Below are 72089 nucleotides of genomic sequence, written 5' to 3'. Positions count from 1 at the left end.
AGATTTTATTTTTATCCTGTGCTAACACCCACTTTTCTTATTAACACTTGTTTGCCCTTCTTGTGTGGTTTTAGGGCTACCGCTTGATGGGAATTGAGAGGAATTTGCCAGAGTCACTAAAACTCCAAAACCCATGCCTGTCCTGACACCCTCCTTCAAGGGCAAGGATGATGTCACAAAGCTGGACCTGAGGCTGAAAATCTCCAAGGAACGGGGAAACCTTGGCCTTCTCTTGGTGAAGCTCAAGCAGGAGTTAACCAAAGCCTCAGGGCCGGAACTGCTTAGACCATACCGGGACTTCCTGATGGATGTAAGTGGAGATCACATTGCTTCATCTGGGGCTTCACAGTGCACCAAATTCATTTGAAGACATTTCTAAACAACAAACCTACTGTATTTTAGCAGTTCTGAGCAGCCTGTGCTCTGTAGCAAGTTTTGGACTGATTGAAAAGTCAGTCAGGCTGAAAAATGATGGCACAGACAGTTTCTTGTCACCTTACCTGGGACTGGCAGTTTGCTGTGCTGTCCTACTGCAATACGGAACAGGAGCTGGACCTCAAGGAGAACTGGACTTTTTTTCTGCGAAATTCAGCTCGAAATTGTGCCTGGAAAATCAGTGCAATTCCTGGTGGTCTTCCCAAGGCCCACTGTTCCTTAGGCAAGCTGGGATGTTCTTCCACAGCACAATGAGGTGGCTTCCAGGTGAATTCTGCTCTTCCAGAGCAGCAGCTGATGCTGAGGGCAAGAACCAGTCCACAGGGCCAGGCCTGTCTCCCACAGGAAAGGTGATGGATAAGGATGACAGCTATTACCTGGGATTCAGGGAGTCTCCAAGGATCTCCCAGAGCCTGCAAGGTACCCTTTTAACACCTGGGAGGCAGGAGAGCTCCTTGCTTCCCTAGTCCCAGCTTGTCCAAGATCTTGCCTAACAAGGAGGAATGGCAATAGCATAAACTGGCACACTTGCAGCTGTTTCTGCTCATTCATACTGAACCCACTCCTTTTTTTTCCCTTGTTCCTCCTAGTCTAGAGCAGCTAGCAACAATGCCAAGATCTTGGAGCTCCTGAAGTAGCAAGGAGAGGAACAGCTTTTGAAAGCAACGCAGGAGTGGACTGTGCCCTCCTTCCCCATCAGTGGCCGCCATCTCCGGAAGGTGGGGCTGTCCTCTGGGAAGGGAGTTGGGACAGCACTGCAGCAGCCGGGGGAGGAGTGGAAAAGGAGCGGACACCACATGGATAGAGAGGAACTGCTGAGCTGCCTGAAGAAGTTGGAAAGTGAAGAATACCACAAGTGTTTGTGCCCTGATCCGAGCGGAACTGTGCTCCCGGGAAACTGAGCCTCTCACAGCCAATTGAGCATTTATCACCTCTAACATTTTCATCCCTGATCCCTAACTTCTGCAAGGAGAGGTTTCATTTTGTAATTGTGTCAAACATTGGTTGACAAATTCCACCTTCTCAACCTCTCTTTGCTGGTTTTAGTGGTAAACATTTACTGTTTGATCATGACTTAGGAGGAGAAAAATCTTGCTGTTGCCTCTCATGCCCTGACTTTTTATATCCAAATAAACCTGCAAAAAGGTGGTTTGCATCCTCTAGATAAAATCCTGGAGGGGTTTTTTATGTGCCTAGGAGAGTGTGTGGGAAAAATGGGCTCTACCTTAACTCTTTTTGTACTTTAAGCTGGATAACAGAGAAATACTCCGGCAGTTCCCAACAGCCTTGCCATGGAAAACCAGGCTATTCTCTAGGACTATGTTTATTTTCCAGAATTCCAGAATCAGTTTTAGGTCAAAAGAATGAGTTGGCTTAGTGAGTATCATGAATTTGCAGTGGTTTTTCACTCACTTATCACTGAGTAAGTAAATCCACAGCAAGCTGGTGAAGGTTCTACATTTTATTTTCAACTTCAGTTGTGAGACAAACTGGGAACATTAATTAAGAGGAACAAGGGGACATCCAACTCCTTGTCTTGGCAATTTGGCCATTTGGAGCAGAGCTAGTCCTACACTTGATGGATGACTTTCTAGCCCTGGGCTTTTTGGTGTGCTGTTAAAAATTCTCTGGGAGCGGCCCTTGTGTGTCTGAATCTTGTTGCAGGTGGAAGTTTTCCTGCAGAACCATGGCAACGAATAAACTCCTTTGGATTTCATTCTCCTTGCATGATAACCTTTTGCAGCACTAGATGGCAACACTGGAGCAATGCTGGGAAACAACCAGCAGTTTGGGCTTTCACACAACTTGCCAGCTGCCTTGGATTTTCCTGGCATGGCTGGTCCTTTTGATAAATTATCCTGAAGGTGCCTGGCAATTTGTGGGAGCCAGCAAGGGAAGAGGGAAAAAGTGCTCTTTGTTACTAAGGCAGATCTCCCAAGAACAGGATGATGCTTCATTGAATGAGGTGATTCCATTGAAGCCTCCTTTTTCTGTCATTTCTGGAACTACTGAAATCTCGGCAGGGAGAGTGACAAAGTTCAGGGCTCTAGAGAGTCCTTTCAAGATTTTACCCAAGTGCAGCTTTAGGGCAATGGCTTTGCAGGTGGGAAAATATGAACACTTCGACCCCAAACTGCTGTCAGGCTCCAGCTCCCCTTGGAGAGAGGATTTTGAATGACAAAACTTGAAATGGATGATCTTGGCATGGACCAGATGCATACTTTGGACAAAGTTTAGCAGGGAGTTCTTCCCCATGAGTGCTGAGCTTCAATTTCCAGCTGTTTGCCATCTCTGAGAGGGGCTGGCTCTGCCTGGGTCCAATCCTGCTCCCAGACTGAATCACTGCTTCGTGTCTAAAGGATTCTTCAGGTGTCAGGGAACCTTTGCACAGCTCTGTCCCCCAGGATGAAGGATGACAACCCAAATGGTGCATAGAAACAGCAAGGAATGATTTCTTGAAATTGATGCTGGCAAGGATTATCCTGAAAAGACTTACATCACAATGATTGACTACACAGTCGAGAGTTACAGCTGCTGGAGAGTGCACTATGAAATCAATCATTTCCAAGCCAGCTTCATTCTTAGCAAGTAGAAATTAATGGGTTCATTTGGAGCTGAGTTGGTAAAACTGGTCACTAAAAGCAGGGGGAATGCCAGTTCTTCCATCCCTCACTGATAGCGCAGAGGATCCTGCCCCCAATCTCCAGGGCTCAAGAAAAACAGCAAAACCAGATGATTCCACAAGCACCTTCACAAACAGTCCTCCTTGGAATTCAGCGCAGGGAGCACCTGTGTTCCAACACCTCTTTCAAGGTCAGCCCATGCTTCAGGTTCCCCATTGGTGTGTTGAGGAGCTCTGTTTATCTGCCACTAAAATTAGCCCCTAGGAAAATGAAAGACAGGAAAGAAAAAAGATTCCCATCTTTTAGGCAAGAAGTGCCAGCTTGGCATCTGGAAAAATGCTGTCTCTAAGTAAACCCTCCTTGAGAGAGTAGGGGCTATTTCAAGAGCAAACAAAGGGATTTTGCTCCATCTAATCCCATTTGCCCAGGCTGTTCCTTGTGGATGTTGCCAGGCTGGGGCAGCACAGGCAGACACAGCTCTCTGCACTCTCTGCTCCAAATACAACTCTGCTGGGCTCCTTTGCAAACTGCCTTTGCCATGAGGTTTTCTCCAGAAGAAATCAAGGAATTGCTCATGGCAGGGTGGAGATTAAGTTATCCCAAAGGGAGGTAAAGGATAAATATTCCTGTAAGAGTCCTTGGGATCTGCTGGGCAGAATTGGGATGGGAACATTAATTTCCTGCAGTGCAAATACACAACAACCTCACACACAAAGCGCACACTGTCAGGTGGGGTCTGAGAGCACCACTCTGACAAACCTCCTGTTTCAGATGGACTGTTGGAACAACCAGGTACATTTAGTTGTGCTGGATCTGCAACGCAAGAATCTATAACATCAGGTTATTCTCGCACAGAACATTTGGTTGCAGGGACATATTCCCATTTTTCTTGCCCGGGTTCCATGATTAAGACAGTATTGTCTTTCCCTGGAGCTATAACTTCAGCTGGTTAGGGAAGGCCATTTGGCTTTGGGCTCCATTATTAGGACTGGTAGATCCAAACTCTTTATCTCCACAAGAGGAATGACTTGAGGTGGACCTCCTCTGTTCACAATTGTTTTTAGAACTGGCAATATCAATAACTGTGCTACCCTGCCACGGGGTTGAATAATCACGTCTTGTTCACTATTGTTCTGCGTGGAGAAGTGTTAAAGGAGTGTAAACTAGTGTCTGATACAGCATAAATAACACACTCAGAGAAGGGTAGTTGTTGCTGAGGAGTGTCCTCTATCCATGAATGTCATAGAAAGTGAATTTTCTGTAAGTACTGTACCAGGATTAAGGATGCTGTGACATCTCCCTATGGCACTGGGTTCTCCTCTTCCTTCCTGTGGTGATTAGTGACCAGAGTTAAGAAGTTCCTCTTCTGTTCCTGAGTATTTCTTTTTTTTTTTTTTCTTTTTATCAGTTTTTTTTTTCTTTCTTGTCCCTGGGGAGTTTCATGGAGGAGGTATGTGTCAAAGCAGACCGGGACACTGTGATTCAGTTCTTAAATCTGAGGCGTGCCCTTCTAAAAAGAGCTTTCTCCTTTTCCCCTGAGCCTGTGTCAAACCAGCTGTAGTGTAGCACATCCTGCAGGGAAAATGGGTGGGGAGATACATGGGGGAGATGCAAATTCAAGGATTTGCAGCACGTAATTCAAGATGTTTTAAAAGTTGGAAGTGACAAGTGAAGAAGGGAATTGCTTGTGCCAGCGCTCAGCTCCAGTGCTTTCCTTAGGAAAGGATGTACTGGAATAAAAAAATAAAAATTATCCTGGCCCACGTGGTACCTACCCAGAGGGAAGTTACCATTCTGTTCCTGACAGAAGGAGACCTGCTAACAGCTAAGTGGTTCAATACTTGCTAGTGTTGCAGCAACATGGAAGAGCTGGACTTGGAGCCTTCTCTCCTTTCCTGTTCTGAGGGCAGGAGCTTTGGTGTCTTCGGGTGGGTTTACCCAGAAGCTGTGAGAGGAGAGAATAAGAAATTAATCAAGGTCCAACCATAATAAACATCATTCTAATGTTGCCCCTCTTTATCAACAGCAAAATCAAAGCATTGACCTTTTCTGAATGATTTTTGCCTGACTCAATGCCCATTTGATCATTTTCAAGACACTGATAGTTATATTACCTGCAGTTTTCTGGGGCCATCAAACAGCCAAACAGCCAATACCTGCAGGATGTTATTCCCTGACAGCACATTCTGAGAGAAACAAACTGCAGGATACTCTTGTCCAAGCAAGCAGTTGCTTTCCTTCACCTGAGAGAGCTTTGAGGTGCTTCTTGGAGCCGTTTTGCTAGTCCTGGCTGCAAGTAAGGCCACAAAAATGTAATTGACTCTCAAGATGCATTTTGGCCCCTTTTAAACAGATCTGTTTAAAATTAAACTTTGGGATGGTTCTGGGAGGTTGTTTTCCAAACAAAAGCTTTTCTTCAAAATGAACAAACCCAAAATTACTTGTTTTCAAAATGCTGAAATGCAGTACTTATGGGCTGACTTTTCAGAATTCTCTTCTCCTTTCTTAATCCATTATTTCTTCCCAATTATGGTCTGAGCTTACCATTCCACAAGTGTTATGTTTCTCAGCTAATTATGTTTCTCAGTTAATCCATCCCCAAAGCCCTCTCTGAGGGTCCCTTGTCAAAACTTGTAGCAAAGAGCCATTCAGTCAGAGCCAGTAGGTGGCAGTAAAAGATGGGGAATATGGAAAAAAAAATTCAAACCTGTAATTGGGAAACACCAAGTGGGTTCTTTCACTGCAGAGACTTCCCCAAACTGGTGCCATGCCCTATTTCTATGCACGAAGGAATGGTTTCTTGGAGAGCCATATTTTTTTCTTGTCTCATGCCTTTTTCCCTGGCTGCTTTGGGCACACGGGAAACACCAGCTTATCTGCCTAAGAAATTCATATTTTTACAATTTAACCCCACAAAGAAGATTCCCTAAAGAGGAGTTGCAAGCACAGTACCCAGTCCACAGGCAGGATCACACATGAGCAGCTGGAGGTCAACTCCTCCTCAGCAGTAACTGTTGGGGGTGATCCAGAAACTGCACAACAGCTAATGGAGAAAGGGAAGAGTGGAGTGTCCACAGCCAGCTAAGGAACTAAGAATTTACTCATCCCCAGTAATGTCTGGGCAGCATTTGGATTAATAAATTGGATTTTACAGAGAAAATCATCCTGGGACCTTGAGCCAGCGTGGTGGTCAAAGCCCAAATTGTGCACTTCGATACAGAGCCAAACCTTAGGGAGCAGAACTCTCTGGTTTGATCTCCTCACCTTTCACCTCATTAATGTCCTCTGATTATCACATGTAGTATCATGCTCCAGCTATGGCATGGATCATAAAGTGTAAGGCAAATGAACACAATTATTATTATATCATAAATAGAGACTTGATATAGTTACTGCAATTAAAATACACTGAAAGTCTAAATCTATCTTGTTGGTCCTTTCCCTCTCCTTTTCACAACCCTCACCACTTGAGAGCCTCAGAAAAATTTGCATGGGAAGGACAACAAGTCCCTAGCCCTGCTTAGAGCAGGGCTAACTTCAAACTTGGATAAAATCACTCATTTTCTTTCAGGGCTGAGAAATCTGGTAAAACCCTGTAACTGGGGCAACCAAAAAGCTCTTGAATGACAAGGAAAGTCTCAGCTCTTTAGGCCATTCACTGACAACCATCCCTCACACAGTTCTGTGCCCAGCACAGGCTCAGTAAAAATCTAATACCTGCTTCTCACATGATGTCTGAGCTGCACTTTGCATTGTGCTTGTTTAAAACATAAATTGCTGTGTGTAAAGCAGGAATGCACTGGGATTCCCAGACAGGTATTTCATACCATCGGTGTCTTGTCTCCTGTGACCAGGTCGTGTTTGCTCTGTGCTGGGGAGGTGGCTTTGTTTGCCAGGTGCTTTTTGAAGTTTGGGGATCAGCAGGGCTCTGAAGGAGTATTAAAAGTGAATACCAGGCTAAGGTGTGGATTACCGGAGATCCTTGTGGGGCTGGGCTACGAGGTTTGCATTTGAATTGGATCTGCCTGAGGTTAACTGACAGTGCTGGAGCAAGGGCTGTGGCTGAATGGCAAATCCTGTCCTTAAGGTTGTTTAAGTGCCTGGACAGCTGCAGGGAAATGTCAGAGCCATCGGGTTTTGTCTCCATTTATGTACATTTGTGTTTGTGTCATGTACAAACAGAGCCATTCAAGCCCTCTCTGCAGGCAAAGTCGGTTCTGTGCTCCCACCATAAGGTGCAAGGGCCTTACTGACTCATTCCTGACTTGGAAAATGGAATGTGGAGGGCAAGGAGCAGAGATGGAATGGAAAGATGGAAGAGAGAGCCCAGCAGGGCTGTGCTTCATCATCTTGCTGTCCCTGAGGAGGATGGCATCTGCTTCCCACTGGCACAATCCTCCAGGAAGCAGCTCCCAAGCCCTCCCTAAAGTCCAGAGCATCGAACCTGGACTTCCCATGCTGTAGCAGGGGCAGGGGCCTTGGCTGTTGCTGCTCATGTGCACACAGGAAATGTCTTGTTAGCATCTGAATATTGTGAATGTTTCATTTTCTTATGTGCTTTAGCGAATAATAACAATTTTTTTAAAAAGCACATTTCCTTGTGAGCACTTGAGTGTTTGTCTACTCTAAAGGATGTGGCTGGTGAGGTGAAAAGAAAAAGAAAAAACTAAACCAAACCAAAACCAAACCCAGCTGAAAATAAAGCACTCTCAGTCAGTGGAAAGCATTTTCAGAACTGTACCAGTGTATTCTGGTCCTGTGAGACCTCATCTCAGAGTCCAAAAAGCTCAGCTACAGTTAAAGCACAGCTGTGCCACTTGCCAACAGCTTGAAGCAGTGCCTGCTCTCAGGGAGGGGGGGGTGGCAGGGCCACAGATCACACTTAGCACTGTGCAGGACAGGACTATAAGCTGCTCTCCAAGATTACTCGGAGGCAAATGACCTCTCAAGGCTTTTCCTACTACATGCAAAAGATAAACAACCAAAAATTCTGAGCTCTATCAAAAAGGTTACAAGCTCACCTTATAATTCAGGAACCAACACTATCACTAAGTTAGGCAGGGAATTTTTTAACACGTCACAGGAGAGGGGACAGTTGGTACCAAATCCAAGCGGCAGAATAATTTCATTCAGCAGTTTAGATACAACATATCCACTTAAGCTTGCAGTGTGTTACTAAAAATGTATCTTGACTAAAATTTTAAAATAATTAATAGACAATCCATATCAATAACTGGATGGAATCTGTAACTGAGGCAAGACAATCACAGTTCTTCAAAGTGTCCTTTGGGGAACTTACCATCAAGTTAAATGCACATGGTATATTTACTTAGATGTGTCTTACCTTTAAAGATATTTAACAAGTCAAAAGAAATATTCTCTAAAGTTGGTGATGCGAGCCATATTGTCTATAACATGAATAATACAGAATTAATTAATTCATGGGAGAGTTGTGAGATCAAAGCTGCTGATGTTACTGACTCTCCTTCCTCTCTGTCTTTGCAGGTCAGCAAGGCTTCCCTGCAGTGTTATGCTCTGTGCCTGAGCTGGTTCTGTCCCACTGACCCCCTGAGAGTGGCAGCACACAATGTGCTAATGTGGCTTTGTTGATATCAGCACCGAATTCCTATGTGGCATCTGCTGTGACTACAAGGAGGGACAGATCTCCTTGAGTGACCACAGGTACCAATCCACCTTAGAGAGTCTTGCATGGGGGTGAGCTCAGCATAGGGGAACTGTCTGAGGCACTGCATCCTCAGGCTTTCCACCCTCACCAGGTGTGGGCGGTACTTTCTAATTCTCTTCTGATACCAAGACAGTTGATAAAAAAGCATCATAGAGGCCTTACAGAACGGCCTGGTCACTTAAACACAGTGCCAGTGGATTTCAAGAGCTTGCAAAGTATCTTCTCTGTGATAGGTCCTTTCTTTGATACACCTTTACCCCACTGCAAGCAAAAGTTTTGGTTTCCCCTCCCCTCCATAGACTGGGTCATCCAGCTGTCCAAATAATCAATTCCAAAGCTTTGCCCCCCAGCCTCCACTCTGCACCACTTTCCATGCCTTAAATCCAGCAGACTCCTGGTCTCCCCCAGCAGCTCAGGAGCCCCAGTTCTTACCAATCTCGGGGGAAGTTTGGGGCAGTGACACTGTCACTGCCAGTCCTGGCCACCCTGCCTGGGGCAGCCACAGAGCAGCACAGTCCCCAGCACTGGGATCTCTGCTGGAGCATGTGCCGAGTGCTGTCCTCACACTGGGCACTCAGTGTGGCAACACAGAGCTGTGCCCTGACCCTGGAGCTCCTGGCTTTTCCACAGGAGTCAGGCACTAGTTATCCTGGGAAGGAGTTAAAAAAATTAACAAAACCCAAATCCAACCAACAAAAACAAACAAACAAACAAACAAAACAAACAAAACCCCAAACAAACAAACAAAAAAAAACACAAAAGAAAAAAAGAGAATGGTACAATCTTGCCATTTAACCGGGACTTTTAACATCAGAACAGGGGTGCTGTCACTGCAGCATCCTGAGACCCCAAAAATGTATCTCTGAGAGTCACAGGAAAGTAACACCACAGGGGGGCTGGTTCCTCTGTCTTTGCTGACCTTCTGTCTCAGGAAGTGGTACCTCTCTGTCCCAAGCTGGGATGTTAAAAAGCTGCTGCGGTTCAAAGCCATGTTGAGCAGGCAGCCCACAGGTCTCCATCCAGGCAGCCAGAGGGGAATGAGCTTATGGCAGTGCTCAGACATACACAGCACCTCTCTCCTAAGGGCACACTTTGCAATTCACTCCGTGACTGTGCATGCTGGACAGATTCCTGCTGCAGACTGCAACCTCAGCTGATTGCCAGGAGATGCGTTCTGGACAAGATGGAATAAAAGCATTTCTGTCTGTGAACTGGAAGGAGGTCAACAGGTCCTGCAATCACAGAGCAGCCTCTAGCTTATGGAAGACAGGTAATATAGAGAATGGAGAACATGAAGGAAGGGATGAGCTGGTCCATATCCAGCAAGGAAAAAGCAGTTCTTCTAATTCACTGGCTGCTCTGCACATTGAGTAAATAGAAAAAAAGCCCAAAGTAAACCCAAACACGAAAAAAAAAAAACCCAAACCCAAACAAAAAAAAAAACCAAACAACCAAACCAGACAACTTACCTTCAAGAGTGGCTGTGGATTAGAAACTCAATGTTCTGTACTTTGGTGAGCTATGCAGGTCCTCACTCAGACCCAGCAGCAGACCAGCACTGTAAGCAACACCGATTCCACATGCCTGATAACTGTGTATGTCCTAAGCTCTTAGCAGAGTTTCATCTTGACAAAATCTATCCAAATCTAGCCCACAGACTCCTTCCCTGGTACCACTATCCATGGTATGTTGTGCTTTGCCATGAGAACAAACACCAACTTGTTCAAGAAATTCTGGAAATATCCCCCATATCCTATTCTCCTCCTAATGATAATTGCCCAGGCCCAGGGCAGAAGCAAAGTGGTCTAAATAAAGGAAGCCATCAGAATAAACTGTGAAAGGTGATCAAGTTTTCCAGGGAATACAGGTGGGTCTTCTCATTCTTCAGCAAGTTTGTGATTTGAGTGGAGTGCAGAAAGAGGGAAGGCACAGTGAGAGAACAGCAGCAGTGGTGGGGAAAGAGCCCACAAGTGCCACTTTGCCAATTGTACCTCTGTGGCAATATCACATCTCGCTGGTGGTTTCCAAGAATGGCCGGAACACATATTTGTATTCCCAGAGCACAGGGAACCCCTTAAGAATTGCTTCCATACCAGCTGCTCTGACAAATAGATATGTAGAAGAACACTGTTATGTGTGTATGCTGAGAAACAAACACCTGGGAAGTGCAGCCTGTCCTGCATTAGGAGCCCTCTAATCACGTGCAAATGAGAGCAATCCACTGCCAGAGTGTGATGTTGGGGGTTACTGGTTTGCAAATCAAAATCCAAGGGCTCTTAATTCACACTAACCCAGAACACAGTTCCAATTTGATATGAAGACAAGATGATTTCATTATGAGGACTATTAGATACTGGAGTAGTTTGCCCACAGGGAAACTCTCCTGGGAGGTTGTCAGCAACACTCAGCAACCTGTTCCAAGTGTTGAGCCAGAGATGGGACTGAAGACATTTAGAAGCCCTTCCTCCCTGACTGATCCTGTGCTAATCCCCACCTTTTCTACACAACCATTCTGAAATGGAGGGGTTCTCCCTTATTATTTGATGAATACACGTATTTTGGGCACAAGGACTGCTCCACGAGCTGATGAAGCACAGGCAAAGTAACTTTCTCCTACTCTCACCTATCTAACTGCCACAGCAAGTCTTGGGCTCCTGCAGCTGGCCAGCCAGCCTTGCCAGGGCTTATAAATACAAGGGAGAACCATTAGGGATTATCTCCTGAGAACAGCCTGTTCTTGGGCTGATTTGATAACCAGGAATTGGCACTTGATTCTGCCTGGAGTCGTGTGGTATTACAGCTTCAGCAGACACCTACTTTTTCAAAGCTTCAAAACATTTTCTGCCATTTCCAATACGCAAAGCTTTTAGTTCTGTAAAATTCTATCAGTTCTGTTCTCCAGTTATTATCAAGCCTCCCTCCTTGCTTGGTTTCTCCTCATGGTGCTGCTGAGAAATGCTGGAATATAGGTGCAGTCCCAGGTGATGCCAGCTACATTCTCACTGCTTTTCAGTGTCAAAGGGTGCCTTAGGTAAGTACAAACTCTGCTTGATGCCCTTTGGAAAGCTTGGTCACAGGAAGCAGTTTGTCTCTCCTCACAGCTACACTGTAGTTCTGCTGCCTCATGACAACTGCAGTTCAGCAGGTTTCAGGCCAGCCCTCTGCAAATGGTAACCTCAAAGGCACAGCATGGTCACATATGTATCAATAATTCATATAGAAAAAGCCTTCACTGGAAGAGAAAGATCAAGCATTCAAACGGTTCTTCCAGAACATGGAAAAGAAGTTTAGGATCTACATTAAAAGCCAGTTGATGAAATCAGTTCAACTTTTTTATTTAGTACTAATGCACTGATTGTCCTGATAATATCATGAAGCACAACCACTTCAAACAGGTAAGGTTTCATGGAGTTCTCCACTCCTGGGGAAGTGTCTACATCCTAACACCATTGCCCAATGCAAAACCAAACTCTTGCTATATACTGGGATTTACAATCACCCAGTTGTGTGAGGATGCTGTTTGCACAAGCAATGCAGGGGCTTGCAAAGCTCCAGCTGCATGTAGCATCCCCATTTACCACATAATGTTTTATCTCTGCCAGGGCAGTCAGATTTCAGTGTTTTCTGCATATGAATCTGGAAGTGTCTACACAGATTCTAGAAGTGTCTATCACCACAGTGCTTCATAATTGATCTTTTTTTTTTTTTACCTTGCAGGCTTGGAGATTTCATGTGTCAAGATGATCTAGCCAAGGTAACAAGTGACTTGGATGTTCAAAGAGTTCTTGCTAATGTCCCTCATTAAAGCAGAAGTAAACTGCTATGAAATAAATGAACATTTGATCAGTTACTGATGACAGTAATAAAAAGTGGGAGGATACCTGTGTGTCCCCCAGAGGGATTCCTGTTTGGGCTTGGAGATTTATTAAAAGGTTAAGTGGAAGGGTGGCAGTTGATTATTTACTGATTATTTAATAAGTTACTTATGATCACAGAAGTGTAAGACAGCTGCAAAGGTACCTTACAGAGTTCTGACTGGTCTCCTTGCCCTCAGGGACAGCTCACTGCCCACCACGACCCCAGGCCCTTCTCAGAGCTGCTCTCCAGCAGGTGACCCTGAGACTGTCCTGGGGTCTGGGGTTATTCTTCCCCAGGTGCAGGACCCTGCATTTGCCTTTTCTGGATTTCAGAGAGCTCCTCTGCCCATCTCTCCACCCTGCTGAGGTCCTTGGGAAGGGCTGTGCAGCCCCCAGGGGGACTGGCTGCTCCTCCCAGCTCTGTGTCACCACCGACCCCTTCACCCAAGGCACTGATGAATATTAAACAATTAATACTGGGGGACACCACTGGTAACAGGCCCCCAACCAGACCCTGTGCCACTGATTATGAACCTCTGGGATCTGCCATTCAGCAGGTGTTGATGGGGGAGAGGAGACAAAACCCTCAGCCAGCTGTCACAGACAGCACCACATTAATCACTGCCAGTCAAAAAGAAAACTCAAAGGCAGAAAATATTTAAAAAGAAATAAAAAGCTTAGCTGCTCACCCATGCTATCTGAGGCTTGACAACACCACAGAAACCAGCATCACAGTAGACTCTGCATACCCATATAAGACAGTTTCCTCTTCTTCCATGAAGATTTTGCTGGAATGTTTTGCCAAGAATTCCTGTGCATGGCACTTCCCTTTTTGTTAATGGCACAATGCCACCCATGTCACACTCCTGTTTGTGGCTCTTTTACACAGTGCAGGTTTTATCACCGTGAATTGCAATGAAATGCACAGATTTGTTTCATAAGACTATTGTGACATACATTGAAATAGTCAAAAGTGCATTCTGTGTATTTAAGAGATTAACAGATTTTATTGTTTTCTAAAATATTTTACAATACAGAGACCCAAACCAGTAATTCCTGACAATTTTAGCAACTGTCCTGTGGATGAACAAATATGTTGGTATGTTTTTGCTGACAGACATATACATACATCCACTTTCTAAGCTTGCACATTTGGATTCACTGAAAATGATGACTAAATATATCTATAAGCTCAAAAAGCAAACGATGAAGTCCAAGATTACCAACAGTGTTTAATAGTTACCTCGAAAAAGATTTGTTAACTTCATTACAGTGTAGCTTCCTAACATGGCATATCTACTTACCTGATACTTAGTTTTAACACAGATCTGCTGTAGTTTTACAACCCAGTTTTCAATGTCACAAATGCATATTTGACACGATTACAGCTGGCCAAGTTGTAACTGCAAACAAATGTAGATTTTACAGTGTTCTGCTACAATAATCCATGTTTGGACTAAAGCTAATTTATATTTTGACTCATAAATTTATCCACAAATACTGATTTTGAGTATATTAGTGTGTTTACTGTACTTCTGAAAAATCTAATCACAGAATACTTTCTCTATGGTACAGTAATGAATATGGCAGGAAAGCAGATTTAAATATACCTATAATTTAAACTCTTAAAACAGTCTAAATCTTATTGACACCAAAAGGCTTGATAACTAATAGCCATGCTCTTCATATTTTGGAATATCAAATTATATGTACATATACACAACATAGATAGGCTCTTAATAAAAGCATTTAGTCTATTTTACAGTCTTCTCTGTTCAAGATAATCAGCCTTCACAGATTTAACATTTCAAATCACCCAAAAATCATTAGCAGTTAAAAGGAGATTTTTTTTTTTCCCTGCAAACATGTGCTAGAAATAGCCACTCTCCTGGGGCTTATGCATAATTTGTATTTCTTTTGAATGCCACTTAAGATCTAGATGGAAAACTCTTAGTTCAAGTGTCAACCCATTTGTAATAGAATCCCAACCCATGACACCTGCAGATATTTCTGCTACGAATAACCTTCTGTAACAGATATTTATTAAATACAGTATTTTGTTTTACAACTCCATTTACAACTTCAAGCCATGCTGACAACACAAGGATTACTACAACATGGAAAGAGCTTTCATTCAGTCAAGTGGTGACTAAATCTATGTCATAATTTAAGTATTAATTGATAAAGCATACAAAAAGGTGCTTAACTACATAGCATTTAAATAAAAAAATACTGCATCTTTCAGACATTGATAAGAACAAATAAAAAATTAACTATAATAATCTTTATAATTCAAGTTGCAAGTTACTGAAGGTCACTTAAAATAACTGATTAAACAAAAGTGAGCATAAGCCACATACCTGCGGTAGGATGAGGCATAAGCATAGAAAATGCAAAAATGTTTAGGATCCACAATAACAGACCATGTGGGAAGAAAAAGTTTTAAAAGTATTTTTCCTATCATACTATTTTTAAAACCTAACTCCTTTCCTTTGCATTGTGTACAAGTTGTGAAAACCATGTCAAGCTTTTGTATTTCATTCAGCCTTATTTCGGTATGAAGCTCTCACCTTTTCATTAAAATATATACACTCTATACATCCATTCAGTTTCCTCTCACTTTACCTAAATACACTGTACAGGCCTACAGAACTCTTGTGTGACACTTATGTGTTTATTTTGTCCTTTGTCACTGGATTGGTTCCACATAGTTTGCTGGGTATAAACCAACTTGTCCATTGTCCAGGCGTCCTTTGCACCAGCCCTGCTCATCCTCATTCTCCATTTTGGTTAGCTCATCCCCTGAAGAAAAGAAGAAACATTTTCCCCAGCTTAGTGCAAGTCCAATAAATGTTTCATCAGGCATTATTGTCTTAAGATTTTATGGGAAACATGGAAGAAAATGCTACAAAGATTAAATAATTCAGAATTTGCTTGCTGACATCCAGACTATCCATTCCGACATTTATGGGCTATAAGGTAACTTCATTTTGACTACAACGCATTCCACATCTTCAGGGAATACTTTGAATTTTGAGAGCCTGCAGACTCCAAGATGCTCCACAGGAAAGAAGGAAGCTCCACCTCAGCCAGGCAAAAAAAGGCCACATTGAGTAACAATTATTTCCTTCTGTGCAACTTATTTGTGTCAAATGGTTTCCCTAGATAAAATTGGTTTGTGTTTTATCTTAGCAATAGGAAATAGATGATGAATATATTAATCACTTATTAACAGTCCCAAATAGTAGAGTCTTGGTGTCATTTAGGAGAACATAAACTAGCCTAAGGACTATAAATTCTTTGGTGGAAATGGACAAGCCTCATATTAAATCTTCTCAAGACGCCTATCTTTATAGCATTTCTCTTAGATAAAAAGGTTAAAGCTTCATCTCTTCTAGTTTTTACGTTTATCAGAAAACTAATAAATACCCATTATGAACAAATGTTTGGGACTTCAGACTTCACTTGGTTTATGGAGACAGGTTACAATTTTTCCACTTTCTGTAGTGCTGCAGAATGAGAGTGTATAATTTCAAACCTTCCATAAGTGTGTGTTAATAAAGAGTGGAAACAAAGACTACCAAAAATTCATATTTCAATGACAGTATGCCCTAACAAATCCATTTGTATCAAAGCTTGGGCTTGGAAACTCGGTGATCCTGGAGGTCTAAGAAAATATAAACACTTCTAAGTGTCATCTGCACAGCAGTTACAATGAAACCACTGTGATGATAAAACCAGAACACACAATAACATATTCTGACAACATTGCGGGGACAGCATTTACTGTCACTATTCTCAACCACAGAGGGCCACAGGAGGGCAGGACAGACATTGTAAATAATTATGTCCCATCCTCTTACATGCTTATAAAACCTCTCATAAGATACCTATAAAGTTATTCTTGCTCTTTGGAAGCCTCCCACAGCTGTTTGCCAAGAGAAAAAGAAAACAACAACCCAAAAGCACCAGCTGTAAAGATACTCCACTAAAAAAATGAGCTTCATGTATTAAAGTACATTTAATGGACACTGTGCAGAGCATATATTCTGTAACATGTATTTAGAAGCAGTCTGTAGGTAAATTCTTTGAATACCCAAAGAAATCCCATCTGAGAATATCCATGTACATTTGAACAAATCCTTAAAATGCATTAATCCTCTGTTGACAGCCGCTTAGGAGCTTAGGAATGTCTACAGAGGAACATAGGATTGAGTACATTTTAAATTGGCTCCCACTTGACCTAGTGAGTTCTTTTCCTTAGTTTTCTGTATGTTCGGTGTAAAGCTAGTCACACTAACACTTCTGCCTAAAAACTAAGTAGCCATCCTATTAATTCAGCATCTCTAATTGGATTCATGGTCTAGCACATCATCCCTTTCCTATAATTGTATCAATTCCATAATTTGGTGGTGAAATACTCTTGTGTTCTTCCTTCAAAGTACTGAACTCTTTGTAAGTGAAGTCTGCATATAGCTCACAGTTTCATACCTCCTCTACTTTATTTCTACAGCCCTGACACACTGAGAGCCACTTGGCTCAAGGGTTTAATGCAAGTGACGCAGCCGGTAGTCCAGCACAGAACACCCAACTTTGTATTTAACCATTACATCTGTGTATATAAACATTGCATAGTTTGGCCAAGGAAAGACTCATTACTGTAAACCCTTGCTGCTTCAGAGGCAGAACAGATATATTTCAAGAGGATTAGCATGCTTCCATCCCCTGCTGAGAAAAAAGGAACAGGTGAAGTCTATAGAATGGAAAGCAACTTCTGGCTTGTGTGCATTCCACAGAAAGTACCAGATGTTTCATTACTCCTGTACTTCTGTTAAAGCACAATTCAGCAAAGTTCATGGACAAATAACCCATTCCTCCACTCTGGAAGCCTACAGTACTTCTCTACAAAGAAGAAAAGCCAGATTTTTATTAGTGGTTTCACTAATAAAAAAGGAAGGAGGTGAGTTAAAAGCAGAGCACCACCATCTGAGCTGGGGGGTGTTTTGGTTCAGAAAGCACAAACTGCATCTAGAATATGACCTGGGGACACATTGTTCTGAGCACCACCCTTCTCCATCAACAGAACAGACACCCTGCAGCTCCCTGATTAGCTACAACATGGACCGGTGTACTAACTTTTAGCTCTAACAGCCACCTAAGAACCACAGCAGGTGGTATAAAAATAGCACCCTTCTTACTAACCCCAGCTGAAAGGGAGGCAGAACCAAAAGCTTCCTGGAGTTTCTTTTCAACACTTGAATCCTGTTTTTCTATTACAATAATCTAGTTATTACAGGAGAGGGGAATACATGACAAGCAAATGGGAAAAGAGACAAACTCAAAGAATGTCTGTGTCTCTCATTTGCAAAAAGTGAATTCTGTTTGCTTTCGCTAAACTACTCCTGCCATCTTGTTCTGGAACTCCTGGTTGGAAAATGTCTCCTGCAATTCTGGGTGAGACAGTTGAACAATTGGCTTCAAAGTCATGAACAGGGGGTAGATTTCAGCTGGAGGCAGCAGCACCTGTGGTGTGCAGCCATCACACCCTGATGTCACCTTCCTGTGTGTGGAAAGTGTGTGATGGGTCTCCCCCATCAGTTGCATCTATTTTGTGCTCGCTCTCCTGTAGCACTGAGGGAAAAAAAAGAGTTTAGGGCTCAAGGGAGATACAACACCATTAGAAGGAAGAGGCGTCCTAAGTGTACACTAATATAACACAGGACTGAAAAACAACAGGTAAAGACAATTCCTGTGCTTAACATACACTGAAGAGGGGTGAGAAGAGAGTTAAAAGAAGTATCTGTCCATGGCTAAATTTTCAACCCTAAAAATTTAGCACTGCAGAAAGTTGGATGCCAAACATGGGATGCTTTCCATTTAAAAAGAGAAGCTATCAGGTGATTTAATACAGTTTCAAGATTAGCTGCTGTAGTATTTTCCTTTAAAAAACCAACTCTGTGCAGTTGGGATTTCCAGACAGCTAAAAGCAGCAGCTGTTACTGTCACCAAGGGAGAAAAGGGAGAGAGAGGATTTTCAGTTCTGCAGGTCATTTTGTTTCACTTAAGATGGTAAGAAAGGAATCTCTCAGAGGCAACTCAACACATTCCAAAGAACTTAGGAGTCAGTGCTGCCAAACAGGGAATAGCAAAAAGCACTCTTAGGCGGGATGGTGGTTGGACAGGATCCAGTATGTGGAGCTGTACATACAGAGAAACAGGTGACTTCAGAAAATAAAAGCTGAAGAGAAAAAAAAAATCTGCCTTTCTCCTTTCTGACAAAATATTTTAAAGTAGATGTTGCAAACTTACCAGCTTTAAAGCTGAGCTCATCTTGCTCCTGGCCTTCATAGTCATAGAGTGCACGTACTCTCACCTCCATGGCAGGAGGGGTATCTTCATCAAAGGGATTGGTGTCTCCATTTGCATCAGTGGAAGAGAAAGGGTTGTTGGACTCTTCATCAGACCAATCTGTGGGGTAGCTTTGGTTTTTCTCATAGCTGCTAACACTGAAAATCAATTTTGAAATTATTCTTTTCTGCTTTTAAAACAGGAGACTAGAAATACCGCTAAGACACCCTCTAAATGTGCTTAAACTCCACTCTAAGACCCAGTTTTGAAACTTTCTTTCTGTATCTTCTCATCTATCTTTAACTGATAATGCTTCATTTTAAAAAGAAGCATTTTTGCAATGCATTTACTAAGTTAGAAAAATGCAAAACCAACACACATCCATCTCCCCACAAACTCAAAAAACTTGTCTATCAAAAAATACACATAATCCATGGGATTATTTACTCTGGAAAGGTAAAACGGATGCTGTAGTCGAAGAGAGGGATTCTCTGGTTCAGGTAGGACATTTCAATTGCTTTGCAGACCCTTCCTCCCAAACCTCTATGCACCTCTACAATAGCTTCCAACACTTTTTCTATATTGCAATCCGCCAATAAAAAACTTCATTATACTGCAACAACTTGATCATTTAAAGGGAAGTTCACTGTTCAGCATGCACATGCCAGTTAAGAGAGTGGAATATCCCTAGAACGTACACTGAAGCAACAGGCAGCTGCTTGAGAAGGTCCTAAACAAAAAAAAGAAAGCATCTTAAAAGCAGATTTATTCAGTGAGAAGACACAGAGCAGTAAAGCTCCAGAAGCAGTTTCACTGTAACAACACGTCAGTTTTAACATTTTATAGGACTGGGAAAGGAAGGAAAAAAAGCAACAGCAGTTCTGTTAGCAACTGCCAATAACCACAGTAGTTTGAAACCAAAGATCAAGCAACAGATATGGCATCCGTTAGGAAAGACAAGTTAGGTTACAGTGTTGCTTACACAACTGCTTAAAAACACTTCATGCACTGACCAGCATAGTGTTATAGAAACTGAAAATAGAAAACCCTGGATAGAGAAAGTGCAAATGTGAAAACAATTAAAAAAACAACATTTCACCAACTTTTTGATCTTATTGTCCTCCTTTTCACTGACAGTACTCCCAGTATCTTCTTCATCTTCAAAGGGATTGTAACTTGATTGTACTGACTGCACTGTGTTACTCTGGACACTAAGACTGCTAATTTGGAAAAGAAAAAGCATTATGGTGACCCTATCTGTATAAGAGAACACTGTCACTGGTGTCTCACTAAGTAGTTTCTTAGCAGACCCCTTCTTCAGCCAAAAAATTTTAAACAAACAACTAAACAAAACCAAAACATCTATCAAATGCAGCGTAAGGCTCAAGAAAGCTTGGAAAGTCTCACATACGGAGCATTCCTCCACAATTAGAATATCCTTTGTGGACCACAACTTCTTTTTATCTACTGCCTGCAATAAAAGGCAATGTAATTTTTCTGGCCAGCTTCACTGCTTTTTAAGGTAGTTGATGTTGGAGTTTAGTAAAAAATCACATCCAGAATTCTGATGTGACTAAATGTTTTGCAAACTAAGATCTCAAAGTATTACTGTAATTTCTAGAGATGGGAAGGTAGGAAGAGACTACCAGATCAGGTACAGAAAGCTCAGTTTCTCATGAAGCTTGGTTTCTTTCAGCTCCCAGTGGAAAGAGAGCTATAAAATGAAGAATTATTCCCAAAATGATTTGTGGAGTGCAGAGACATCACTAAAAATGCTCACAGATAATTATCATTTGATTGAACAGTGACTTTTTTAACCTGTAGAGCTTAGTGTATTTGAAGCCAACAGTCTTTTCCAGTTAGTATTTTTAGGCATAAAAAAGCTACCTGCTATGTTTGTTAGGTTGTGAAACTTGGTCTCCTGTCTGATTAATACCAGTCAGAGTCACTCCATCAGAAGCCTTCTTTTTCTCTCTTCTGCTGAGAGTGCGATTCAGGTCTGCAGACCACTCCTACCAACGAATGCAAAACATGACTGAGAAATTCAACCGAACAAGTAATTGTCACATTTAACTTTCAAACTGAGTTATGGAACACACATCTATATATACAACATTGCCAATAGTTATTAAAGATGAGTCACTCTAAATGTTTCATTTACAATTCTCATCTAGTTCCTACTCCAGCAATGCAAACAGGTACCTGTGGTACTCACAAAATCCCAAGGTTACCAGTACTTCCCTGTAAGGTATTCTGAACCTCCTGAAAAGGCTTAAAATACCAAACATCTGGCACACAACTGGAGAAATCAAAAGAGCTGGCCAGTATAGATATTTAAAAGATGTACTGTGAGGGCTCAAATAATGCCAAGACATCTGGCTTTAAAAGGTAACCAAAATTCAGTTTAAAAAGGTATTTTAAGACAGGGCTTACTCCTCAAGAAGCACTCTCAGATGACTTACAGAGAAACAGCTAATTTAAATCTGTGCCTAAGATTTAACCCTTTAAGGTACTTCACTCAGGATTTAGTGAAGTTCATTGTCCTAAAAAGCCATCTATAGGAGTTAAGGCTCAAATCCACACAAGTATTAACAAGACTAATGATGCCACTTGCAGATCCTCCTTGATGTTTTGAACCATTCAGAGGCAGATGGGACAGCCATGGTGAGACCTAAACACAATTCCTGCATCAAGTCAAAATTAAGCTTTGATATCCTATTATACTCTATACACTACACTGATACAAAGCAGGAACCAACAGAAAACAAACCGGATGCAAGCAAGTATCCTACGCTAAGACATGTTTCCTCTCAGAAATCTTAAAGGTAAATAAAAAGTCAGGAGAGAATTTGCTATAAAAAAGATGGCATTTGAGATAAGGATTTTTATCAGGAAATGGAAGTTTTCAGGGTTGCTGTTACTCCTATGTAGCACAGTCAGTCCAGTGCTTTCTGCAGTTCTTCAACCACCTCATTATTTTAATTTTGTACAATACATATTGGATTTCTGAGTTACCACAGTTTAAAGACCACTGACCTATGCATATTTGCAGTTTACAATGCAATTTCATAGTCATTTGATCATGACTTTTTTACTTACGTCATCCTTGTAGCATGTAAACGAGAAAAAAATTGATTAGGAAAACAGTAAAAGGAGGATTTAGTTTGTTAATTATAATGTTTAAGGAAAAGGATAGCAATTTCCCCACACAGAAGTAACTGCACTTCAGTGTTTCAGGCAAAGAAATTCTACAGGAATGTTAAGAATTTTCTTCCTCAAACCTTTAAAGTTACTCAGTATTTTAAAAACAAGGGCTATTTTCCTTTATGGTTAATAAGGGACCAGTGAAACACTCTGGAGTTTATGCTTTCACTCCATTAATTTAATGTTTAGAGCTTATTTCAACTAAACCCATGATTCTGATCCAACTCGTTCCACTTCCAGCTACTGTACACGAGTAGTACGATCTGCACTGACACATTTTTGTACTTATTTCTTGCAGGCTATGTTAACAGAACACTACTTAGAAAAACTCCTTTCTTTTGAAACTGGCATCCAGCAATAAAATGACCAAAAGGTGGGTAAAAGTGACTTTTTAAAATACAGCAGTACTGAATTTTAAATACCAATTTTCAAATTTTGAGCTGTTTGGTTCAGACTTTTTCAGAGTCCTTGCAGCATGCACTACAATTACCTGCTACCAGCAATGAGATTCAAACTGAAGTTTGACACCAAAGGGGAGAAGTAAAACATAAAGGATAACATATCCAGGTGTCAGAGATGTATCAACTAAAGAATGGCTAACAACTTCAGTAATCACTTCAGCTTAAAAAAAAAAAAAGTCACTGTAGTTTTCTGGTTTACCCATTTTCTCTTTAAACAGGTACTCACTCAACATAATCACCTCCACAAGTTGTGGGATGAGAAGAGCCCAATGAAAATTGAGATAAGAAAACTACTATGACTTGTAAAACAAAAAGATTCAGTGTTGGAAGCTTGAAGTTAAGAATTACCCCAGAAAGAAATATTACAAACAGCAAAGAAGAAAAAAATAGACAAAACAATTCTGGGGTTTAAGCACTGTGACCTTACCTCAAACTGAGGCCAATTCATTGACATCCCTGGACCTTGATTAGCTCTAAACCACCTCAAGTCTTCCACAGCATCTGCTGTTTTGATATTCTGTTCCAGTTCACGGTAGATATTTTTGTAACTGCAAAACAAATTTGTCTTCTAATTTAGTATAACATTTAGAGTCATGGCAAATCCCTAGACAGCTTTTTAAAAATATATTTTGAAGTTCACAATAGTATTGAAAAAACTCACAGCAAGATAGACTTTTAAAAATTAACAGACCTGTTAACTGCCTCTAAAAAGGGAAGAGTAGTCCAACAAGTAAACTTGCTGAAAGTTCACCACACCATAAAATGCTTGTTTACCAGATTTTAAAGCTATGTGTCTTGTGTAATTTAACTGGCTGTCATTAAAAAGCATACATACACATGAGACTGTATTTAAACCACTGAATTGCAGTCTTGAAGTTTCTTGAATTTCAAAGCTTATCTACAAGACAGTAGAAACTGGTTTTGTGCTAAGTCCACAGGACTCTGTGAAAACTTCTGTTTTAATCCAGTGAGAATTGTAAGAAATTATAAAAATAAAACCCCTGAACTTGAAGCAGAGGTATATGGGTTAAACATCTTCCTATGCAGGGATAATATCTGCCAACTGTCTTTTACTGGTTTGGGTACTCTCTGATCTTACTAACCATATTATTTCTATCAAATGCTGTGAAAAAGAGCCTTACTACTTTATTTCTTACTCTAGTTATTTTTCATTAACAGAACAGAAGTCACATTGCAGACACAGTTCTGATCCCCAGATCCCAGACCATGCATGTAGAAAACATGGCAGGCTGTTTCCTGGACTGTGCTCTTTAGCATCATTGAAGTTAAAAATCAAACTTTCTTTTCAAGACTAATTCCACATCTTTTATTTCTGTACTAAAAGAGGCAAAGACATGGAAACAAATAAACAGTTACAGCTGCTTTTCCCTAGTTTTGCCCTAATAGTTCTGTTCTTTGTTTGATGCTTATTATGAACACTCCTGGAATTTTAAGTATCTTAAAAGGAAATCATTGCCTCTCCACTTGGTCATTTTCTGTGGTCTTCCCCATACCTTGTCCACTAGGTCAACTATTTATCATTTATTTCTGTTTTGTAGTTTCCTTTAACCTGATAAAACTGAATCAAAATGGGCAGCAATTCTACCATCTATCTACTCTGAGAGTAAAAAGAACCTATCTCCCACAGCAGTTCCATAGGCACTTTGAAGAAACCCAAAATGGTAATGATGCCAAAATAAGTGGGTTTGCCATTACCTATCACTTGCCCTGTTTTTGTTCTTGCCTCTACATCACCCCCTTCCCTCATGCCAGTATTAACATTTGTGTGACAGCACAGCACGCTAGTTTGGGAAACTGCTCAAGGGTAAAACCAAATTCAGTTCTTCCTTTTCTCCTTGCATTTCAAGCACTAACCAGAGTGCACGTGACCTCTGCTGTCACAAGTGAGATGTAAAACACCACCATGGTTACAGCACTCACTGCAAGTATTCCTGTGTCTGGAGCTCCCTGGCAGAAGTTTAGCTTTCTGGAATACAGTGAGGGCTCAGGCAGAAAGAACAAAATGCAAGACATGCTTGATACATATGACAGTATAAAGAGCAGACTTTGAAATTAAGATGCACAGGAGTTCAGCACGGGTTAACTTATGGATCTTAAATTTATCCCCAGATTAAGGTAGTTTCATTACTGAGCTCTAATATTTTAACAATAAATGTATTGACTACAAATTTCATGCTGTCCTACACTAATAAATTCTGGTTTGTTCTCCAATGAACACACAAGACACATAATACACCAAAACCCTCTTTTCCCAATCTGTGCTCCAGCACTTTTTGATTCCAAGCACTGAATCCTTTCTAATTGGAACATATTTGATTATAAAATACCACAAGAATGAAGGTTTGTTGGTTCTGGCAAATGTTAGAGATAGCTGCTAATCTCATTTTAGACAAAACAAAGATTTAATCTCTTTCACTTACTCTTTCAAACTGAAGAACATATCAGAAAGAACTCTGAACTCCGATCTACTTGAAGCACTTATTACTCTTCACAGAAAAATATACAAAGCATTAATTTTGAAGTCTTACAGTTTTACCTTGCAACGTTGGACAAGTCAAGGTGTTTCTGAACTTCCAGTAACACTTCTCGGAAGAAACGCAACCGTTTTTCCTCAAACTGCTGGCACTGCTCAAATACTTGCTCCATGTTCTCCATATACTGAGGAGTAGCATTATCTAATTCTTTCAGTGATTTTTCATACTTTTCTTTTGTCTGGAGGTACAAAACCAAACTGTTAGCAATATATTTTTTACTGCCCTACAATACAGACTTAACAACGCAGTAATGGCCAAGGTTTAGACCAGAAGCTGGCAAACTGCAATCTCTTTCCATGACCACTGTCCCCACCTTAGGGCACAATGAGAATTATCTAAGTAAACTGCAGAAACAGTCACAATAAACTTCCAAGCCTCTTCTCTGGCTTTTTAACAGAAACCGTGACAAATGTTAATGTAACACTAAAGATAAAAACCAAAGGAGCTACAGAGTAAATCAGAGCAGGAAGTCTTTCAAGTTATTGAAGGTATTTGGAGATCTTTTAAAGTTCTGTCTTTTCTCCTTTAGTAATTTACATAGTGCACTGTGAGTTATGACCAAAACCCTGAACACTGAGTACACATCCTTGTGAACATAAACTGCATTCACTGTGAGCTCAGCTAACAGATACGACCTCAGACTCTGCACTAATCTACGGAAGTAGTCCACAGGCAAGAATTAAAAGATCCCAACCGAAGGAACATAACATTCCAGACCCCAGAACAGCATTCTCAAAGGAAAAAGACATCCTTGAGGAATCACACATTAAAAGCCTCTCAGTAGCAGCCCACTGAAGAGATAAAGCAAACTGTGCAACCGAAAAGCATTTATTTAAGTGGATTGTGTCAGCTTCATTTTTTTAAAAAAATGCATTCTGCAGTCAAGAATGATGACATACTTAGTTGTCAGCAAATTTTAGGCATCTATCTCACAGATTCTCAAGTGAAATAGAACTCTGCCTCACTAGCAAATAAGTAGAACTAAACCCTTACTGGCTTAGTTCCCTGCTGAAAGTACTTGAATGAAATAGAGGGCATACATTATTCATATTCAGAGAAGAAAAATCTGGCAAGAACACATTCTTGGGAGAAAACAAAACTTTGGTACAGGACTGTAACTGATGGAGAGCTAAGTCAACTGGGGTTCACAGCAGGAGGAAAAAAGAGCCGAAATATGCACAAGCTACAGGTTAAAAAAAAATCCATATACCTTTAGTACATCTTGTTTGCTTCTCTCCACTTTGTCTTGTAATTTCTTGAGTTGTTCAGGATTCAGCGCTGGGTCAGCTTTGCTGTTTGTTTCTCTGGATATAGCCAGTTTCTCCTCCTTGCAGGCAGCATGGTAAGCTTTCTTTGCAGCTTCTACCTACAAAGGAGATTTGAGTCTTTGCATCTGAACACTCTGAAGCAACCATAAAATCTTAGCCATAAAATCATGTTGCAATGAAGAAATGGTTAGGCTTTGTTTCGGGATGCTTTTTCTTTTTCTTGGTGGGGGGGAATTGTTTTCATTTGGGCCAAAGAATGAACAACACGTAAGAATCAACATAAAGAAACTATTGAAGCATTCTTTCACCATACAAGAAATGTCACTCATACAGCTTAGAGAAGTGTCGAACAGACTTAATAAAAGGTTTACAGAAAGTCCCCACCTAAACACATTTCCCTCATGGCCATGCTCACCTACTCCCCCTTCTTCTGCCAACCTGTTATTTAAGAATAATGTCATATGAGAGGGGAAAAAACCCACAAACACAATTTCCCTCAGTTATTTGAGCAATTAGTAACTTTCAATTGCACGAAATCAGATACTGTTAAAATGATAGCTTAAATTCCACTTTTTTCCAGATTTTCACTGAACTCACCAAGATTAGGAGAGACCAAGAGAAAAATATTTCTTTTCAGAAGAGGACAGAAAGCAAGAGATCTTTAAGAGAAAGGAGGGTCCAGCAGAAAGAATAGGGAGTTTACTCCCTTATAGAGATTTGAAACATTAGTATATTATAACACAGGATAACTAATACATAATCTACTGCTGTACCTCTTTCAGCTTTTTTGCCCAGGGTTTCTGAGCTTTCCTAAATCCATCTTCTGCTTCTTTGGTTTCCTTAAATCCTCCCATCATTTGCTTATGAAAGGCTTCCTTCTGCCAGTTCTTGATTTTTTCAAAATCTTCATTCATCAGTGAACCTTTTACTTCTAGATGTAGTTCACTCACTTTTTCAGCTTCTGACATAAAAGCACACCAAGCCCTTTCTACTGTTCCATACTGTGGGCCTAAACACAACAGAAAGTGTCATTCTCAGTAACCATCACCCACATGGAACTTATATTTCCCAAGAAGCTACCTGAAACTATTGACTTATATTCACTTGCAAACAGCAATGTTGACGCAAACCTAGAAAAGGGAAAAATTTCTTTACACATAAATTTAGAGTATTACAAACTTTTAAGCCAGAAAAAATAATATTCATTTAGTCTGGAGTCCTTACCCCTGTACCACAATTCTCAGTATTCCACATGTGAGCTGCCCTTTGAACTGCCTTCAGTTTCTCAACATACTTTTTGAAGGGTGAATAACCATAGAAGGACAAACTATTGCAGAATATATTAAATAGCATCAGCTTAGCCTTCCCTTAGAGCAATGCCTAGGTCTTTAATTACTAGTCTTTCCTCCACAGTCACTGGCCCCTTGTTATTCAGAATCCCTTTTCAATCTGTACTGGTAATTATCTGGAAACAGACAGTTCTCTAGAACATAACTCAGTACTGGAGGCAAGAGTCATCTGCACCAGCAAGAAACAAGCGAACTTGCAAAAGAGCAGGGCTTTGCTTGGTTGGGTTTTTATCAAAAAAAGCTTGGTCATTTGTCACATTACTGAGCCTCTTGCAAAAACTCCATTAGAGGCTAAAAACATACCATATTTCTAATTTGTACTTACCAAAACAAAGATATACAGAAACATTTTTTCCATTTAAGAAAGTTGTCAGAGTTCAAACTCAGCATTACCTTTCTCCACAAGTTGCTTCCACCTTTTAGCCCATTCTGTGAGCTGCTGAGCATAGACCTTCTCTATCCGTGCCCGTTCATGAATACAATTCATAAGATCATTGCAAAGCCTGTGGCCATCATCAATTCGTTTTACTGTCCTCTTGTAATTTCCAACCTACCAAGAGACAAAGAATTAATTTCTGCTTGAAAGCTCTGAAAACAAGACAAATCTCTAATTCACACAAATACTGTAAACTAAGAGTCAGATAATACAGCAGGAAATAATCAATTATGAAATCAAGCTCATTCATCTTAAATCAATTAATCATAAAACCTAACTGCAACAATACAACGAAGGCTACAAGTTCCCCTGTAAAAAAAGTTGTTAATTTTAAAAGTGAAAGCTTTATTATATTTTATTAAGTCTGCAATGCAATTATGGGCAGTCACCACCATTGTTCTGCATTATTATTTCTTGGTAATGTTCTAGATAGAGAATTAAATTAAATTAAATTAAGAGAAATAATAGAGTACTTCTTTCCCTCTTCCATGTTTATTATCAAGTACCTTAATACCTTAAATTTATGCGGATTTTAATCTTACAGGATTAATGAAACTGGAGAGACATGCAAAGGAGAATTGCAACATCTCTATCAACCATAATAATAGTTTTTAAGAATGCAGTCACTGCTTCATCAAACCAGATAGCAATTATTTCCAAAGTACACTCTAGAATTTAATGTGGGAAGACGCTGACAGCAATGACACGGAGTTACCATACTTAGAACTGTAAACACTAAAGAAAAAACCTCCATAGTTGCTCAATGTACAAGCTACAATAAAATGAGGACATGAAGCAAAATGCAGACTATTTAAGGAACATCCCTTATATAATTAACACTCCCCTTTCAGTCTTGCGCACAAACCGACATGGAATAACAAATCTAAATGTCTGAAAGCAAAAAAAAGCCTTACACTGCTCCCAGGGTAACATTTCCATTGAATTCAAGGTCATTCAGGTTGGCTTTTGTAAACATTAAACAAGACCTAAGAACTCTGTTAAGAGAACTTGCACAGCCTATTAAATATCACAGCCGGTTTCTTATCTGCCCAAACCACCTGACTGAAAAACAAAGATTAGGAGCAAGGCAGTAGATTAAATATTCTAATACTGAAAGCATGTTAGTCATTCTTACATTTGAATCATATCTGCTTCACATCTGACATACAGAAAAACATCCAACTTTTAGGTTCACACTTATTCAGAATTTAGTCAGCAGATGTACATGCAAGCCATTTGCTTGAGAAAAATGGTAAATGGAAATACCCTTAAAAGGGGAAAAATCCCTATACCAAATTCTGGAAGAATATATTACTATACTGATAAATACAGACATATGCTAGGTCTTCTCAATAAATCTGGGAAAAAATATAAAATCAAAACTATCAATGACATGACAAAACCATTTTTCTTAGACAGTGGCTTCAAAGAATTCATTCTAGCAGGGTTTTTGGTTTGGGCTAGATCCATTTCAACGGATCAAAGGAATTTAGTTAGCATCTAATAAAGGCATTAGTTAGCAGTCACTGATTTGTCTAAATCACGTAAACAAATGCATACACACACCCCCTAGACATTTAAACATAAGCCACAACATAACTGAAGATAAGGAGCTACCAAAGGCAGTCAATGCATCAACTGATTGTGTCTATTACCAAGAAAGCATGAAAAATAACCTATTTTCAGGAAAAAAACAAATGGAGAAGTAGGTAGTCATACATACGTAATCAAAGCGTTAAGGGAAATAAATACCTCCAAGAGTATCTACAGTCTTTGTAATGAAAGACAAATCATTCATCTGCTCAAAATTACTCCAGCTGTAGGTTCACAGTCAAGCAGACTTTCAAAACAGGTTATGTCAGCTTGGCACAACTACTGAAGCCTTATATTAGCATCAATTTGTGTCTCCAGTTATGTGCCATGGGATTTATGTCCGTAGCACAAACGTTTCCTTTCATAAATTTTCACCATTAAATTAGCATTTTAAATGCTAATATTGAATGAGAGCTGGCTGCCTTGTGGTATATTTGATCCTTTCATTTTGCATTGTCTGGGCAAACTCTAACCTCATGGTAACACCTAGCACTTGCCAAATTTCAGGTAGGTATCCAGAGAACTGAACTGAGCTGTGCTGGTCCATTCACTGTTATCACATCAGGGCACCTTTAAAGAGCTGCATGCACACCACAGATAATTCACCCACTTCCTCCTCATCCTCACAGGAGGACTGAAGGAACTCAGCACCACAGTTTAGAATCAGGATAAAGAAGAACCAAGCCTACAATACTAGAAAATAACCTATTATTGCAAAGTAAGCCTTCTACACTGAAATTTGCCCTATGAAGAAAGCTAGAATTTTGGAAATACAGCATTTTTTCTGGGTTCCATGACAGAGAACATAACTTATATATAACTCGGCATGTAACATTTCGAAAAACTAGTGGCTTCTTTAAAAAAAGGCATTTGAAGTTATGGACACTGCAATGACACATTTTAGAGATGTGGAATGTGCAGCCTTGTCACTGTAGGACATGAGATTTGAGACACAAGGTCCTTAGGCCACAGAGCCAAGTAAAGGGTAAAGAATTTTAGTCTTTATGTGGCCAAGGAAGTACTAGATTAACTGTAGATAAGTTAAAACAATAAATGAAAAACTTAGAAACACACTCAAGACACCATGAACTCCGAAAAACATGATGTTACATATTGTTTATTCAAGATTCTTTTCTCCAGTTTCTGAGGTAAATGGCAAACATTCTGCAAGACTTCCCCCTTCCCCTTCACAAGAAGTATTTGAGCAAATTAAAAATGAAGAATTCTTTTATTCATAGCAACTGACCAGGAACAACACAAGCAAAAAAAATCCTGTGCTTCTTTGTTTCAGTCAGAGCCATTTTACATAACGGCTGGCAATTTTCAGATTTCTCAATTAGCCCCATACAGTACATGAACACACGTGATTTTGCTAGTTAGAATAATTTCCTGATCATTCCAAGCACTGGGCTGTTTCCTGCTAAATAGACAGCAGACGACTAAGACATGAATGAAGTTACGACATGAAGCCATAAGTTTTCATGTCTTACAAATAAAATATTTGTTTCAGGAAAGCAACTGCAAGATTACAAGCTTTCTTACCATTTCAAGAAGAAAAAGAGAGATTTAAAAACTATATTCCACTTTCATTTTAACATCCACACACTCTACATCCATCTGAAAGAACTAGTTTATTACTTGATATCAAATTCAGTTGCTGTTTACCCTTAGCTGTCAGAAACATTTCAAAATGAAATAACCGAGAGTTTATTTCTTTACAATACCACTATAATGGTCACTTTTTTGATGCAATCAGTTCATTCTGGGAAAACTGTGATTCATAGTTTTGTGTCACTCTCCCTGTCCATTCTAATTTGAATTAATCATCAGCTTTAACCTTTTTCCATTCCAAAATACTCAGCTATGCTACTAATGCCCTCAGTTGATCCTATTTTGCCCCATTCCTCTCTTACAGGCATTATGGATGCCATCAGGTCTCCATTTAGCTTAATCAAGAAAACATTCCTTCTGATTTTATACCTTCCTCTCAGACATGAGTACAGCAATGTCACCTCAAATCCTTTGCCAATCTCAGATTTAGGGAATCTGTAACATCCAGAAAAAGCCAGAGGCACCCTCGGATGAGGCACTGATCATCCCACAGCTGACAGTGCAGGCAGCTTTCCTTATACCAAGGGAGCCAAGCACTGTCCCCGATAGGATCTCCAGTGGGGATATCTCATAGTTTACAACCTCATTATTCTACAATTTCACAGCACTAAACACAAAGGGAGAGTCTTCAATTATGTAGGCTCCTTTACCTCAACTGTCAGACTTTTTTTATTTTAAGGCGTATTCATAGAGCAGCACAAAAGCCTGGAATGTTAAACACACTGCAGGTTTTTCTGGCACACTGAGAGAAAAGAGTATTTTATTTGTTAGCAGCCCAGAAAGTGGCAAACATTCAGCTACTGTTAAACTCCTGTTAGGTAATTTCATCATACCACGATAAACATTATACCACAAATACTTCAGGAGTTTCAAATGCCTTAAGATAGATTTGATGTCAACTCTTTTTCCAAACTTGCAGAGCTTATTCATAGCAAGTCAGCCTTTATGAGCTGGAACCATTCAAAAGAAAGTCAACAAGGGTATTTTTGGAGGCAAATACTCCTAGGCACGAAACAGAATAACAAGCTTTAAAGGTTCCTACTAAACCCACACATACCAATGGCCAACATGGGGACACACACTATTTCCAGCATTCCATTTAACTATGAGTAAAATTTCTTTCCAGCTACGTCAAACAGGAAGCTTCCAAACATTTCAACCAGCATTAACATCTATAACGACTGTGTGGTTTTTATAAGTAAGAATAATTATCTTGGTGCATGATTAGCGCATACAGTCCAAGTACCTATGAGTACTAGCTCTGAGTAAGTTTAAGTTTATACATATAAATTCACCCCTGATTACAAGAAAAATCCTGAGGAAGCTCTTAAATACACAAAATCTTAAGTCAAATACACCAGTAAAGCAAACACTGGCAATATATATAAAAAAACATTTCATTGCTAGAAGTCAGGAGATTTAAAAAACGACTATGACAGGAATCTACTATTGCAGAGTCCAAATATTTTTTATCTGGAGTGTTGCATCCGGGCCTTGCTTTGGTTGGTTGGGGTTTATGTTTTGGGTAGGGGTTTTTTAGTGGTTTGTTTGGGTTTCTTTTATGTGGTTAGGAGGGGGCAGGAGACAATGGCAATGCAAACAGAGGCCAAATTTGATCCATCCGTACTACACAGAGGATCAACTTCCACTTTGTGAGGTTGAAAGTCTTATATTGCTAATGGGTTCTAAACAAATCCTTCAGAATGCAACAAAAGTCCTGTGTTCAGCCCTTCAAAATGCACACCAGGTCCTGTCCTCCAAGGGAATCACTCACAGGGCTAAAATAATCCAAGCTGCAGGTTTAGCAGCTGTTCAGAGTGACTATTTCTGTTTGGGTAAGTAGGTGTTTTAAACACCCCTGCAATAAATGGGCTCCATACCGCTGATGTTAGCAGGAAATCAGAGAGATAAGGAAGCACACCTATGGGATAAGGAGCACACAGTCTCTGAGGGACCTAGAGCTCATTTTAAATAAATGCCTCCACAGGCAGAATAGCTGCTCCTTTTGATGTCTTACCTTGCAAGATATGCATACACTTCTACTTTGATCTCTAGGAACACTCACTCATTGGCTTTCTTACCTTTACAGGTATGTAACTGAACAAGAGCATTGGTCTCATCTTGCCCAAGGCATCTTTCTTTTAATACAACCCTGACAGTGATTACCAAGCATAAGGCTGGAGCTTAATAAGCAGAAAGCAAACTTTATGATGCATTTTGTTAATTAATATACCAAATTCTTTCATGGGCATTCCAAAACCACTCCAGCAGGACAAGGCCAATAGGTCTCATGCCCACTTCTCATATTTAACTAAAGCAACACAATGTTGGAACTAACCAGTTTTGCCACGGTCTGTTTTTGGGTGCAGAAAGTGCCCTAAATGATTGTGATGCATTTACAGCAGTCATGCAAATGCTTAGACTCCATATGATAGACAAGAAAGAAATAGAAAGGCTTTCAAATTGTACATTTTCCACTTTCCCTTGGAAAACCTGCTGCCACCCTGCTTCAGGCTATCAGCACCAACCTTTGATTACCCAAAGCATATCATCCTTGTCAGCTAAGTAACACAGGAATTCCTCCTTGGAGCATATCAACAAGATTCCTCAGTCTCTAGGATTTCTGCACCCAGAGGGAGTTATAAGCTTAACCAGACACATCCAGGTACATTGAGGCTTGACAGAAAAATATGTTAGGAGAGCAAAACTTCCATTTCTTATGTAATTTAAGACATTACTACAACTGAAACTTTGATGGAATCCTCTACTGCTATTGTGGGAATTACCCTTCAGAAAGTCTTTTCTTAGTATTTTGAAATTCTTTGTTCTCTAAGCAACCTATTTTAAAATATGTACAAAATTCTATGACTCCTAAAGTACTTTTATTGGCTAAACACCTGAAGGAACTGAGGAAAAGGAAAGGATTTGTTCTACTGAAAAAGATTTGTCATCCTGCTAGAAGACAAAAAGCCTTAAAGTAATGTCTTGGGTTTACCAAATACGAAAAAGACCCTTCAATTTAATGATGAAAGCTGCTGCCATTTCTTCGGCACGCTTAACAAACACGTATAATTCTGAAAGCCTATTTTTTTCAGTCATATCAGCTGTTCTGATACAAGATACTACCCCTGCCTAAGCCTTGACCTACCCACATTTTTTGACTGCCAGATCTACAGTAAGCCATCACCATGAACACAAGTCCAAACAGCAACTTCTCCAATTCCCTTTCAACAAGACAACCATTTCCCAACCACAAATCAGAACCTGGTAACAATATCCGTGTTGTAATAAAAAATACTAACCTTCAGAGGAAACAAGTTACTATTCATATTGTATTTCCAGCACTGAACTTAACTCTCAGTGCTGGAACCGGAAATTTCCATGAACAGTATTGAAATAGCAACTTAATAACAAAAGCTTAACAGATGAAGTAACCTGCACTGAACTGCTCCATGGACAGCCTGAGCATATGCAACCAGACAAGGTTAGAGTAGTAAATCTACTACCAGGCAACTACAGACTCTAGATTCACATTTTTTTAGTACGAAAACATAGCAAAGGCAGTGACAGTTCCAAAAGAAACCAGTCTTCTAGAGTCAGAAAACTGATAAAGAACAAAGTGTTTCATGTCCTAAAGACAATGAAATTTCTGTCAACGGCAATGACAAAAGCTTTGAAGTTCACTTATCAACATTTTATTAGGTACAGTTCTCATCAGCTCAACAGAACAACCAACTTTCAACAACTAAAAGTGTTTTAGTTTCAACAAATACACAGTGAGCAAAAAACGGCTTTCACAGTCAGTTTTTCAGCTAGGTCCCATAGCCAGCCACCCCACTCTTTCCTAAATGCCTTTAAGAAGAAGCTCTGCAGCACAGTTCAAAGGTAAATAAATCTGAGCTACTTCGGAGTGCAAGGGAACAAACTCGAAAGCTCACCCTGACAAGACTGTCACTTCTGTGTGTCCACAGAAGTGTCCACTTCTTGTCCACAGCCAAGTTCAAATACATTCACTGCTTTCTTTCAGCTGTGGCAGTAAAACATCAGGGTGGCTTACAAACTGCAAGCTGACTTCAAAACAAAGAAAAAGCTTACTGTGTCAAAAATCTTGAAATACCTCTAACAAGAGTATAAATGTCGGAATCCGTAGTAACAAAACAACTTCCAAATTGATTAGGAGTTCTTTACTCCGTGACCTGAGGCATGAAGCACTCAGCTGGCATTCCAGAGGCACCACATCTTTTCTAATCAAATCAAACCAAAACACACTTATCAAAGCTGTTTAACCCTTTCGAGAAAGATTATGACCAGAATTCAAAGTTGCAGAAACAAAACAACCAATTCAGAACATATAAAAAGGATGGGGTTTAGACTAAATAGCAGTCAAATTTAGTTTGCATAGATAACTCCAAACCAGAAGTATCATGGAATGGCTTGGGTTGGAAGGGATCTTAAATATCATCTTGTTCCAATCCCCTGCCATGGGCAGGGACACTTTCCACTATCCCAGGTTGCTCAGAGCCCCGTCCAGCCTGGCCTGGAACACTGCCAGGGGTGAGGCAGCAACAGCTCCTCTGGGCAACCTGTGCCAGGGTTTCCCCCACCCTTACAGGGAACAATTTCTTCCTGATATCCAATCTAACCCTCCTCTCTGTCAGTGTGAAGCCATTGCCCCTTGTCCTGTCACTCCAGGCCCTTGTCAAGAGTCTCTCTCCATCTTTCCTGTGGGCTCCCTTCAGGCACTGCAAGGCCACAATGAGGTCCCCCCAAAGCCTTCTCCTCTCCAGGCTGAACAATCCCAATTCCCTCAGCCTTTCCTCCCAGCAGAGCTGCTCCATCCCTCTGATGCCCTTGGTGTCCCTGCTCTGGCCTGGCTCCAGCAGCTCCCTGTCCTTGCTGTGCTGGGCCCAGGGCTGGGTGCAGCCCTGCAGGGGGGTCTCAGCAGAGCGGGGCAGAGGGGCAGAATCCCCCCTCCCCTGCTGCCCTGGGGCTCTGGATCCCAGCACACACGGCTGGGCAGGGCCAGCTCTCACCCACAGCACCCCCAAGTCCTTCTGCCAAGGCTGCTCCCTCTGTTCACCCCCAGCCTGGATTGATCCCACACAGGGATGTGCCCAACACAGGGACAGCACCAGCACTTGGTCTGGTTATACCTCCTGAGATTCCCATGGGCCACTGCTCGAGCTTGTCCACGTCCCTCTGGACTGTCACTGCACCTTCAGCTTGGTGTCTTCTGCAAAGCTGTTGAGGGTGCCCTCGATCCCTCTATGCCATTAATGAAGATATTAAATAACACTGGTCCCAGTATGGACCCCTGAGGAACACCACTTGTAACTGATGTCCTTTGGAATTCTGAGCCACTGACTGCTTCTGTCTGGATGCAACCACCCAAGTAATTACTTTCTGATCCAGAAATCCACACCTCCCCAGTTTGGAGAGAAGGATGTTGTGGGGAACCATGTCAAAGGCTTTACAGCAAGCCACATAAATGACACCGGTACCCTATCTCTTATCCACTGATGGAGCCGCTCCACTGGAAAAGGCCACAAGACTGGTCATGCAAGATTTGCTCTTGGTTGTCTCAAATCATCTCCCTGCCCTCCTTGTGCCTTATCAGAGCTTCTAAGAGAGTCTGTCCTATCATCTTCCCAGGCACAGTGGTGGGTTTGACTTTGTCGTTCCCAGGGTCCTCTTTTCTACTCCTTTAATGACAGGTACAATGTTTCACTCTTTCCTGTCACCTGGAATTTCACCTGATTGCCATGGCTTTCCAAGTATCGTTTTAACAACAAAGAACAATGTTTGTGGTTATATATCACAAAAGTGAAAGCATAGAAAACCCTATAGGAAAACCAACCGATTGCTATACAGAAGTCTAACATTTCCTTAGCCAGGGATAAAGAAAGGTATACTCATGCATTATACATCAGTCTACTCACATTGCTTATGAAACAGACTGCAGTCCTGACCTTTTGGAAAGAATACACAGATAAGTCCAAGGAAACAGACTTAAGTAGTAGTGTTTACAAAATGATGTAAAATAAGTCACCAATAGCAAAAGCACAAATAAGCCATCTATAATAAGCATCAAATACATTTAAAAAAACCTTCATGAAGGTCCTTATTTAAGGTAATTGCCATTTTCTGATTATCCTTTATTGGATTTAATTCTTTGAGTTCAAATTTGTCCAAACATAATCATCCTAGTTTACAGAAAATTTCATCCTTATTCACTCAGTTTTTATGCTTCCAGACATGATCATTTGATGGAAGACAACAGCTTGCTATAGAACAGCCAGCCAGAAATCATGTTCTCCTGCCAAGTATACGATGCCCAACACACATCAAAATATCCCTTTCGGTCCAGAATTCTTTTTTCCTGACTGCCTCCTTATTTTATTTTGAAACAGTTCTAGCAAGGAAGCCTGCTCAGGAAGTAGCCTCAGCATGAAACAAGCCACACAAAAAACATGAGGCTGGAAGGACCCTCTAGAGATCATGTAGCCCAATGCCCTACTTAAAGCAGGTGTGATAGCTCAGACTGCTCAGGATTCACAGCCAGCTGAGCGACAGCTACAAGAGCAGAAGTTCCCAAGGTCCTCCTTCCTACCCTTTTTAAGGACAGGTTCAATGTTTCACTCTTTCCTGTCACCTGGAATTTTACCTGATTGCCATGGCATTCCAAGTATCATTTTAACAACAAAGAAGAAACAATCTTTGCGGTTATACATCAAATGGTCCCACAGCCTGTCTGCAGTCATCCTACAGAGTACCCCTACAACAGAAGGGGTCAAGGCATAGAACACAGTGATTTTAAAAGAACTTCTTCATAAATAAAACAGACATATTTAACATAACAGTAAATATGTCTCCTCAAAAAATTGTACTTATCTACCAGAACCTCACTAGCATTAGGTCTTCTCTAAAATATATTGAAAAAACATGACAGATCTGCATCAAAATGTAATATGCTGTCACAACAAACAGCACAGTTTAGTGGTCTAGAAAAGCTTACATGTCAAAGGAAGCACAACATCAGGTCACCAAAATCAAGCTAACATGGGTCTCTGGTAAATTCAGACAGGTTCCCCCAAGCTGTTTTCATGTTTGCTATAGTTTAAACTCAAAAGAGCTCCCTCTCAAATGGTAGAAGTTTGTCCTACTGAATACAGCTAATTTAGACAGTGTACTTACCTGCAATTGTGTCAGTATTGACACTGCCAAACCTTTCTTCTTACTTGAAGAAAAAGACTTGGTTTTGTAAAAGTATTTCTGCTTTGTGAAGTTTCCTTTCTCTAGAGCTTAAATTATCCCAGCATCTCAAAGTCTCTGTCAGGCTGGGGCAGCACAAATTGCTGATATTACAAAGTACTTTATCTTTCTGTACTTATGCTTTTACAGTGAGATAAGAATAACTTGTCTCAAAAAAGTTTATATCCAGATACAAACAGAAGACAGGCAGTACATCCACACAGTATCTTACTTTTGTAATTTAGGTACATTTACAGTAGCTTGGAACAGTTACTTCAAATTTAACATTGATTATTTTAAAAGCTACTCACACACTGCCTTCCTTGACAAAAAATAATTGACAAAGGTTCAATTCTGAATTCTATACTCTACTCAAGTGGATGATCCTCAAGCCTGTGCCCATTAAAGCCCCCAAGAGAAACAGGTCAAAATCCAAAAGGTAATTTTTACCCCGAAGGCTATTTCTGCAGATCACAATAACCAATGCGTCTTGTATTGCAGCTCTCTCCACAATTTACAGTGCACAAAAATCAGATTTTCTACAATACAAGTAGAAAATAAAATCAAAATATTGAAGAAAACATTTGGATTACCTCCCAGAAGCTATCACTAGAAACTTCTACTCCAACGGAATCATCATATGAGCCAGACATTGCTATGTATGAAGAGCTTGTAAGTATTCAGAGTTTAAACACCTTCAGAATCTGTAAAAACAGAAAAAACAAACAAACAAACAAAAAAAAATTTATGAGCATTATTAATGGAGTTATGAAGTCATGAAAATAAATTATGTTAAGCAACTTCATTCAGTATTTCAATATCTAGAGATGCCAAATAAAAACGAATAACCACACAGGGCATTTTGAAACAGAAAACTTCTACCACATAGTTTGTGGCTCTTACCATGACACTGGTTGTCCAGAAAACACTCAGTGCATGTGCTTATATCACATTTCACTAGACTCTTGAGTTTATTTAAATGAGAAAATTTCCTATCACAACCAAAAGAAAAGATTGAGCAGTGAGATGCTTACTCATTAACTACTCCACGTTCAAAGCATTCGTATGAGACAATCAGCTGACCTTTGCTTCTGCAACAATAACCTGCACTGATTCCTATTCCTTTTCCACCGGAAATGTGTTATTCAATGAAACCCATCAGAAATATTTAAGGCCAAAATTTGTTGATTTCAAGAAAAATAAATGTCTTCTTGTCCTTGCTCTATTTTAGCAAAACAAACAAACAAAACTCATCAGCTCCAAATTCTGAGCTTTATTAGAAACAAGTCATTACTTTAATAATCAGGCATTTCCACTTTTATAGACACAGCTGTAAGGAAGACAAATATAACCTATCTTCATTGAAGTAGATGACTTTATGAATCACTGGGTATGATAAAGGTGAGGGTTTCCCTAGGCTAACATGTAAGATCAACATCGAAAACATTACTGAGACAAAAATCCAGGCACTTGCATGCACAAATGCAGTTTGTGGGCTGGAGACCAAGAGGTAGGAGAGAAAGGAAACAGCTGCCTCCCAAAACACACACACACAAATCCCTGACCGATCTCTGCAGATATTTCACCAGGTTCTCGTGTTTGGATGTCTCCTGCCAAGTTTATCTCTAACTTCTACCAGGGATACATACAGGTAAACAGATTTTACCACCCCTTGTGGGATGAATACTTTTATTAGTAGACTGTAAGTTGAAGCTCCCTCTCTTTTTTGTGCCTTGTCAATCCTGCTTCCATTAAAGGACCATAGCCCCTTCAAAAGGGGGCAGAAAACGTCCCCAAACCTGACCTTGCTGCCCAGTGGTTATGACAAGTCGCTGAGAGAAATGGCATTGAAAGCCTCCCAAGCAAGGAGACTTCAACACTAAATTAGCATTTCTGGGATACACTGAAAGTAACAGTGACATAAGGGTAGGCACTTGTTCATAACAAAACCCAGCTACTGAAACAAAACAGTTCTTTGGACAGTTGCAGCACAAATATAACAAAATTACTCTGGCTGGGAGAAGACAAGATGTTTCTCCTTATCAGTTTTTCACCCAAATCATTTACATAATGCAATTCACTAAAAGCTTACATAACCTTAATGCTGAATATGGAACGAAAAAAAAACCACAACAGGAACATCAATTGTTAGAATTTTATTTTTAAAAGACAGCCAAAATATAAGAAGACTTCTGCAAAACAGCAAGCAAGAAAGGCAAATCATATAGAGGCAAATTATTTTTACATGTTAGTGTAACAATCTTCAAATTATGTTATTAGGAATTACAAAAAAACCCAGCTTTTCTACCTGTGGTTTTACTGAGCTAAGAGGGAAAAGTTCAAACAGTATTCAACTGTCAGTTTCTCTAGCAGCACAACTTTACATGGAATGTGTTTTTTCCACATAAATTCTGTCCCTTGCAATTTTTACAGTACCTTAGGTAAGCAAAGATCACATTTGTGTTTGTATTTTTTCACATCCTTTTTAGACAGCTCTAAGCAGCATAAGGAGGAAACCAAAGTGCAGTAAGCTTGCAACTAGCAGGATCAATTCATAAGAATAGTTTAAAATTAAACAGCCAGCCATGCTGTGCAGAACAAGGGAGGAATGAGGTTCCGAAGGTCATCAGATAGGGTTAGGGTCATTTTTCCCCACTACAGTCAGATCTTTCAACCAAAGTGTTCCCTGCCGTTTGGAAGAGATCTGGCAGACAGCTGTAGACTTCAGCAACTTGGAAAAAGAAACCCTGAAGTAATAAACTTAAAGGAACGTTTCAGCCCATCCCATCCAGTCATCCATCCCACTCTCCCAAACCATGTTGGCAGTATTTTTCCCCTTCAATTACAGATAAAAAAGACAAAGTGTTCTGAAGTAATAATACAGTGTCCACTTACCTTGAACAAAATAACTTTAACTATTACCATTCCTGCAAATTTACTCTGAAAAGTTACATGGAAAGATTGAAAAAGCTCAAGCACAGGAACATTTTCTTAAATGAAGGAACAGGTTGTGGTGACTGGCTTTTTTTAAAAAAACCCTTTTATTCCTCCTCAACCAGAACTACATAATACATGGAGTTATCCTTTTTTTCCATAGAAGCATGAAAACTACCAGCACTCAGGAAATACTGATGGAATTAAGGTTTTAGTACGCCAAATACTATGCTGTGAGAAAGTATGAGCAAGCGTATTTAGGGAAACATTGTGAAGTCATGGCAACAACTGGTACAGAAAAACACTATTTTTACAGCCTGACTTAAAAATAAACTGTATACTGAGATAGGAACATTAAGTGGTGTGAGTCATGCTACCCTCACAAATTAGAATTATTATAGCAGCCAGGCCTTTAGCACATTTTTTGTCAGGGTTTGGTCCTCCCATCCTCCAAGTGAATTTGCAGAGGTTTCACAAGTAAAGTTCATGGCACTTTCTGTTTTGCAGGGTCTTCCATTTCACTATAAAAGCAAACCCATGAACAACTACAGCTGCCACATAAAATCTAGAAAATTTAGACAGATACAAAAATAAAGATGAGCTCTGCACAGATTCTCCACCAATGAACACCTGCATCTCATGCAGCTCGACTGGAGCAGAACCAAAACCTCCATAGGAAAGCACAGTGCACACACCCACTTCCTATATTCTCACAACAGTTTGGCTTCATCCACTCTTTTTCTTCTCATTCCACAACTCCAGGCCCATCTCTTTAAGCACCTTTTTCTTGTCCCCTAACTGCCAAGCAAACAGTAGCACAATGCTGTAGCCACCAAAAAAAGCAGCCCAGAGAAAGCCTTACCAGTTCCGAGCCCCTGCTGCCTTTTGTCACAAGCACACTTTAGCCACGAGAGCTTATATAGGCTAAAAATAAACCACAAAGTCCAACTGCACAAAGTAACTCCATCCTAAACAGTACATACTGTAATAGCTACGGAAATGATGCAAACAAACGAGGCTCTAGTTTCTTGGCCTTGGCTTTTAAGCAATTCTTGTAAATTAGGATACATTGATCTTTGATACAAGGAAACAGACCCTAATAAATAAATGCGGCTTTTTTTTTTTTTTTAAAAAGCTTCTTCTTAGGGAACATTCTAGCCATGCTTTATGCTAAAGACCTTGAATTTCTTCCTCACTGCTAGTGTCCCACTGTGTGAAACGAAGTGCTATAAACATCCTGAGGGCTTAACACACAAGGATTTTAGAAAATATTAACTAATAATGAGCAAGCAGACCTTCAGATACCACACACAAAACCAGCTGAACACAAGATGCTGCCTCTGCTCTCAAGAAGTTGGTTTTGAAATTACTTTGAAAGCAATTTGCAAAATTCCTTTGCTTTGTTCATGTTGAAATACTTGGGGTCTTCTTTTTTCTGTGCAACAAGTGCAGACTATTAAGAAGCTAAAATAATCCAGCGAATCCCAAAATTTCTTAAGGCATTTTTCAACAGGAAGACGGGGAACAGCTTTTAAAGAAATCCTTCAGTTAAACCCCTTCAGGCTTTTAATAACAAATAACTTTTATGAACTCTTACTATGAAACAGATAAGGGTGTTTAGAGTGAGATTTTAACATTCTGATTTCTTTTGGAAGATTATGTTTATTTTGAAAATATTTTTCACTAGACTCAAAAAGGTGGCATTTTAAAAAAATATTACAGTCCCACATACAATGGGCTGCTTTAAAGCATGGCAATCACTAAACTGCAGACCTAGGTGACAAACTGGTCCACAACAGAGAAACATCTCAGACTCACAGAGTGACAGAACCTTCCAAGCATGATCAGCCCAGGTTGCTCAGGGCTTTTGTACAGATGGATCTTGAAAACCACCAGGGATGGAGATGGCACAACTTTTCTGTGCAACCTATTCCAGTGATTAACTATCCTCAAGATGACACACAAAAGAAAAAAAATTAATCCATATTTAGAAAACCAAACGGTGTTGCCATGCATTGTCTCCAAGGACTCCAGGGATGCAAGCTGAGACAGTCTATCAGCCTTTGCAAGAGAAAAACACCTGGTCACATTACCTTTTAAATTTATTTTTGGAATGACAGCATTTGTCACCATGGATCTGACTCACCAAGACTCCAAGTTTCATGACTAAGGAGTGAATTACTTATACACAGGGACATGACTCAACTTCAGTTAGCTGCTCCTAAGAAATTTCTGCTACAATATTTCTCCTTATTATTCACTGAAGTCTCAGGTTTTGTTCCACACAGAATAGGAAGGAAACAAGATTCCCTTGTGCTTTAAGGGTGAACTACTGTGGTTTACTACCAAGTGTACCTGCCATGGAAATGCTGAATCTCTTATTCTCTGGTTAAATAAAGCAATTTAGATATTCTTTTCCATTTTGTCCAAAGAACTCACTCGATAGGAGTTTCCAGTTCCTTCAAGGTTGCAATCTGATTACATAGAAAAAAGTGACATAACTCCTTTAGCAATATTGTGAAATCATGTAACAAAAGCTGTAAAGAATCACAGCTACTGACACTGCAAAGTCCATAAATTAATATGAAAAGTAAATACAGGAAAAAAGAATGCTCTGGTTTACACATTCAAGTGACACCAAAAAATTCCAGCCCCTGGGTGCAGGGAAGAAATGCATCAAACCATGATTAATCACTGCTACTCAGTGCTGTGAAGTCTTCTAATTGCAATCAGTAGACATGACTGCATTTTATTAACAGAAGTTAGGCCTTAGATTTTTAAAGGTAGAGTCTCAAACTGATGACTTGGGTCTAGTTCTTCAATCTACAAACCAAGGAGAAGAGCACCCTCCTCCACAGAGATTTAAGATAATCCCTTAGTCTCCATCAAGCAAACAACGACAGCAACAAAGACCAGAGAAAAGTCCGTAAAAGGAAATCAAATCACTATTTCTTGGGGAATTCAGCCTCTATGTTATAGTTGGCAGAGCCATGCACCAAATGATTTTTGGAAAGAAGTTGACAGCAACCTATTTGGTGAACCGTGAGCACTAAAGGAAGGAATCTAGGAAATGCATGCTGTTACAGACTCGGCAAGCTTATTTCCTACCAGGCACACTCCTCTGAGACCGAGAGCAATGCTTATTCCTAGATTTTTTCGTTTGGATAACTGAGTAACTTGCCACCTAGACAGTTTTCAGTTAGCAAGTAACATAAAATGACATTAAATAACAAAAAAGCTACCAATTCACAGTAGTCATTCATAACCCTGAGTAACAAGAGACTCCTTGCACTTCTCAGTTAAGGAAACCCCCTGAGTTCAAGGCTGCTTGGTCCACAACAACCTCCTGGGTATTGGATTATATTTACCCATGCCCACGTTTGTTAAATGCTGAATGTGAAACCACTGAAAGTAGCACTCATTCACTGCCCTAAATATACAAGCCGTGAATACACATGCACGCCACAGTTTCAGCACACATCAGAAGATCACTGAAGAGATTAAACTTCTCTGATAATTACCACATGTAAAAAAATCCCACACAACTCTAGTGAGGAGACAGTCTCTAAAATTAAACTCTTCAGGCACATTAACACTGTGTGATACAATCTTACAGCGGGTACATTTCACAATGCATAATAAAAAGAATAAGAACAGCCATTTTGGTCATTACTGATTATTCTATTAAATAAATGAAACTTCAAATTACTGATCAAACAATTCGAATAACACACAGCACAGAAGTACAACTGAAACATGAAGCAACGACCCAACATTCTCAAGACGACTCTTAGCCTGTACATTTTGTTTCATCCACGTACAAATACCTCGCTCTCACACTCCAAAGAAGACTGGCAGAGCCCAGGAGTTAGCAGCTCCTATCTCCCGTCCTCCTTCCCCGTAATTAGTGGCCAGACATGCTGGTTAGACATGTTGCTGTTACACATGCTGGGTTTTTGCACATTCACAACCCAACCACCCCTACGAGCTCCCACATGCTGCCAGCACAGCCTCCTTCTGCATTTTTCCAACTAACCAGGAGATACCTGAAATAGCAGAACACTGACATAGGGAAAAACTATTTTTTATTCTCAGCATGACAAGCCAATGCATGTAGGTGAATTATTTCAATTGTGCAATTTTTGTTCTAACCAGGAAAGTTATGAATTGCCTTCAGAGGCTTTGCAGAGGTTTTTATTTAAAGTTAAAAAGACATTGACCACAGAAATTATTAACACTGCAAAATATATGCTTTAAATGCACAGATATACCAGCAAAGATGCAAAGTTGATGAAGTGATGTGGGGAGCTTTAAAATATTTGCATCTATTTACAGCAAACCTTAACATTTTCAGACCATACTTTTTTTTTTTTTTTTTTTTTAATCTGGAGGTATGAGGGGAAAATCCACATTAATGTTTTCTTCACTGCAAGAAAAAAAATTGCATAAAATTTGGCTTTGAGTAAATTTTGCCAGAAAACAAGCTGAAGAACTCAGGATTATTTGTCAATTAAAATAACCTTAAAGAATATTCTTCGATTTTTCACATCAGAGGTTTTCTACTGTTTAGGATCAAGTGATTAAAATGATAAAGTGCAGGAAGAACTTTATTACATGTGTTTACCCTTTCCAAATGTTCACTTTTGTAATGCCTGTGACATCACACCCTAATTCATATGTCCTGTCAAAGTCTCCCAAAATGAAATTAACCACCATATCTTGGCATCCTTCCTAAATAAATAAAACTGAGATAAATAAGCTTTTAGGTTTGTTTCAAAACAAGCATGAAGGGGGCAAAAGACCGCATGTCTTCAACTCGCAAATTGCACTTTTTAAGCATTCAGTTAGCAAGAAATCTTTTAAGTGTCCAGATATTTTAAAAATAAGTAAGTGACCCTTGATCTAGTGGAATTAGATGGCTTGTTATATACACCCATAATGAAAACTTATTCTCATAAAATATCAAGGGAAATATTTAAAGCATATACACTTCCTATTTAGTTTCAGTAGCATTTTACAACAGTGCAAAATCAAGGACAGTGCAGGAGTGATACTGATGGATTCTCCAGGAGAGAAACCATGAAACAGCATTTACAGCTGCACTGAGAAAGCAGCTGCAGAGTGAAGTGACATGTACACAAGTGTTCTAAAATGGCATATAATTAAGAAGCAAAATAGAACATTACAAGAAGCACTGCCTCAGACATCCAAACTTACTTATGTGACCACCCAGCACGAACACTGCTCTACTTCAAAACAGAAGCCCCACAAAAGGACATAAATAAAAAGCAATACAATAACCATTCTAGAAATAGATGTGTGTTGTGGACAGCAGGCTGTATGAGCCCAGAACCATCAAACAAGACAAACATGCTCCCTTACATTCAGACAAACATTGCAAAGTATCACACTCAGCCAAAAATACCTTTGTATCAGCTGTGACACAGTAAAATACATTTTGGTAGGAAAAAGCAACTAGGACAATTGTTTGGAAAGTCATTCCACATTCTGTTTAAAAGCTATTTACCTGAAAAGGCATGCCTCAATTCACTTGCATTTTTCCCGGCTATGGAGCTGGGCAGCATAACTGCACAGATAACCACAGTACCTGCACAGCACTGCCTGACCTCCATTTCCACAAACACAATTCTCTCATCAGCGTGTTCTTTGGCACTTCCTGTGGGCTGATGAAAACCTTGTAGCTCAAGCTAATGTCTTTCTTCCCCCACTCCACACTGCAGCACTCAAAATAACACAGGGTTTTCACTCATATTATGATTCTGTATAGCTGTAAAGCTGAATATTCGGTATACCATCAACTTTAGGAAAGACCATGGGCAGCTCATTTTAAAGGAACATATTTTTAATCATACAACTGGCTTCAGTGGAGGAGAGTGTTTTTAAATATCTCAGTGAAACACGTAGGCACACTTTGCAGATGCGTCACTTAGGAAACAGATGTGTTGTTTCAGTGTTTCATAGTCAAAAGCTGTACTTTTCCATCTCAGGAAATACAGGGCTGTAATACTAATTAATGAAATACTGACGTGCATTGAATAGAAGTAGATCTAAACCCTTAAAGGAAGGTGAAACAGGGCTGTCTTCCCAAATCTGAAGGTTGCACTGAGGAGCTACTGCTCTTTATTGCAGGAGAGAACTAATTCAGATACCTCACTTGAACCAAATTTAGGCTGCTCTTTAGCACAGACTTGTTTCCAAAGCCTAAATCACTGTTAGAAACTAAATCTGTGCATTTACAACGTGACAGAATACCCTACCTTCTGCTTATCTTAGAGAGATACAGATGACTATGATTGGCAAAAACTAGGAAGGCTGACTGGGGTAGGGGAAGCTGCATGGGTGAGCCCAGGAAAATCTGTGCACTCTTCAAGTACTAGTGAATTTTTCTGTCACTTTCTGGAGATATAAATAAAAGGAAAAGGGGAAGTGATGAATTCCCTACCATGCATAAAGAGAAAGCACAAAGAATAACAGACCTTCCTATAGTTTCAGAAGGACATTGCTGAAGGTGACAGAGAAGACCCCCAGACCCAGTAAAGTAACAGAGCACAATGTGCTCATGTTATACTTGATATTAACAGTACAGAGACATCACATTTCCACACAAAACCCCTTGGAGCTGAATGGATTATTCTCTAGTAAGCAAACCCCGCAATTTTCTAAGCTAGCTCCTCAACATAAGCAGCCACTAACACCAGAAATTATTTGCTAGTATCCTTTTTGCTCAAGGGACGGCCAAAGCCAGCAGAGAACTGTACTCCAGGACTTGTACCCTAAAGCAGAAATTAAATGACCACTTCCATAATTGCTGGCTTAGACCAAAACTGTGAAAAGGCTCTAAACACTAGTTTCCATAATTACTAATTCTTTCTGCAGGCATTATCCCCTCAGTGCCGTAGCCCTGCTGACAAAGAACAGGTCAAATCATCATGAAACATTCCTCGACTCTCAAAATACACTGAAGGGTAGTTCGGTATTTGGGGAAAACACTGTCAGTGTAAAAACTGCTAAGGAAGACAGCCTTACAACTCAAAATCCACATTTTCAGCCATGATCGGCATCAGATTATGCACCATTTCATCAGTTTCATTTCTGGAACTGATACAAAATGTACAGACCACTGAAGAATAGAATTCATAAATGCAGAAAGAAAACAACCACAGGCACATTTAACTTCAACTATCCTTCTTTGCAGTAAGTTAAATAAGTAATTATTCCTTTAGGAACAATAAAAGATCTGTTCGAGTGTTTCAAAACCAATGCTATACTGTAACAGTACAAAAGAGCATGTGACTGTATTTCATATTTAAGATTAAATAAGATTAATTCAGACTTTAAAGCAAACTGAATGCAGCTTCTAAAGAACTGTTAGGAGAATTTAAATTGCTTGCTTGTGTTAAAGTTGAAGAGACAGTTACTCAATACTTAGTTTCATTAACATGGTCACTGAAAAAAAAAAACAACCTCTTGAATTCTATTTAAACAGATTTTCAGCTCAGTGAATCTGAGGTAAACTTTAGCCAGGACTTCTCATGTTTCTGGGCAATTAAATTTTCTGGTCCTGAAATGGTAATTACTGCAACAAGGTCAGAAGACCTCTACTTACAGCTTAGTAATCTAGACAACATGAGCTGCTGACTTAGTAGAATTAAACACTCCCTAAAAACATGTCATTATTTTTCTGTAATAAATTCAATGAACTGACTCCTGACCATATAGTATACTTATTGGTCTAAGCTATCTGGAAGTATCATTCTTAAATATTAGGATCAGAGATCGTACTTTACGGCCTTCCCTGTACATGTAATTTGACAAGCAAAGACAGAAGTTGGGGGGTGTTGTTGGTTTTGGCTTGTTTGGGGTGCTTTTTAAAGAGCTATAGTACACTTACACCTACTTTAACCCTAATGCAACTGAAAAATCAAGAGTTTTCAGTGTGCAAAACAAGGTGCTGCATAAAGAGAGGCACATGAGATCCAGGTTAGGCAAGAGAGAAGGTGAAAGCTTTTCTTTGGTTCACAAAGGTTTCACTAATCTTATTAAAGGTTTAGAAAAGAAAGCACAGCAGAGCAGCGAGTCTTCCCCATGATTTTCAGCGATCTGGGTACATGTTACGTGACCTTCTACAGCTCTCAAACACACAAATCACTCAAATGTAGAACCCCTAAACAAAATAATGTGAAATGAATGCTTAAATTTGGTCAACTAACCTCACAAAGAGTAGTCTTTTCTACCCTGCTGCTGCTTTTCAGGAAAAGGAAAGCTTTTTATACCATTTTAAATTAATGCTTGACGAAAGTACAAGTAGGTCAGCCATCTACTCTGCAACCTAAATTGGACTGAAGTTCAAGGAAAATGGGACAAGAGGCCCCATGTGCTGACAGTTCTTGCACTCACCATCACCACCGTGTTTTTGCAGTTAATAAAGCTGTGCCACCACTGGCTGTGGAGCACTGAAACGGCAGCATGTAACCTGCATATGGGGAACAACCAGAAGACAGAAAAAAGAAAGGTAGATAACCCCAACCAAGTTCAATTTAGTGCTCTCTCAAGAGCAGAGTCTGAAAAACCCTGCTGTTGAAAATTCCAGCACACAAGACTAATAATAAGACCAAAGTTGATCATGGTATTGAAACAAAGTCTTAGTAAAAGCAGGAATTATATGACAGCCTTTTTTTGTCATATATGCTGCTAATTGCAGCATTTTAAGTGGTTACACAAGTATTCTCACTCAATTGCTACTAAAAGTACAATAACACACCTTTTTTCTTTTGAATTTAACTTAACTCATACGTCAGTAACCCCTACACTCACAAAATAGCAGTATGATAGTTGTAACAGCTGAGAAAGGCAGGCACAAATAGCTTCACAATAAAGTGATCAAATTTCTTAAGCCATTTAAGTTTACTGCAAATCGTTCTACACATGATCATAAAACAGCTTAATGTTAGACTCCAGAGAGTCTGGAGTCGTTATATTCAAATGCAACATCATCTTTTAAGTGAAAATAGAATTCTACTGGTATTTTTGCATGATGCATAATAACATGAAGCAATCTCAACAGAAAAAAGTTAATATCTAGTAATAAAATCATTCTGGAATTACAACATCCAACTTGCACACACTCAAAAGGAAGAGCTTGAGCTGCGTATCTCACGTGTACTTTGTACATAAACTACATATATAATGGTCTATATGCACACAAATATATAAACCTATATATAAACTAGAGTTTTAGCCTAGAGCTGTTTAGCACATTGAGATTTTCAGCCATCTTATAAAAGGCACTACCAGGGTCCACCTCCAAGGGATTTTACTACCTAGCAAGTGATCTCATGCTTCTGAGTTCAGCTTGAATGTCTCACTGGATCGCATCCCACATTTGTCTCCCAAGGTTTGTGTTTGAGCTGACAGCTGGGATATCCCCACACTCCTGTCCAAGGCCAGGGTGGGGTAACAATGAATGCAGACAGAACTGCACCACGACACTGCAGGCAGGGCTCTGTGTCCCTGCTCACAATAATAACTCAGCCAGTGCTCTACAATGCTTTGTGGCGACTGAAACGAGTCACCTCACTGCATATGACTGCCATTATAAAGCCGTATCTCCATACGGCTCGTCAGTGAAGAGGCTGAGCAGCAAAGGAATCACAAAAAAAAAAAAAAAGGATTAAATCATTCAACAGCTGAAACAGCTGCAAGATGAAAGCTTCAATTATACAGAAATACCTTCCAAGTTTAACTGAAAATAAGATTTCTATTTCTCCAAGAATAAGAAAACCAAGTCACGTGCTTACTCAATGAATAATAAATTTCACATTTAACTATCTTTATCATATGGTAGAATAAAATAGATATATAAGACTTTGAAATACTGCAGAAAAAACATTAGACAATGAAGAAACTATGACAAATTTAATATAGAAAAATACTATTTATAGTATTTTTCAAGCAACACATATGATACTTTTCATAATCACACTCTGGCACCACAGTTCAAGTCAAGAGCATTTCAGCTGAGAACACCTGTGAAACTTAAGTACAGACATTTCTCACTTCTGGTTCTGAAGGCTTGAAGACTTAGTATGAACATTATGAGAAAAAGTAGGCCCACCTCTAGAAAATCTCCTAAACTCACAAATTTAATGCCACCTCTAGTAATAAACAGTACCCATGGTAACTCCTTGGTCATTTTAAGCTTTCTGGAGAAGGCGAGAGGTTTCTCTAAGCCATGAAAAGAATCCCTCCAGAAACTCCAGCCATGAGCTCACTGACACTTGCTCCGAATACATGCAGCTCAACAGCTGAATAGCCAGGGTCACAAGGAACCTTCACACAATCAGGTCACGTCTCAGACCACAGCTGTTTCAAAGTTGTTTTGTCCTTACCCCTAAAGCTTAAGGGCACAGAGCACACAAAAGAACAATTGTAAAAAATATTTTTAAAATATACTTTGGAGTATCTACTAAGGTTATCTCAGAACAGGTAAAGTCATGTTCAAGACAGATGCGTAATTTAAAAAGAGAAGACTAAAACCACAAAAGAGATGGTGAGTCTAGCTGTAAGGGTTGTCTCGTCATTAAGTATTATTAACCTGTGGTACAATATCTGAAGGGTACACACAGAAATACTTCTATAATGGTTTCTTTCTTTCCTGTTGTGTTTGACTTGAAATTCATTTTATACTGAAAAAACTTGTGCAACTGTCTATATCTGAAAGATAAAAGAGCTGCTTCACTGAGGCAAAATATCTAGTTGATGCATCAGAGTCATCCTAAATTACAAAAACAGATATATAGCTTAAAAACAAGCTATATTTTACATCTAAAAATAGCATTATTAAAGAATGTGCTACGTAGAGTATTCAAGAGCTCAATAACCTTGATTCATTAGACAACATGCATTTATTCTCCATCTTGTGATTTATGACTCTGAAAATGAAATGTCCAACTCTTGGCACCTGCCAACAAACTGCCTACCTTTTCCCCTTATAAGAGCTATGAAGAATTTGAATATTCAGCGTATTTCATGTGAAGAGAAAACTTTATTATCTACTTTATATTTGTCACACTATCTTAAAAAGCCTGTAGCCATAATTCCAGGTGAAAATGCCAATTTCAAACCAAGGAAGGCTAACGTTTATTGATCCTGTCATAGACCAGTGACACTTTAGCATTGGAAATTCTGCTCATTTGAATCTCACAATTGGTGATCTAGTTAACTGTGACAAGAGGACAGTCTAGCAGACTTTGTTTTCATCAGAAAAAAAGATCCATTACTTTTCAGGTCCACAGAAGATAAATGTTAGATCTGTTTGCATTTTTAATGCTAGATTTTAATTGGGAAGTCAATACAATAACTGATTAAATCGGAAAAAAATTAGGATTATGGCAAGGGTCACAGGATCCTGAAAAGTCCAGGAAGCAGATAAGGCTGGACTACTCAATATCTCTTCAAAGAGGGCTCAACAGCCACACTTTGCCTCAGTAGTCAGATCCCGTAAGAAACACTTCAGCTGAGTATTTGTCAAGTTGTATTGATCACAGAACTGTGCAACAGCCTGACCTCTCTAGTCCAAACCTTCATGGGAAAGGGAACCTTGCTGAGATCACCTAGCACCCCGTCCCGTCAGAGCTTGAAAGTGCTCAGTGGTGGGGACTCTACAATCAATTATCTACCAATTCACAAGACATCTGAAAGACAAAAGTTGAGCGTCAGTTCTCATGGCCAGTTACATTTCAGTTGCTTCATTACCTTCTGCACACACACAACTGTAGTCCATTTTTCTTTTTGTCTTATGCTGAAGTACAAGGCTACACAGCTGAATCTTGCAGTCAAAGCCATTCACTAATCCTTTAACTATGAATTCCAATATGTGAAGAAAAATTTCATGGTACCGGTACAACACAAAAAGTTCACACTATACTTAATTTATGTAATGACATAGGTTTTTCACTATGGTCCATTTTGCATTACATAAATTGCAGATACTCAAGTATTTAAAAACACTCATTTGGTACACACATACTCGACAATTAGTCTTTGTCTTGGCCATGGTGCATCCTGGTATAACTACTTGTTCCTTATCACATGAATGTATTTTTATTGTAACATCCACTGATGAGATAAGGCTCTAAATCCAAACTTTTTCAGACCTGCATTTCTACCACTGACAGCTAAAACTCCTTTCAAAGGAAGGCACCTATTCTTTCAGAAATATTTGTGTGTCTGTTCTTATTGATACACAAATTGAAGAATTTTAATGACACCAAACCAGTGTAGTTAACATTCTGTCAGAACTAACATCTACCTGCAGCTCAGCTTTACAAACTTCTTCTAAAAGATGATATAGTAGCTGCCACAGAAATCTTCTGTTGGTCTTCACTCTCAGTAGTGATGCCTGGTACCAACTGGAACAATTTAGAACTGCAGCATAACTATTATGCAATATCAGAAGAGTCTTAAGGTTTTTTCCAAGTTCTCCCTGGATGCTTGTATAAGAATATGTGAACTATATCCCTACAACGTTCACTAAATAAAGAAGTTTCTAAAGATAGCCTTTTCAACCTAAAAATAGGTTGCAGCAATAAAGAAGGCCATTTGAACAGGTTTAATGCTGGCTCACAGCTGTGACTAAGTCCTAGCAAAATTTAGCCTTAAAATTACTTTTACCAACTCCCCTGTGGTTCCAACCGGCAATCAAAACGCTTCAGCACTGCCCATTTTCTTGTGTCTGGAAAGGTGAAAGTCAATGGAAGACAGCACCAACATAGACAGGTTGAAAAAAGTTCCTCCTAATGTCACTGATAAAGTAATCAGGACACAATGATACAGAAAGGGTTCTTCTAGCTATGAGAAAAACTTCTGGCTCAAGGGATGCAATATATCCAAGTACAAAGCCAGCACTTTTGCTGTAAGATAAAAGCACTGAAAATGTATCCAAATCCTGAAAACCTCTAAATTCACATTTTACAGTCCTCTAGTTAAGGCATTTCAACAGTAATATTCTAGAATATATTCAGTGGCTTCAGGATTTGGAGACAAGTTACTTCCATAAGGCTTACTCAGCTTAACCAGTATTTCTGTATCAAGTTCTGAATTCTAGACAAAACCAGAAGAAATAAAATAACAAATCATTAAATGAATTTTCAAATAACTAACTTCTTGCTTGAATATTTAAGATTCAGCAGCCACTTTAAATAAAACTCCAAGCTCTTACATTTTCATTTTAGGTATTTGACAAATATATATCACAAATCCCTACTTGAATTTGTCTTTCACCTGAGATGATTTCCTCCCTCCCCTGTCCTGAGGACAGGAAAACAACTGGAAATAAGATATAAATGTCTTTTAAAACTTATGTAGTTGGACTTCCAGCAGCCCTTTCAGTATTCACAGTTACATAAATTCTAATGTCGAAGCCTAGGTGCAATATGCTATTCTTTGCACATTCCAATGATTCTCATGAGCTGCTTCAGCTGCATAACCAGAGAAAGTAGCTCCAATTTAATTCATTCTGGGAAGCAATGTGGAGATTCCTGGAGGATTGCAACAACAGTAGACAAAGCAATTTAACAAGCGCTGTAAGTTCTACATTGCTTGTTTCTCCCCATTTGCAGGGTTGAAGACTGCACAAGTTAATTGCTGCTGCATTACAAAGAGTGTTTCACAAGATTTTCATAAAAGCTTTTTTTTCCTGAAATGAGATTACATAACTTTGTTCTCTAACTATTCACTGCCATAAAAAAAATGGAAGGATTCATGTGATACATTTTTCCTTGGCAAATTCAAAACATATTTTGAGAAGTGTGTTTATTAAATCTTCAGCTTTAAAGAGCCAATTTGTACAACAGATTTTGATGGTATTTTTCCTACCTAATAAATTGAATTCCAGTGAGTATGCTAGATAAATGAAATACTTTACACAACCCTGAAAATTAAAAAGAAACCAAACACACGATAAACTTCAAAACTGAAATACTACATCATTCACAACTCAGACATATCAAAAGATATACTGGGATAGCAATATTCACTCAGAAAATGTAATATTTTATCTGTATGTATGAAATAATCCATATGTGAAATAAATACTGCAAGTGCAAAAACTAAAACATAAACCCAATGAAATACCTTTAGACGTACTTGGGAACTTTGAAATCTGTTCATCTCCTTCTGCTGTGCAATAAGATACCTTTGCAGTGGCCTAAGAACTTCTAAAATTATTACTGTAAAACTAGTAATTTTGTTCAGCAACACATTAATTACATGCTAAATTTAGCACTACTTTTCCTTAATCACACAAAGTGTTTCTGCAATGCCTAACAACAAGTAGAAACAAAGGTGCTTCCTATCTGGCCTCTTTTGCAAGAAAGGGGAGGAGGGATAAAGGGGAGATCTCCAATCACAGTTTTAGTTTCTGTACAGGGCTAGTAAAAAACCCCAGCTACGTGGATCTCTGTAGAAAGACAAACAACCTCATATTTTATCAGAATAATCAAAGTCTAAAGCATAGAAACTACAGGTTATCTTGTACAGCCCAATATAAATTCAGAATCACTGCATGATACTTGTTTCATCTATTGATCAGTTATGGAACTGTTTGGGAATGACCTGACAATGATTAACATTGCACAGCACAGATTTTACTCATGACACCACATACCACAGGATTTACATTCTACCAGAAACTATGGAATTGCCTATGCTAAACCAAGAGCTAAAAATACAGTAATTTGATACAGACTAAACCCACATGTTGCTCTCTGATATAGGGATGCAACAAGCCAAAGCAGAAGCAGCTGCTTATATACCACTTTGGACAAAGAATTTCTTAGTCAAATTCAAACCAATTTTAAGATCAAATCTCATTTAAAATAAATTTTAAGGTTCACATACAGATCATTTAAAACTACATGGATTGTCCTTTAATCTCCTCAAATTCGTGTGTATGAATATAAATAACAAATTTGGTCCTAGCTCAATGAACAGACAAGACATTCATGATATCCCAGGCACCTTTCCCAGTGCACACAACAATTAAACAAAGAAAATCACAGAATGTTCTGCAATACTGTGCTAAGATGTTCTCTGCTAGCCAATCTAAGCACCTGCCTAAAGAAAAATAAATCTGTGGAACAGCAGTTCGCTCACAATAGCAAAGAAAGGAGATTGGACAGTATCACACAACAGAAGTAACAGGAATCCAACTAAATCTACTTCTCGAATTCCAGTAATTCCAAAAAAACCCAAAACCAAACCCAACCAACCAATCAAAAAAACAAACAAACAAAAAACAAAAACAAAAAACACCCCAAAACAAAAAAAAAACAAACCCAGATGAACAAAAAACCCCTCACAAAACCAAAAAGCACAAAAACCAAACATCCAAAACCAAAAACCCAAAGAGGTTTCAATAAGGTAGGGAAGCAGTTTTTCAGTCTAGGAAATTATAGCCAATAGCATGGGGGTTTTGTACACCTAGATTATAACCTGGGAAAAAGAAAAACAAAGGAAAGAAGATACTAACATCATAAAAACATACTGGATTCTCTCCACAAAATTGCAACAATTTTGGAAATGAAATATTGAATTGAAATTCAAAGCTACTTCTTCAGAACTTGGTTTAACAATAAAGTGTTAATAGATTAATCTAAGTCATCTGCTAGGAGTTTCAAAAGAATTATTTAGCATTCGCTTTCTTCTATGAATACTGTTTTCATTACGTAAGAATAAAATATCAGCATTAAACCTTAGAAACACCTACATTATTTACAAGTGAATATTCTAGAAGTAAAAAGGCAAAGATCTTCCTCTTCTTTCTACTTGGATCTTGTTTAACTTTAAAAAGTATTTCGATCGTCTTCTGGTCCTTCCACTCCAAAATATTTTCAGCAAAAAAATCAAGAAAACACCAGCAAGTTTACCTTTAAATTGATGAATTTAATATCATTTTATACTTCTTTTCTATTCACCCATGCATTTAAAATTGGGAAAAGTCAAGAAGCAAGTTCAAGCATACCTGCAATTCCCTTAACTATGGCCAGTGTAAGGGTAGAGTCTGAGTGAAGAAGTGTCACATCTTTCTCAGTTGTATTTCAGCAGCTCAGGGAGCACAGCTTCAGCTGCCAGGGCAAACAGCAAAATTGCATTCATATCCATTCCATTTCCCTTCCTTTATTACACCTGATCATCTTTGGCATGCATCTGTTTATAAAAGCACTTATACAGAGACTTGGCTACATTCAACACTCACTTTACAGGTCAACCCTACAGAAATTATTCACTGCACTACTCAGCTCAGTACGTAGCCTGATCACCTTGTTACGGCATAAATTCATTCCACTGACAGCGACTGATACAGTTTGTGCCCCATCCCCAGTCACCCCTCCTGACCCATCCCTATGCCATCGATTCTGTTTGGGAAGTCAGGTGCTAAGCTTTTTTCAGGTGAAAATTACTCTGCAAAAATAAAAACTTTCTTGCTGGACCAGAGAACTGACCCCAGACACAGCACAGCCAGATAAACACAACCACCACCGAGCACATAGCAAAAACAAATAACTGAGCACCAGTGAAAAACTCTGATTTCCTGTTTTAGTCACAACACAGACTGTCACTGGTTTTGAAGTAACTTATCACTGCGAGTAGAAGCGGCAACAAACTTTGGAGCCAGTTTAACAAGCTACAAGACATTATGCTGACACAAAGAATAGGCAAGTACACAGACCACACACAGGATACCCTTCAGAAAAAGGCTGGCACCCTGAAAGAAAGGCAAAAAGGTTTTTCCATTGCTTATGTGTAAGCAGTAGGCATACAAGTAAAGAGATTATATTATTGCCTTTGGGAACATAAATCAAGCCCATTTAATAACACTGAAACTTCACTGCACACGTCACACAGCTGAAGAGTTTGTATGTGGTTATGTAGGGAGAGGGACTGGTCAAGAAAGGAGTGGTGACACTTCTGCAATAATATTCATTACTTATTTGAAATACTAGCAAGTTTAAAGAGCACTTAACACTTCATAGACATTTTGCACCACACGAGCACTAAGTGTTACCTACCAGAGGCCACTAATGCACACTAAACAGCACAGCACACACAGCTACTGCAATGAGCTGCTGTGGGAAGGAGAAAGGCACATTGCTGCGGGGCCCTTTGGTCGCACCCATGTCTGTTGCACGCTTCACTTTCCCAACTCCAAAATATGTTTGGGATTGATAGGTGACAATGTCCTAACTCAAACAGCACATTGCACTCACCGCGAAGGAGCTCCATGCACCCATGGATCCAAAGAGAATGGATGACAGAACTAGAAGTGATTACCTGTCCTGAGCTCAGCTTCAGCAATCTGATAACATACTATTACTTCAGTATTATTTTAATATTACTGCATTATGTGAGAATAACAGATAATCAGGCAAGACTTTTTTTTAATAGGTGTTCCCAAAGCCACGTTAGAAGAAGACCGCATTACCTACAGAAATACCTCTATGTGAAGTGGAAAAGAGGGGAAGTTCACTGTAACAAATATAACAAAAGCTAGAAATGACAGAAGATAGCAGAATGAACACAGAAATAGTTGTATTGGTAAACTGAAAATACATTTAAAGATCCTTTATTATCCTAACAGTAACAACCTTCACAACAATGCTATCACTCACTTCAATGCAGTAACAAAGGCAGAAGATGAATGCTGACAAATAATCTTGAGTTATATGATTATTAGCCTTCAAATTAGAAATTAAAAGGACATAGGAGTCCAAACCAGCTTTTGTTCAAGAATTTTAAAATATAATTTGGGGTGCTCTAGCACACTCAGCACGAAGAAACACCCTGACAATGCCCAGGCACTCCCTCCTACATGCTCCTGAAGGGAGCCTTTCCCTCCAAACCTGGAAAATTACCTGAAGTAGTACAGAATAACCTCCAGGTCCTGGCCACACCCCTCCTGCCTACTACACAAATTAACCTGTCCTGGCCAAAACCAGGACAAGTCTATTAAAACAGAACAAGCGAGATTCCATCTGAGCATACCAAGCTGATAATTATTATTACACAGTAAAAAGACAGATACTATACAACCAAATTCTTAGCATCGCTTTCTTTTTATGAGGACACCATCCTGAGTGATGGTGACTATGCTGAGGACCTACACTTCAACACAGCACTGAACTTGCTTTCACAAGGTATTCTGATCAAGAGACAGAATAATACAAGCTCAGTCTGATGTTACATTTATTTTAAGCCCTGAAAAGAAATAGTCAAGAAATATTACAAAGCTGGATGTGTTCACCAAACTACTGCTAAGCTATTTACCATTATTGTTGGTGACCTGTGAACAGATCAGGAATCATGACTGATCTACTGCCCAGACCAGTTAAAAAAAAAGCCCGAGGAAATATAAAATAAGACCAAAGTCAGTGCTGACAGACCGATCTGGACTGTTTGCTGAAATTACCACAACCTAAAGAGCCTAATTTGCAATTCACATTGGACTGTATCAAGACAAAGTTTAATTTCCCTATCTTACAAATATGAACTAATATTTTAAGCATTAAATTTGAAGAATTTGAAAGGGAGCAGAACACTTAGTTGAACATGCTCAATGAATTGTAGGATATAAATCAAGTTCTGTTAGGTAGGCAGCTAGAAGTATATATTATCTTACTATACATCAGAGAGATTACCCTGTTCGAGGCAGCAGGACTAATTAGCTAACTGGGCAGCTAACAGGGTTGTGGTAGACTACATCCATTTTATCTAAATGGGAAATTTTCTTTGTGGATGAATTCCAACAGGGATTCATTCACACAAGTCCTATGGATAGTCTTTTTCAGAAAAAATCAGATGATTACAAATGGTTTTCTTGGATTAAAATCTATTAATCATTCCTTTGCATTTCTTCTGCATACTATTAGCAATTGGATAATCAACTTAATTGCATATTTTAAGAGCAGCAGCAATTAACATCTGCCTAATCAAGTGATAATATCTTAAAATGTCTATAGAATGCAAATTCATGATCCACATACCAAACCTGCCTATTCATTAAAGCCATCTCCAACACACACTCCTGAGGATACAGCCAAATTTGCAGCCCATGGAGGACCCCACAGTGGAGGAGCCAACAAAGCCCAAGGGCGACTGTGACCCCACCATGGGAAGCCCAGGCTGGAGCAGACTCCTGGCAGGACCTGTGACTCTGTGGGGGACCCATGCTGGAGCAGGCTGTTCCTAAAGGACCGACTCTCTGGAAAGGACCCACACCAGAGCAGTCTGTGAAGAACTGCAGCCTGAGAGAAGGACACATGTTAAAGAAGTTTGTAGAGAGCTGTCTCCTGTGGGAGGGAACCCACTCTAGAGCAGAGAAAGTGTGTGAAGAGCAAAGAGTAGCTGAGATAAATGTGTGAAGAACTGACTGCAACCCCCACTCCTTGTCACCCTGCGCCACTCAGCCAGAAAAATCAGGAGTGAAGCTGAGCCTGTGAAAAACAGAAGGGTTGGTTGAAGGTGTTTTCAGATTTGGATTTATGTCTCACTACCCTATTCTAATTTGATTTGCAATTAGTTAAATTAATTTCCCTGAATTGAGTATGTTTTGCCTATGATCATAACTGGGGCATGATCTCTGTCCTTATCTCAACTTGTGAGTCTTTTGTTATAGTTTCTCTGCCCTGTCCAGTTGAGGAGAGTGACGGAGTTGCTTGGTGGGCAGCTGGCATCCAACCATGGTCATCTAACCATAGGCCATCAATGACACAGTAACAGAATAAAACTTTTTTTTTCACCTAAAGCTCAATTTCGAACTCTTTTTGCTTAAAACAGCATGGAAGTGTGCTTTGGGAAGAGGCATCATGAATCAAAAGTTATTGGTTGATCATACTTTATCCATCTGTGCTGGCAGTTACTACTTTCAGTTGCACCAGCTTTCAAAAATGACAAAAACCTCAACTCTCAGAGCCCTAAAATAATAATCAGTGAGAAGGCAACACTCCCAGGTGTGGGTTTAACAGTTTCTAAGAATTTAATTGCCCAAAAGAGGAAAAGCTAACCACTGAATTTATTTCTATCTATATCTGAATGACACCAGACTGACAGCACTCTTTATATGAAGCTTTCCAACACCAAAACAAACAAACAAATAAACAAACAAAACAAACAAACAAAAAAAACCCCAAAAAAACTAAAGAAAGTTGTGTAAAAGAAATGGTTACCCAGTTTCTCCTATATAAAACTGTGTTCACATTCTGGAATGGAACCGTAACCTCACTCAACAGAGCAGGAACTTAGGAATAATTTCCTTCAAATGAACTCCCTCTAGACCTTAAAGCAAACTGTTCAGGAGCTCCTACAAGTTAAACACAATTGTATGTAGACCATATATCAGATTACTCTGAGTGCTTAGATTATTTCAGTTAACTGAAAAATGAGTTTTGAAGCTTCTATCTTTAACTATTAAGGGATGAAGAGAACGTGGAGACTTTGGAAAAAATGTTTCTAAGAATATTATTCAAGGATTGTGGAAGCAAGAATGCCTTCAAGTTGATGTTGCATACGTGTGGTTCCACTAAATACAGAGAGTTCATTTAACAGATCTGTACCTGTTTATTATCCATTTATCATTTTTCCCAAACGAAAGCAGCATTGTTGCACTCAGCAGGGAGGTAGGTTTCTGTCAAATTGCCAAGAAAGCCTCAATTAAGGGAGAGGATGAGAGGTGTTAAGTCAAACCAAAACCACGTCCCGTTTGTCCTATGACTCACTGCAGATTATTCATTGAAATCTCTACTTCGTATTACCCCTTTTAAAAAAGGCACATTAAGCATATTCATCCTGCACCTTTTATTTAACTTATTAAGTCAGAAATTAGAAAAAAAGCCCAGTTCATTATATTCTTCATCATATTATTTTGAAGTTAATCAAGTATGGCTGTGCATCTGCTATTGAGAATACATATATATATAAAAAATCTTATTTCGAAATTCAGCTACTATTACTATGCCAGGTAAGAAGTTCTGTGCAAGTTGGTTTTGTAATCCAAAACCCTGGCTGTGACATGCCAGGCACAAAAACTCTGCTAGGCCTTTCAAAGCCCAGTCAACATACACATTTTGTTGTTACAATCACCAGGTAGCAACAGATTTACCAGGTATGTGGGAGAGATTAATGAACAATCATACATGAAACTCAGATTTATGAGCCCTGTTTGCGCTACTCATGCACAAAGACACAATAAATTAAGACAGAAAGAATATCACACTTCTGCAACAAGGACTTCAGGATGAATTCTGCAGTAACATCAAGGTCAGCCGGTTTTATTAGTAGCAAATGACTTATTACTTTATATCAGAAGCTAAGAGCTTGTAAATACAGCAGCATTCCATGATATTTTAATCACAACTGGCATAAGATGATACTTAGACCACACTTTCACATTCACAGTGTCACTTAAAGTCTGAGTGGTGCCCATTTTCAGGGCATATGCTATGTTACATTTACAAGTTTATGTCAAAAGATGACATAAAATCCAGCCTTTTTGGTTTCAGTAAAACTCTGTCAAAGAAATATTTAATAATACCATGCAGACTTCTCATTCTCACAATTTCTGCTGTTTATACTTTAGTCTGGGTTGTCATTCACTGCTCTAGGGTGTGTGATAAAAGGCAAAGAAGGTTGTTTAAATTGTTGGTCTATAGATGCCTTGGAATTAGTTCTTAAAGCAGAGTCCTACACAAGCAAAAAGGGTTAACAATATGCACTGGCCCAAAGCCAAACAGTTCAAGATACAGGTTTCCAATATTATCAAAATATTTACAATTCCTTGTGTAAACCAGAAGAGTTTTAAAATATTTGCATAATCCAAAAATTTGAACCAAACCACCTTACTTAAAGCCTGAGAGACATTTTCTTTTTGCCTTGGAGCTCATTACTGTGCAGTGTTACAACAGCCATGTTAGTTCTACCCCTATTTGCTAATTAGGGCTGGGAACCTCCTCAAATATTGACACATCCTGTCCACCAAGAGCCACAGGACTCCAAGCAAGTGCACCAGTGGCGCAAGCAGAATCCCTCACACTCCAAGGGGCACTCATCAAGGCAGATTCTAGACCAACATTAGAGAAATTTGGATTATTCCCCTCCCCTAAGCAAGGCACCTTAAAGGATAACACAAAAAGGAATAACATTCAAGTCTTGTGACAAATTGGACTACAGAGGCTGCAAACCAACCCCAGAATATAGCAGCTGTTCTACTGCCAGCTCCAGGTTATCCTTCTCAACCCCAGTGAGCCAACCAGCCATGTAAAGTTCATATTAAATACAGCATTCTATTCAATCACATAATACTTAGCTTGGTTTACCTCACCACTCTTCTTATTTCCTACTTCTTCCTTTTCATCTCCTTGGAATAGTTCATCGTTACATTAAGTCAAAAATCAGCAATTGGGTTTAGTTGAAAGGAACAGTGTCACCTCCTGAAGTTCTGGGGATTATGACACTTTGAATTAAATCCCACGTTACAAAGAAGTTGTTAATCTCACAGACTAGTCTTAAATTCAAGCATTAGACACGTCATTCCAGGTCTCAAGCAACAAGAAAGTCATTAAATCATAGGTTTTTTAAAAAAAACATATTCTAAGAACCAAAAAGGCACTCATGTCTTAGTTTATATGGATGTTAAAAAAAAAATGTATTAAAGAAAAACAAAACCACAAACCACCTTCAATCTGCATCTACTCTTCGCCTGGCTTAATGTAAGAGAAGATACACTTTTTCCACAAGCTGCTACACTAAGAAAACCAGACACCAACTCCCAAACAGAAAACTACCTTTTACAACTATGTATTACAACACAGATTTGTACAATCTTAAGCAACTTTTGACTGGCAGCAATTCATCCAATTCCTGCAATAAGCACGGAACTTTCTTGGCCTGCATTTACAGGCTACCCATTCAACCTACAGTCACCTTCAGGCTCATTTGAACCATGATCAGGGAGGCACAGAATTGACATATGGACATTTTTAAGCACGCAGCTCACTCAGCTCTAGAACAGGAAAAGCTGCCCATATGCTCCACAGACAGACCACGAGAAGAAAACTTCTCATTCCTGACACTAAATCACCCAAACATGTCACCTGGTAAAAATAACAGGTCCACTGATTTCAGACCAACATTCAAGTAGCTTGTCACAAGAAAAGAAAGCAGACATCTACCCGCTAGAAAGATGTATCATCTAGGTATTTTCTGAAGGCACTGTCCAAAAACATTCATAAACCACAATGATGCAGACCGCAGTCAAAAAGCCATTTTATTATGATGGTATTTCAAAGGCATATAAAAGAAAAAAGACGATCCAGATTTGTAAACTACTTCCCAAAGGGAGTTTGGAGCGCTTGAGCACAGAACAGTCACACCAAGGTGGCACCTGCACACCTCTCCTGCTCAGCACACTGCAGCTGTGGTGTACAGAGATCAGGGATCTCTAAAATGATGCTGCACTGTGCTCAACAGACATGCTCCTTATGCTAATACGTGCTCCTTTTAAGCTGATTCAGTCATAATTGGCAGAATATAACTACTATATTTGAAGGCAAATTGCGAGTTTGACAAAATATAATTTCAGGCAGGTACAGGTATAAAACAGGCAGCTCATGAGCGCTCAGTGCTAAAAACCTTAATAGTAAAGAATGCAATTAACAAGTTTTGACCATCTGAAACACAGCTGGCAAACTCTTTTAGTTACCACTGCTCACCTTTAAGCAGAAATAAAAATCATAATGTCATGCGTGCCCACCCTGCCCCGGAAAGCAACAAAGTGGTGCCTTTCCACTGGTCTCATCACCGACATATGAGAATGATCTTTTTGCTGCACTAAAACCAGAATGAAAACTCGGTTGTTTACATAATTCAGGCTTCAGTACGGCTCTTATAATAATGCACTACTACTGTTTCAACTTTCAAAAGCAGGGGAAAGGTTTTTGGCTTTAAAGAAGAGCTGAGCAGATGCTGGCATTAAATCCAAATTAGCAGAAGGGAATCCCTCACCCACTCCCCAACACCAAGAGAGAACAGCCTTGTGGCACCTTTTAAGCAGGTCGTGGAGCACAGAAACACAAGTGCCTAGCACATCCACGGCTCATTTTTTTACCCCAGTCCGTGCCAAATGATCAAACTTAAACAAACAGGTACAGGAAAAGTGAGCAGCGATATACTAGTTTTAAATTATCCTAGCTAATCTACGTTTTTAATCAAGTAATCCAAGCGTTTAAAAGTGCATGACTGCATTTAGTTTTCAAACTGTTCAGTTTACAAAGGGGGCAGAGAACGGCACTTGCGTCTTTCTGGCTTCCTTTAGTGCTCAGGCAAGAGGCTGACGGCTCAGAAGACTGAATCTGAGTCACTCCGAGCAGAGACAGCTGAGACAGATCCAGCGAGCCAGGCAGACACTGCACACATCCTGTTCTTCCCTAACCAGGTAGCCTCAGTGCACATAAAGAGATGCCTGTCTCTCACACAGACGTTTCGGTCCGGGACATGAGGAGATTCTTTCCACAGGCCAAAAAAGGGAAAGTCAAGACAGAAGGCGGCAACGGCAAGACCAAGAAGCTTGACTGAGCTCATTACCAGTACTCAGGAGGCCCTGAGCTCTCTGAAACCTCACTCTGCCCCGCAGAAACACCTCCTCCCACCAAATCAGCATCGTTACCTGCCATCATCCGGGGCGCCGGGATTTCAAAGCCGGGAGGAAAAACCCAGCTGCTCAAGTTTAGAACTCAATCCTCGCCTTCTTTTCCTCCCCAAACCAAAGCCGCCGCCACCACCGAGTGGGTCACTAAACTTCCCCGAGCAGGGAGCTCTCCCCTCCTACAGGAACCGAGCCAGTGTCGTCATCCCTCGCAAGCCCCAGCCCTGCCCTTCCCCGCCTGGCGCCGAGCAAGGAGAGCTTCACCTTCCCCACGCCCGCCGCAGCGGCAGCCCCGGAGCGGCGTGGGGTGGACGACCCGCACCCAGCGGGGTCCCCGGGGCTGGTTCCCCGGGCCGGCGCGCTCGGCTCCACCCCAGCACGGGCAGCGCTGCCGGCCCGGCTGCGGCACCAGCGGCTCCCCCCGCCCGGACCCACCGCCCGCCATTGCCCAACGGCTCCGACGGGGATCCCAACCCGGCCCCCAGCTCTAGCCTCTCCCGAAGGCAGGGCCCCTTGGCGCTGAGCGGCCCTCACCTGCAGCGCCGGGACCTGCCCGTCGCCCGTGCCCGGCGGGGGTGGGGGTGACGAGACGGCGAGAGCGCGGCGGAACCGACCCGACCCCTGCGCTCCGCTCGGCGCCGCCGCTGCGGCCGCCGCCCCCGCCCGCCCCCTGGCGCCCGCCCAGTCCCCTCCCCATTGGCCGAGAGCGCGGGCAAGCTCCCGCTTCGCCGTCGTCTATTGGCTCTCCGCGACTGCCAATCAGCGCCGCTTCCTCGTCGGGGGCGGTGCGCGCGCCCGCGGCCGGCGCGCGCTCCCCGGCGGCCGTCGGGGACTGCCAGAGCCACGCGCGCGGCACCGCCCCCCCGGACCCGGAGCCGGTCCCGACCCCGGCTCACCCCGGGGGCTCCGACCGCCCTCAGACCCGACCCGGGCTCACCCCGGGGGCTCCGACCGCCCCCGGTCTGGGCTCACCCCGGGGGCTCCGACCGCCCTCAGACCCGACCCGGGCTCACCCCGGGGGGCTCCGACCGCCCTTGGATCCGGTCTGGGCTCACCCCGCGGGGCTCCGACTGCCCCCGGCCCGGGCTCACCCCGGGGGCAGCGGCGGCCCGGCCGCAGCGTTTGCCAGGTATCCCAGTGTAGGAAACCCTGACAGGAGCACTGCGGAACGTGGCAGGGCGCGGCGGGAATAACATCGCGTCCGTGTCCCGTTTCCACTGCCGGGCACCGTGAATAAGCAGATGTTGTTTCCCGAAGCGAAATGTGAGCGAGCTGACAGATGCCGGGAATTGTCGGGGACTTTTCCGCGCCCGGCAGAGGTGCAGGCGCCGATTCCGCTCGGCACAGCGCGGTGCGCTCCGCCGGCACTGCGGCACCGGGAGCGCCCGCTCGGGGCCGGGCTGGGCTGGGCTGGCAGCTGCCCCGGGCACGGGCTCAAGGACAGGGCCACCTCTGACATGGCACTGCTGCTTTGGCTACACCGCTCTCCGCGCTGCTACGCGGTTCTCGCCCAGTATCAGAATTGTTAGTCTCGTCTTCGCCTATCTTTCAGATTTATTTGTTTTAGACAGAGAACTATTTAACGTTCCAAGCAGCAGCCACCACGGTGACCTTCTTTCGTCCCTTCAGCCTTTGCCTTCTCCGCCTCTAGTTTCTGCATTTCCCTCCCATCTGCCCTTCTCATCGCTGCTGTGCCTCCAGCGCTGTCCCCGGGGACAGCCTGGTTTGAGGACAGCAGCTCTGGATCACTGGGTAGGGCTGCAAAACAGTCCTGAGAGTACTTTCCTCTTGGCCGTGTTTCTTATGCAAGTCCGCATATAATCAGATCGACGCCAAGTCTTCCTGTAGTCTTTCACTCAGTCTGTGACTCATTAACTTAAGTTTTGAGTTCACTTATATTAGTTCAGTAGGACTGTAAGACCATAGCACTGGGATAAATGTTATCTTGTGAAAGTACTTGACAAATTGATTTGAATTAATTGCTATTAACATTACTGTGAAATTTGGTCAGTGTAAGGTCAGGTAAGCTTCCTAAGACTGAACATGATTTCTCCCTTCCTTTCTTCACTCTCCTGTGCTGAAAGTTAACAATCCACATATGAGAGGAGAAATCTTGTAATTTGTTGTTTTTTACACTTCTGACCAGAGCTGCATTTCAGTTTTCTACAGTGTCTCTCATTAATGTGAGATCGAGCTTTCTTTACAGCATACTTCAAGGGACATACACAATCATAAATACAGCTCTTTCTGTAAGAAATTAAGCTTCCATTTTGCCTAGAGCATTGTTAAAGCTGGAAATTCTCCGTGCCAGAACACTTAGACTTTCTTCAATCTAACATCAAAACAGTCATTCATCCCTTTGTTTGCTCAAATAATGCTCAAACTTGTTCAAAGATGGAAGAAAGAGAACAGGAATTCAGCGTAAATCATAGCAGTCCCCGGTAGAACAGAGTTCATACTGTGATGAAAGGGAATTCCAGTTTGGCAGAGGACAGAACCTTCAGCCTGGGGTGTACTGACACAGAAAATCCCCAACTATTCCACCCAGAATCCATTGAATGCCACCAACTTGTGCCCCAAAATCACTCCACTGTGCACAAATCCAGTGCTGACTCTGCCACTCCCTGTGAAAACTAGGACCCACGTTCTTATCTTAGGCCAGTTTGGGGGCAATTACTGTAAAAGGAGTAAGAAATGTCTCTTCAAGTCCTGAGTCTGGTGGCACAAACTATCAGTCAGTCTTTTAACAACGAAGAAAATATTCTTCAGATCAGCTATTCCCATGCAATGACTTCGGTAGGCTGATGTACTGCTTACACTATATACATATATATATATATATATATATAAAACATATAATTATATCTATTACATTATAACATGTGCATGGAAATTGTAGACAATTTATTACTCTATTTACATATATTTTACTGTATTTCCATATATACAGTTACTATACTTTTTATGTATGCAATAGATAATATACGTACACATGTATAGGTACAATAAATTTAGCCCTTGTGTCATAGGGGAAAGGCAGTGTGTTATTTTGGGAGTCATCTTCATATGGAATTTGAACTGGTTCTGGCTTCCAAGGGAATGGAGATTGATCAGAAATGAGGAATTTACACAACATTTTTGTACAAACAAAGGGACTCAGATTTTAGTACAACCTGAGAAATAACAATTGCGTTTTCCAGTGTTTCACTTAAACACCTTTATACTTTAACGAGCATCTTTATAACTGCTAGGAAACATATTTATAAATGCTACCAGATCATAATTTTGAAGATAAAAAAAGCAGGCCTATTACCTAGAAAAAATAAAGCTTACAAAAAGGCAATTTTTTGAACATCTTAATTTAATATTTGGAGGTTTCTCAAGGTGCCACTTTAGGAATAGTATTTTTGAGCTGCTTAATATTCTTGTCTGCTTGCAAGACGCCTTCTATCCTTTTGCCACTTAAATGAAAAATGCCTGGACACCCTTGGAAGCCAGTAAGACAGTAACAGTTATCAGAGTTTTGAAAATACATTTTTAACTGTAAAGTTTTTACCCCATTCCAAGTGTAGCATTTGAAACAATTTGGAAATAACATTATTAGAATCACCTTAGTGTACTTTTGGAATCAACACTATTGCTCTTCCTGTGAAGAAAGCAGAATTTGTCTGCACTGGGGTTAATACACATGCAGGTACAGTAATTTGACTGCATTACTTATAGTAACACAGTTTAATGTCTGTATAAATATATACAGGGCTTGAGGCTACATGCACTGAATAAATACATATATGCACTTGAAAAACTGCTTGGGGAAATACACCTCAGTGGTAATAAAGTACTTTTTCTTTCAATTTATCAAATATAAAATAGCTTTATGTATATCCAAAGATTAAGTTTTTCTCATGGTGAATTAAAAGAGATTAGTGGTCTAATTATCATCAGTGATGCAAGATCCCAGCAAGATGACACTATTATGATGCCATAAATAATTTACTTACGTAGAGAATCACACTTTACCATATTAATAATTTTGATTTTAGTATTTTGATTTTTTTTTTGCTAAGTATTAAAAAGCAGTTGTTCTCTGCACATTTTCAGTTATCTTAAAAAAGTGACATCCAGTGAAAGATTACCTTAATCTTTTTCCTTAGAAGAAGAGCTGACAGTCTATCCAGCTCCGCTGGTGAGCATTTGATTCAGACTGTTAGGAACAGGACAGGAAGTTTATAGGGGAAAAAAAATGCTCTCATTTTAGATAAGTATCCCACGGTTATTTTTACTTTTAACACAATCTATTTTTAAATATGCTTTTTGTTTCTTCTGCTGTCCTCAGAAATTCCATGTGTCCTTTTAGGCACTGGTACTTTCCCTGTAAAGAAATTCTGCCTCTTGCCTTCACTCAGAACAAATTTTGTGTTTCTTGACAGCTGCCACATTTCAGCATTCTCTTCAAACTCCTTCTCTCTAGCTAAGAAACACCATGAATTATAATCTTTATTTACACTTTAAATGTAAATTTAAATCCTAAACTGTATTTTGATTGCAAATGTAATACCATTAGTGACTATAGGTGCCAAGCAATGACAACGAATTTTAGATTATTAAATTTAATTCCACTCAAATCAATCAATTTCACTGTTTCACTGCCCAACTTTCACTGGGAACGAACCCTTCAAATAAAAGCCATATTCTGGTCTGAAATATTTCTTCTTGTCTCCTCGTTCTTCACATTACTGTTTTTAATTACTGTTTCATACTGCCCGAGCTTTCTATTTTACAACAATTGCCTATGACTACCTCAGATGTGAATGACTTGCTTTTAATAGGTACAGAATTGGAGGAATAATTAAGGCATAGAAGACTTTCTGTCAATAGCAAGGGTATCTATGTGATCATCATTACTGGGAAAGGTCAAGTACGGAGAGCTTGCCTAGGTTTTGATGGCAATTTAAAAAAGATGGAAAAACAGAGTCTAGCCCACACAACTTCCTGCAATTCAGTATAAAACAACCAATTCTTCCACGATACTAATTTATGTTCCTATTTCCTCTTAATAATTGAATTTTTAACCAAATTGTGGCTAAATTCAGCTTTTCCCTGCTACCCACATTTGTTTTCTGCAGAGAAGACAGGAATAAAGTTTCTGGGTTTTTGGGGTTTTTTTTAAGAAGCCCTGCAGGTCAGCATAAATGGATACCTCTGCACCATGGGGCATGGAGTCTTTCCCACTGACCCAAAGACTGGAGTGAACTCTTGTCATAAAGCAGGCATGAAATGTCAGCTCCCTTCTGTAATTTCCATCCAAGCAAAATGAACAGCAACTGCTTGAGCAACAGCACCAGTTTATAGTAAAGCCCTTCCTTTACCACAGATAAATGAGCTCTGCCTGACATGTTCTGCTGATGAAATGCAGGGCTATCTATCTTCTGTGAAATGTCTATTGTTTTGCAGAGTTTATAGCAGGAAGTGAACCAGGAGACAGGGACATTTTAGGCAGAAGTCCTATTGTAAAGCCAACAGTAACGAAGTAGCTTTACGAATAATACTGTTTCTTTTATACTAATTAAGTTCCTCAAGCCATGTACAGAAGCTATTCTCTGGGAATCTTATTAATTCCTTCCATGTCAAAGAATTAATAGGGAGAAAGGTTAGTGCCCAGGAAGCAAGCCCCACTATTCAACTCTAACAATACACTCCTTCTACACTGATGCCATTATAACTATTCCTGTAGCTGTTTAGAGCTTGTCCATTTAATTGTT

General features: G+C 40.1%; 1 protein-coding gene and 1 pseudogene across 5 annotated transcripts; one reads left to right on the top strand and one right to left on the bottom strand.

Moving 5' to 3' along the window:
* Positions 1 to 2317, top strand: part of LOC136290335 (CCA tRNA nucleotidyltransferase 1, mitochondrial-like) — a 7755-nt pseudogene extending 5438 nt beyond the window's left edge.
* Positions 2318 to 13580: 11263 nt separating this feature from the next.
* On the bottom strand, positions 13581 to 66977 carry PACSIN2 (protein kinase C and casein kinase substrate in neurons 2). Of its 5 annotated transcripts, XM_066183690.1 has the most exons (12): positions 66862 to 66977; positions 57655 to 57757; positions 39272 to 39382; positions 28181 to 28337; positions 27212 to 27447; positions 26381 to 26536; positions 25173 to 25348; positions 23043 to 23163; positions 20838 to 20962; positions 20054 to 20170; positions 18912 to 19108; positions 13581 to 15404 (listed from the first exon to the last, which is right to left on the bottom strand). In XM_066183690.1, the coding sequence occupies exons 3-12, from the start codon at positions 39329 to 39331 to the stop codon at positions 15292 to 15294; spliced, it is 1458 nt and encodes a 485-aa protein (XP_066039787.1). In that variant the 5' UTR covers positions 39332 to 39382; positions 57655 to 57757; positions 66862 to 66977; the 3' UTR covers positions 13581 to 15291. The 5 variants fall into 5 exon arrangements, with proteins under 5 accessions (XP_066039787.1, XP_066039786.1, XP_066039789.1 ...); XM_066183689.1 differs by lacking the exon at positions 57655 to 57757; XM_066183692.1 differs by lacking the exon at positions 57655 to 57757 and having other exon boundaries at positions 20054 to 20167.
* Positions 66978 to 72089: the final 5112 nt, after the last annotated feature.

The sequence above is a fragment of the Chamaea fasciata genome, unplaced genomic scaffold, assembly GCF_029207755.1.
Source record: "Chamaea fasciata isolate MVZ Bird 193981 ecotype frontalis unplaced genomic scaffold, bChaFas1.0.hap1 SCAF_5, whole genome shotgun sequence".
NCBI classification, from domain to species: Eukaryota; Metazoa; Chordata; class Aves; order Passeriformes; family Sylviidae; genus Chamaea; species Chamaea fasciata.
This window is presented reverse-complemented; position numbering and strand designations above follow the sequence as displayed.

Coding starts and splice junctions, on each gene's coding strand:
- PACSIN2 (XM_066183690.1), bottom strand. CDS start 39,331: ATGTCTGGCTCATATGATGATTCCGTTGGAGTAGAAGTTTCTAGTGAT. Junction 28,338..39,271: donor CTAGTGATAGCTTCTGGGAG/GTAATCCAAATG, acceptor GTCTCTTGGTAG/GTTGGAAATTACAAGAGGAC. Junction 20,171..20,837: donor CAACCTAACAAACATAGCAG/GTAGCTTTTTTA, acceptor TTTCCAAATTAG/CAGTCTTAGTGTCCAGAGTA.